This window comes from Phodopus roborovskii, unplaced genomic scaffold (assembly GCF_943737965.1).
Source record: "Phodopus roborovskii unplaced genomic scaffold, PHOROB, whole genome shotgun sequence".
Lineage (NCBI taxonomy): Eukaryota > Metazoa > Chordata > Mammalia > Rodentia > Cricetidae > Phodopus > Phodopus roborovskii.
This window is the reverse complement of record NW_026126480.1, coordinates 44,203,918-44,276,006: the sequence shown is the minus strand read 5'-3', so window position 1 is coordinate 44,276,006 and position 72,089 is coordinate 44,203,918.

The window sequence follows — 72,089 nt, the reverse complement described above, 5'->3', positions numbered from 1 at the left end:
GTGGCAGTAAGATCAGTGTGCTATGGATTATGTTAGAAGCTCTGTTGAAATCAGTAAATTATTTGTCAAAAATTTTAATTGGGGACCTCAGCCAATGTGTTCCAAATGACTGTGCCTGTTATATGAAAGAGCATAAATGAGATAAGGTTAAAATTTTCATTGTAAAGAATATTTGGAGCCTAATGTGAGAGAATTTTATTCACAGAATTTCAGAGTGAGAAAGAACTAAACATCTAGGAGAAAAAGAATCTCCATGCAGTATTGAACAGCCTTTTCATTTTGGAATGAATGTTTGGTCACTTATAAATACCAACCACCCTTCTTGGTTCATCATGTTCTCCTCAAGTCAAGTCCAAATTCAGTTGACATAAAAGTCTGCAGGAAACTTAAATGAATTTTGTGTTCAGACAAATACAAGCATCTGTGGACTCATGGGAAAACACCAACCCCATTCTTTCTTAAATAAATTAGGTAGACAAATGAGGAGATACTTTCCTGGGCCACTTTGTGATGCTCTCACATAACAGCACACTGGGAAATTTATAAAGAAAACAAAACATTTCTCACTGTCCAGGGGGCTAGAAAGTTCAGTGTGTGTCACAGAAGCTGCATCTGGTGAGAGGGACCCTTGCTGTGTTTCCCCTGACAGAAGTCAGCAAGGGAAGAGGTTTAATATGTGGGACATGTGTAGAGGAATCTGAGGAAGTGCCTGCATTTTGAGATAGCACCTGACTATGTAGCTCTGCCTAGCCTTGTACTTCTTGCCTAAATCTGCTGAGTGAGCTCTGAGATTACAGGGAGGTACCTCTGTTCCCTGGTGGCCTGGCCTTGCTCTTATTGTAGCCCATCTTTGCAGTAACTCACTTGAGGTCAGTACAAAAAAAAAATAGGTCTTAATAGACTATGCTGGTAAATTTGGGTGAAAATTAGTGTTTTGCAGACTTAGACTTACTGTATAACTATAAATCTGAGCTTTCTTCTTCTTCTTCTTCTTCTTCTTCTTCTTCTTTTCCTTCTTCTTCTTCTTTTTCTTCTGAAAGGAAGTTTTATTTTGTCTGTCTTTCTTTTTAGCTACGAACTCACATTAGATACTCATTTTATAAAGATGTATGCATGTGCTTATTTTAATAACAATAAAAGAACAAGAATAACTTCTCAGCAGTGAGGAACTCATTAAATAATTGTTGGCCTATCCACAAAAAAAGAATACAAAATCAAACATTAAAAGAATGAGCTCTGCCCTGATAAGAAACCAATCTCCAAGTTACATTTTTAATTGAAACAATCAAGATGTGCTAAAATATGCATACTATACACACAGAGACCCACATTCATTTGCATGTGTTTAAAGACTAGAAGACATTCCTGTGATGGCTCCAGCTGCCAGTGAAGTTTGATGATTCGGGTGGGGGGGGGGGGAAAGCCTTCCTTTCCTTGTGTATTCTCTCCAGTCTGTTCTTCAGTTTAATTTTTGGTAATGAACATAAATTACTTTTTTATTAAGTATTTTAAAGCATTATTTATAGACCTTCACTGGGGTTGACATTCTAAGAACATGGGCTTATAAAATGTGGCCGAGGACCAAGATTAGACACCACCATGTCTATAATTGTGTTGGAACCTAAAAGTGTGGGGGATGTGGATCCCAGTGGGTAAAGAAAGGACCTGATTTTGGATCCTCCTCAGCTACATAAAAAGCCAAGTGTGGTGGCACATGCCTGAGATCACAGCTCTGCAAAGCAGAGACAGGAGGCTCGTGTGGGCTCACTAGACAACCAGGATAGCTAATCAGTGAGTTCCATGTTCAGTGAGAGACCTTGTCTTGAATTCTAAGGTGGAGTGAGAAAGAGGACACCTGGTGTTGACTTCTGACCTCCACAAGATCATGCATGTATATAAACACACATGTATACTGGAGCACATACCATACATATGTGTAATACACACATACACACACACACACACACACACACACACACACACACACACGAAGGAAGGGCCCATGGTTTGCCTGCTGTGACTGGGTAGAATGAATCTTTAGCCCTTACCACACAGGGCTAAAGCCCTTACCACACTCTGTCCCTTGTTGGTAAGTGTAGATCTACACAGTAGACCATAGGCTGCTGTTTATGCTCTCTGTCCCCGCTGGTGATATGAGGACAGTGTTCCAAGGATTTACACTCTTGGAAGTTTTTCATGTAGTTATTCATCCCTCTTATATACTGATAAAATATTGCTCACACAACCTGCCCCATGGCTCCCTCTTCTTGGCATTGACTCTCTTCAGAGAAGGACATTATTCTGAGCTGGACCTGCTGGAATGAGGAGCTGCTCACAACATATTTGCATTATCAGACCCACCAATTAAAAAAACATCAAATGTAAGACTATACTTGATAGTTTGAGGTCACTAAATTAAATTTACTCTGGACAAGCAGGACATATTCAATGGCACTCAGGTGTGGTGCCAAGATCTGAACTGAACAATGTAGCCTGTGGCATTTTGGCTTTTTCTCCTGCCTTGCATTTCTAGCACTCTCTTGTCTGAGCTGTCAAAGCCACTTAGAGCTCCTATCCAGCTCATCATTTTGAGTGATAGAGGTGACCATTGGCCAACTTCAATTTACCAACCTATCAATACCCATGCTGTGCCCTTCTGGGTACCAGGGACTGTGAGATGCACATAGATGAAGGATGTAAGGTTCTTCTCTCATGGAGATGACAGCTCTCTGGGGAAGAGGCAAGGAATACAATAAAGCAAAATCACAGACCTGCAGCATAGCTTAAATCCAGGACAGCAGTGAAGCATGTGAGAGGAAGGAGCCATGGCCAGGGTGGCCCAGAACTCTCTAGGAGGATACTTCAGCCTCAGCCCATCTTGAGCTTACTCACAGGTGAGAGGTGATGGAGGCTACTGGCAGAGCTCCCTGAGGAAACCCTGGCATGTGGTGGCACAGGAGCCCCGAGAGCCTGTGCTGAGGACAGGTCCTCCAATCTTGCTTCTCTGAGCAGGTGATGATTCTGGAGATGTACCCCAGGTTTTCACATTTGCGGGTCTTAGTTCAGGCACAAGGTGGTATCTCAGAGTTCAAAGGGAGGGGCTGGAGAGATGGCTCGGTGGTTAAAAGCACTTCCTACTCTTACAGAGACATGGGTTCTGTTTCCAACACCCTAATCATGTGGCTCAAAATTGCCTGTAACTCCAGTTCCAGTGGATCAGTCCTCATGGCACCTGTACACATGTGGTGCACATGAATTCATGAGAGCACACACATATAATTATACATGCACATAAAAATAATAAGTAAATCTTAGGGCCCAAGAGATCCACATCAGAGACTCAGTGAGTTCTCTGTCAGTGACAGTGAGTTACCACAGTCAGGATTCCCCAGGATTTCTAGTGAAATGGTAGCACTCCTACTCCCAATGAAATTCTTCCTTCAGAGAGAGAACCCATAGCATTAGGTCAGCTGAGAGATGTGATTATCCCTGTGTGGATATATGGAGGTTACATGGAGAGCCTGAGTTCCTTTGTTGATGACTTAAGCCTTTTTTAGATGAGTGGATCAAGCTTTGCTATAAGCCCTAGCCCTAGCCCTAGCCTTAACCCTAACCCTAACCATTTAGTTTAATGTCACTAAAAGACTTAATGTCACTAAAAGAGAATGCTGTGTGGACTGAGCCTGGATGTGCATTCCCACCATAGGTGTCAGCAGTGCACACGCTGTGTGCCAGGCAGCTTTGGCATGGCCAAGAGCACATTGACATGAAGAATAGGACCCATGTGTGCCCTGCTTGCTCCTAGCAGTGCCACAGTAAACATGACCACCTTGTCATTGCAGGGTTGCTCTCTTGGTTCATGAAGCAGGGCTTAGTCGCAATGTCAATTTGCCTTTTGCCCCCTTGTTCTGATTTTATCCCCTCTCATGTTGCCCCCTTGAGTAGAGCTTGGACTGGATAGGTCCAAGTCCCTCTTCGTTTAGGATTCCTTCCAGGTCATTTGGAATTCATTCCTGGGACATGCTCCAGGCAGATTCCCATTTTGCGTGGTGCTACAAATATGGAGAACACACTGGAAAGCTCACTGACTTTCCTGTTTAAACAATTATCTGCAAACTTAATGTTCCCTATGTTAGCCAGGGCTCATAGGTGTGTACATGTCTGGTTTGAGAAGCAGAGAGTTTTATAAAAAAGGATGCAGAACAAAAGCAGACCCGCTGTCTTGTGTTCAGATGTGGACTTGTTCCAGGCTCTCATGGAATATGGTGCCGTGAGTGTCATCTGTTTGCAAATGTCTCCAAAGTGGCCCAGCATCACAGTGCTGCTCCCAGCACACAGTTGTGTGAATGGACCCCTCCCCACCAGCTCTCAGGCTCTGAAGGTGGAAGCAACCCCAGCTTCCACCAGACTAGCCTATAGAGATGACAGGCTGACATTGACTGGCTCCTTCCACTCCTGGACAGGTTCTTGGTGCTCATGTTGGCTTTGTTTTCTCCAAGATGGTTCCAGCTTAGATGTTTCCAATTACACTTGGCTCAGCCACACTGGCTGTGCTGACGTAAGCCTGTCATCAGCGTCACCATCACCATCCGGGGACATTTCCTGTGGAAATCTTGCCAACTGTTGCTAGTTCCACTAATGGTTCTCTACTGTCTGTCATGTGCCAGGCCTGGTGCTAAATGCTGGGCAGATGGCCATGCACACAGCATCTTGGCTTCAGGAGCCCATGCTGAAAGAGAGCAGAGGAGCATGGTTTCAAATAACATAAGCTGAGATGTGTAGCACAGGGGGCTTCTAGGCTGGGCAGATGCATCAAGGAAGAGGTTCAGAGCCACAGTGTCCTGGAGGGTGAGTCATACTGAACTAGAGAAGAGAAGGCCATGAGCTCAGGAAGTTCTCTGAGGGAACCTGAACTTGAGCCCAAAGCCATGATCAGATGTTGGAAAGGAGTCCTGCTGGATTTCTACCTCGGGTCATCACTGCAGCTGCCACCTGGCTGGAGCTTAGAAGCCCTTCTTCCGGGAGTTGGTAGAGTTGAAGGAATGTGTCCTGTCTTCTCCCTGAGACCTCTCTGTAAGCCTCTCAGCAGTCTGTCAAAGGACAGCCTGTTGGCTTTTCCTTCCATTCCATTTTACCCAGGGACTTCAGAATCCAGGCCCAGAAAATCAGTCTGTGCTCATCTACAAGGTACCAGGGATCCAGGAAAATACTCTATAGATTTGGCTTGGCATTGGTGAACAACTGGAGACTTTGAATATTCACTTAACACAATTTCCTCTATTGATGCATTTACCATTTATGGAATACTGATTGATACGGTACAATGGATGATTAAGTAGACATATCATATATAAGCATATTACTAATCCAGTATGCTGGACAAAAAACAGTTTGGGAAGCACCAAGGCTTTGAGATTTTGAATGACTTCAATACACAGCCCATCAGTAATAAAGCTGAATTTCCAGACAAGGCAGCCATAATTTTAGGGCTTTACCTCTGGAGAGGTGGGAGGGCAGGCCTGCATATGGAGCGAGTGTGTCAATGTGCGGGCTTGGATCCCTCATCCCCATCTAATAACTAGGTGGCCCTTTGTGTTTCCCAGAGTTGGATTTTTGAATACCATGATTGCCCATGTATTTGTTATGTGTGTTTGGTCACTGATCACATCTGCTATGTTCACTTTGTTCAGTAGAATATGACACTCCAGCATCAAAGTCCAAAATTTAGGATACTTCTTTTTCAGAAGTAGTCCATAGCCTAGGAGAATGAACAATAATTTGAAGATTATCTACTGCTCACTCCATACATAGTTCATTTTCCCACTTGTTCCTCTGATGCCTGTCAAAGTATCCATTCTCCAAGAGAACTTATTAAGGATTACCACAGCTGTGGTTTCCATAACTTCTTTATATCTTTTAACTTATCGTGACTCCTTTTAATATACTTTTTGTTTTACATTAACTTTATTAAAAATGATATTTGTTGCCTTGTGGAAAGTTCCACTTTTAGGGTTTATCTCATATATTTACCAAGGTGGTGCTTGACATGTTCATCTGTCCCCCGCATCTCCTGTGAATAGGGGCTAGGGTTAAAGACCCAATCAAGTTACAAACATTTGGTGAAAACACTTGGACTTCACATGGCTGTGCATCATGAGCAACTGATGGGGTTTTCCACCAACAGTGATGTTGCTCAAGGTTACAACTGCGTATCTTTCCATGATAAAGACATAGTGTCCCCTCAGCAGCAACCAGCAAGTAATTAATAGTATATAGCTGGCAACAGGCTGATGATTTCAGCATCATCTGATTGTCCTTAGCTGATGTGTTTCTTTAAAAAACTGTGTGTGTTTATGGATTAAGGCAATTGCTCAGCAGGTAGAGGGCTTTCCCTGCAAGCATGAGGACTGGAGTCTGGGTCCCTGGAAGCACTTAAAGTTAACCAGTTAACTCATCTATCATCTTAACAGTCCTCCTGCAAGATGGGGACCAGGAACAGGAGAGACCTTGAAAACGGGAGGCTGAAACACAAGAACTGATACCTGAGGCTGTCCTCTGGCTTCCAGACATATATTGTGACACATACTCACCTACACTGACATTCAGACAAAACACACACACATGCACACATACACTCACAATTAAATTGTATATGATTTTATATTATATTTTGTGTCTATATTTTGTGACTTAGGATTCTTATGTTTTTGTTTTAATTCTTTTTTTTTTTTAACATTTCTAAGAACAATATCTCATTCCATGAAGTCTTATATAGGCACTTAGTCCAATGTCCTTGTGGAGAAAATTGTTAGAAACAGAGATCAGATTACTCACATGGAGAAGTTTGATACAGCTGGCAAACCTCTCATCTATATGTCAGACCCATTTCTATGTCCTTTCTACAGAATGGTGTAAGGCATACCTGTGCCTTCTTCCAAGCCTTTTTCTCCAGGGCTCAAATTGCAAAACACTGGTAGGTGTGTGAGGAATGTACAGAGAAACTGAAAGGGAAGGAAAAAAGTAGATGTTCCAGGGAGCCTCACAATTCTTCCTAATTTGTGTTCTTTTGTAAAGAGAATTTTATGGGATATCTAATAATTAGATCTGAACTCTTCTTTGAGAACTATAGCTCTTTCTAAAGAGACAGTACAGTGTTTTTGTTATTATTATTATTATTATTTTAGAGCATTGCTTTTGCCTTCATATATGTCTGTATAATGATGTTGGGTATCCTGGAACTTGGGAGCTGCCATGTGAGTGCTGGGGATTGAACCCAGGTCCTCTGGAAAAGCAGTCAGTGAGTTTTCTTAACCGCTTAACCATTTCTCGAGCTCCAGTACAGTGTTTTGTAATGGATGCTTTCCCTATTCTGTCTTTGTCTCTCTCTGTCTGTCTTTCTTTGTGTGTGTCTCTCTCTCTCTGTCTCTCTCCCTGCCTCTCTGTCTCTCTCACATGCACACAGAGTCCTCATCTAGATTTATGAATTATCAGTTTTTCCACAATCAATTACAGTTATCATCACTTTTTGATGCTCACACAGCTGTCCCAAAGGTAGCCGATGGGATACGCTTCCAGCTGGTTCCCATGTGCTACTGACACCACCATTTATTTTTGACGCTTCCTTTATTTTTAATTAAAAGTATGCTTTTTTTCTTCTCTGGCATGACTAGATATCCCAGGATCTCCCAAGCATTTTCCTTACCCAGAAGTAGAAGGCACCATTTGTACCCCGGGGTCTCTCCAGCCTGGGGAATGATGCTGGGAAAGCAAAAGGCTGCTGTATGTTGACTGCTGCTGACAGTTCTTGTCTTGAGGGCCTGAGTGGATGAGTTGCGATTCATGCTAGTTCACTTTAGATGTAGCTTTTTACTCTTTTGACATTTTAATTATATGTGTTTGCTCTTACACGAGGAAAAAAAGAACTTTATTTTCACTTTATTCTGCCATAATTATATCATTTCAGATTTCAACATGGGTGTCAGTGTGGGAAGGCACACAACAGAGGAAGCACTGCCTTAGTTCCCTTCCGATGAATCTTTCTAGGAGCTCCTGAGATCGTTCTAGAAAAATCTCTAGTCTGTGTGATTTGTAACTAACTTCATTTCTTTGGATTTAAATTCAGTTATGCTCATTTTATATCTTAATATTTAAAATGCATGCCTAGTTCAGAATTCAAGAATACGTGACAAGTCTCTTCAGAGACGTCTTACAGGCTTCTCTACTTTGCCCACTGTTGACTCTAAGCCCACAGAAAGGTCTAGTTTATCCTTTTGGTATAACGTTTTATATATACACATAAAATATCTGAATTTGCAATAGGAAGATAGATATATAGGTAGGTATGTAGATAATAGATAGACGATAGATAGATAAATACATTTTGGAAGTTTTTTGTAAGCTAATTAATGAGTTTCTCGCTCATTGTAAAAGGTGGCATAGTGGCCATTGAACAGATGTAGCACAGATTTCCCCAATCAGTGTCATCTAGATGATTTTTTTAAAGAAATAATACTACAAAGATTACTACATCTGTTTCTTCTTCTTTTTTTTTTTTCTGCTTTACATTCACAACAATGAATCTCCCAGCCTTTTTGTAAGTAGTATGTGGGTTTGTGACTTGATGATTATCCATAAACAGCATATATACATGCTGGTATGGTTTGACAAATATTGCTCATTTCCCTGTCTGCCAAGCTGTAGCATTCTGTTGTGGAGTATTTGTTTACACTGTGTGAAGATATATTGCTGTGATTAGTTTAATAAAGAGATGAATGCCCAATAGCTAGGCTGGAGGTATAGGTTGAACTTCCTGACAGAGAGAGGAAGTAGGAGGAGATGAATTTAGGGGAGAGAGAGACATGAAATGAGTCAGGCACACAGAATGAGATAGAGGTAAAAGCCACGTGATAGAACATAGATTAATAAAAATATAGACTAATCTAAGTTATAAGAGCTAGTTAAAAATAAGCCTAAGCTAAAGGCCAAGCTTTCATAATTAATAACAAATCTCTGTGTCATTATTTGAGAGCTAGTAGGCTGGACAGAGAAAGACTCATTACAGAATTCTGTGTTTACATGGAAAATGCATCAGCATACATGTTTCCTTCAGGGTTCATCCCCGACATAGTGAGCTATCAGACTTCTGAGTCTTGGCCCATGTGAACGGTGGGAAACACTTCTTCAAAGATGTTTTGGTCTGTCCTGACTGCAGGTAAAGCTGAATGAGTCTGTGGAGCATTGTCCTGTTTTGATGAGTTAGCCACTCATGAATTTTGCCCATTTTTCTATGGCAGTTTTGGTCATTTCTTACCCTTGTTTTTAAGAACACTTCAGGGTAAATAGCCTGTTTGGGGTATATGGTTCATGTTTTCCTGAGGTCTGTCACTATTTACTTAGAGCTTTTTTTTTCCATTCCAGTTAAAAAACAAAGTGGATACTATTGGTCAAAATGCTATTTTCCAACATGGCATCCTACAACGTAACACCTGTGAAACAGAACAAATATTAGAAATAAGACCCTCTGCTGCTTTTGAGCTAGCCAAGTGGATGGTTCAAGCATTTCTAAATTCAGCCCTACTTTCATGGATGGCTCCCATATTTCATCAAGATTTCAGGCTTATCCCATAATAAGATTAATGATCAAACCTTAGGTGCTATTCCTGGGTCTGTCTATCTGTTAAAGAGGAACTTTGGTTGACAACTATGAAATCTATCAGTTGTACCCTGGGAATGCTGTCTCACTGGCCTCAAGGGAATTGTTGTATAAGCTGCTAGCTTGTCAGTTAAAAGAGAAAGGACAGGGATTTCTAAAAATCACAGGGAGGATTTTCTAGAACTCTGTTCTCATATGTTTGTTTCATGAGTATAGGTGTGAGTGTACCAAACTCCTACCAGTCAGGAAACAGATGTGACACTTCCAATAAGAGAGATAAGGAGGATGTATTTAGGGAAGAGAGGTAGGAAGCTGTGGCCTAGAACCAGGAATAGCCACACAGCTACCCTCATTAATTCAAGGTGGTAGCAGGGAGAAGGTCCCAGAAAGAGTACATAATAAGTTACCATAAGGAAGAGGTCACTTTGAGACCAGTTAAACACTTTGGTTATGGGACAAAGTCAGTTCAAAGCAACTTCTATATGTTTTGGCTTCACTTTTCATTTCCACATGTCCCCAACCAACAATCAGAGTGCTCAACACAGTCTCTTCTACCCCACTCATGTGACCAAAGCTTTGAGCCTTCTGGGAAGCAGGGGGTGGAAGGACCAGACTGTACTAACTTTCATCAGTTTGGAGCTTCCTAGACTACTTCCCATTCACCATTATCAAGAACCATAGCTCTAGCATGATCAAGTTCTCAGTTCTGTGATGGACAGATGCCCAGGTGTGGGGAGTCTGTGAGTGGGCATGAATCACTAGGCTGTATGGTGGGACTGTTAGAGCAGCAGCAGGCAGGGGCTAGCATGCTGTGCCTCTTTTACTTGGTGGAGAAAACGGCAAAGGAACAGTCAAGCTCAACCCAGAGGACCTCATGTAGCTGCCAGCATCCCTGCTTCTGAGGCCAGGGTGCCACAAGATAAACATACAGATGAGGAAGACAAGGCCAGGGGCTTATCAATCCCTTGGCTCATTATTCCACACAGGAAGGAAGGGAAGCATAATGTTGGTTTGGAGTTTTTGTGCGTTCGTTTGTTTGTTCACAGTCCTAAGTTAGACATAAATCCTTAAATTCCAGTATTTTCTATTCAATACTTCTTTAACTTTCAGAAAGGCAGACATCAAAATAAGAGTAATTTTGTTTCCACTTAGTGGGCATTGTTTCCCATTCTCCAACAAAGTCGGGGTTCTGCATAGTTCATGCAGCCAGTATCTTCCAGGCCTTGAAGTCCCAACAGTAGAGTTTGTATAACTTTCCTGAAGTTAGTAGATAGGCTCCCACACACACTCAAGGAGATTCATACACTTTAATTAGCAGCCAAATTCCTGGGAAACTGTGGCCAGGATGCTCCAAGGCCCCAACCCCTGTGCAGTAATGTTTGGAGCAACTTGGATAGACTTGGGAACCTGTCGATAGAGCTCTCCCTTCTCTCACCCTTCTGCCTTTTGCTGTTTGAGAATTCTTTTTATGCCAATCTACAGTCAAGGCTTAAAATTAAATTCTTCTACATTATTAAATTGGGTATTTGGCTTAATATTTTAAAATCTGAGACCAGTTGAGGCCCAAAAGCACTCACTCAGTGCCTCACATTCCCCACTGAAATTAAAAGCTTGCAGAGAAAGAAACTCAACTGCTGGATGGCGGTGGAGAGCTCCCTGGTGGTGCTGGGCTGGTCTGTTCATGGGGCTCTGAGCATTTCTCTCCAAGTTCAGTTCGAAGCTGTCAAGCCTCCAGAGAGGGTCTGCCAAGATGGAAGTACAGTGTGGCCCAAAAGAATCTATGCTCTGATTTTCTTCCTTGCTTTAATATCTCCTGACTCCTTCAATGGTGTCAGATGCTCCCTCCAATACTTTCCCAGTCCCCCCAAAAAAAGAGCTGCATGCAGTCAGGCCACCGTGAACACATTTGGAACCTTTGCTTTGTGTTTAAGCAGTTCCTTCTACACTCAGCCATGAAAAAGTGCAAATTTCCTGTTGGCGTTGCTTTCATTTAATTGTTTTCTCTTTTCTAGATTTTTGTTCCTTCTAGGGCAAACTAAGCAAGAGCATCAAGGATGTCTTAATCACAGGCGTCTGGGCTCACAGTTCATAATACTATACTTGTGTTTCCTATTGAAGTTTTGCTTCATGTAAACTAGAACAGAGCCTGGCAACCCAGTTCCTGTATAGAGCTCCTGAGAAATATGTCAATTTTTATGACTAGGATCTGAGTGATCTTAGCATAGAAAATAATCCCAGCATTTCCATTTGTTTGCTTGCTCAATGTGTTTCTTCTGCCTATTTCAATATGGCTTTCGGCTTTTTTTTCATCTCTATTCTAACAGTGAATGTTAAAGTTTATAACTAAAGTCAGTTTTCTTGGTACTATTGTGAATAAGAAGGTGTGATATCTTCAGGATCATGCCACAATCCTCCAAGGCACTTGCTAGCAAGCAGATATGGAACATACCACACTTATATCCAGGCATGCCTTGGATGGAAGCTATAGGCATGCAGTGAATGTTTGCCCTAAACTTTCTGGACTCTTTGGTGAGCTCCAAGTGGTCCTCCCCGAGTGAGGGAGTAGCTCAGTTGGTAAAGTGCTTGCCATAAATTGATGAGGGTCTAAATCTGATCTCCAGAACCAAGGTAAAGGAACCAGACACAGTACTACAATCCCAACACTGAGGAAGTGTCCAGGACAGCAATATAATCGCAAAGACAGAAAACTCAAAAAAGTACAAAGAAAATCACAGGTATGTGGTACAGATCTGTCACCCCACATACAGGGGAAATTAACACAGGGTGATCATAAATTCAAGGTCAGCAAAGACTACAGAATGAGTTCAAGATCATCTTAGAATTATTCTCAATATTTCAAGAGAAGGGCTGGGGGTGAGGTAGTGCATTGGAAGAGCATTGTCTAGCATTGTCAAACATTGTCAAACTGAACTCATTCTCCAGGACCTCCAAAGGGAAAAACAAAAGAAAACTAGGTAGCAGTAGTATGGCTTGATGCTGCTTCCTGGGAATGCATTTATCTTGAACATGTAATTTTTAAACTCCTTTTCTAGGCCTACTTTCCACATTCATCCAGTTTCCCTAGGAAGCGGTTGTCAATATCAGGTAGTATTTTTTAGTATGTTGTCCTTTGGAGTTATCATAATGGCTCACTACTGGGGTAAGGAGTTACCACTTCCACTTAACTGGCTCACAACTAGGGTACATTCAGGATGATACCCACTGATGCTATTATTGATAATTCTCCCTTGACTACACCCAGTACTTGATCTCAATTCTAACCAAGCCCTACACAGAGAAATAGTTTGTTAGATGGTTTATACATCTTCTTTTACATTTTACTGTCATACTGACTGCACCTCATACCTGTGAGCTAGTCTCCTTCCACTGGACTGTCAGAGGAACTAAGCATGTTTGCTAAAATTTTTCAACACAAGTGACCAAACCTTAATAGACTAATTTTCCTCCATTTTTATTAGTTAATACAGCGTATTTGGATCATATTCACTCACCTCCCACAACTCCTTGCAGGACCATGGCCATTCCCTATCCATCCAACTTTGTGTCATTTGTTTCAAAAGCCCATTAAGTTAATTTATGCTTGTCCACGTAGTCTTGGATATATGGCTTTCCTTTGGAGCATGGGCCACACTCTTAAAGAACACAATATCTCCATCTCCTAGAAGCTATCACTTGCATAATTCCTTGGCTAGGGGTGGAACTTTATTTTGGAATTTTGTCAAGTTTATAGTTTACATTTCTTTCACCAACATTGTGTTTGAACATTCATGTGATGTTTTATTGGTACCCATGGTTCTTACTTGTGAATCAACTGTTCATGTTTCCATTGAGTTATCCACCTCTTTCCTATTTCTTTAGAATAAATCTTAAACTAACACCCTTTAGTCCATTAATCTCTAAGGAAATGAGTAACTATTGTTTTAGAATAGTATTCTCTCTAAGAACCTTGTGTGTTAGTCACTTCTTATTTAAAAAAAAAAAAAAAAAAAGGAGGAGGAGGAGAAGAAGAAAAGAAGAAGGAATTTAAAGAAGGATTTGTGTTGGCCCACAGTGTCTAGAGTTTCAGTCCATGGTCAGCCTGATCCATTGCTTCAGGTGGAAGCCAAGCCAAGGTAGAACACTATGGACAAATGGAAATGATGAGGTATGACTGTTCATCTTTGGCAGCATGAAGAAGGGAGAAGGGAATGGGCCTGACACAAGTCATCCCCTCAAAGCATGCCTCCAGTAACATTCTTCTTCCAATCTTGTTGCTCCACCACCTTCTGTCAATGCCATCAGCATATAAGCCCAGAGATGGGTTTGATTAGATGATATACCTACGATAAATTATTTTTAACAAACTAAAATGTACATGAAGACATTTTTTAATTTTAGGATTTCTCAGTAGAACTAAGCCTCTTAAAACTGTAACATCAGGACCAGGACTAACTCATCAACTTTTGGGAGGACTCTTAGAAGATAAAAGGTGGGTTGAACTACGGGAAGGTGCAGTGATTGGTTCCTACCTATCAATAAAATGTCTATCATTTTTTTATTCTTGTATTTGCAGTAGAATCTTTGTTAAGTAATGGTTAAATTGGTTTACAAGGTTTAAAATGTCCAAGAGCCTGGGGTTCAGCTATTCCTATATAATACATATTCCTACACATTCTTCACAATCTCATCACTTTCCTGAAGCCCAACTCTAAACACTTCATCTGAGCCAAGCCTGCAAAGACATGGCGTACCGAAACCATAATACCAAGTGATGTGTTCATATAAGGCATATACTTAAAACTACTTCTTTTTATAATTATGGGCTAATCACTCAACTTTCTATTAGATGGCACACAATGAGACGGGGTAGGAGGAAAGATGTAAGATCTTATTTTTTTTTACTTAAGTCATTATAATAAAAGAATTTAAACTTGGCCCTTATCTAATTCGCACTTGGGAGTTGTTCAGAAAGTCTTTGTTATCCACCTGGATGCTGATGTGTGTTGTTTGTTCTTCAGTTGTTGTTTTGTTTGTTTGTTTTTCTGAGACAAGTTCTCATTACATAGCTCTGGCTGTCCTAGAACTCACTGTGTAGACCAGGCTGGCCTCAAACTCATTGAGCTCCACCTGCCTCTGCCTCCCAAGTGATGGGATTAAAGTATCCTGCCATGCTTAGAAACCCCAAATTCTTGTAACAATCAACTTGTAAAATACACTTTTACATCACAGTGTTAGACATTTCAATCTATGACCCCTTGGGCCCTTAGAGACCATGGTAAGGTAGCATAACCTGGCTGTCTTGTAGAACAAAGCTTCTCAATGACCATGATCAAGAAACAAAGAACAGGTACCTGAGAAATCTGAACTTCCATGTGTCACCAAGAACAGAAAGAAACATGCATCTTTCCTCTCAGTCATTCTTAAAAGAAGACATTAAGTGAGGCTCCCTTCCTCACACATTGGGCCCTCTTGAACATTTCAAATCATTGTAAATCAACTGAACCATTACTTAACAAAGATTCTACTGAAAATTTAAGAACAGAAAATGATACACATTTTATTGACACAAGTAGAAATTAATCACTTGGCATTCCTGTGGTTCAACCTATCCTTTATCTTCTAAAAATCCTCCTGAAAGTCTATGAACCGGAAGGTCTGGTCCTGATGTTACTGTTAGTTAGTTTTACTGGGCCATCCTAAAATTAAAACCATCTTCGTGTAGATTTTAGTTTACTAAAATAACCCATCATCGACAAGACTTATTTACAGTTTTAACTGGTACCTTGTCACTCCATGTGAGGTAGGATAGTAACAACTGTGGTAGTTGGAGTGAGTTGTCCCTCCTAAGTAACAAGCATTTGGATACTTGCTCCCTAGTTGGTGACTGTTTGGGGAGGATGAAGAGGCATGGCCTTTATGTCACACAGGGTAAGCCTGGAAGTTTCTAAAAGACTTCCCGTGCATCCTGCTTCGTGTTTGTGTTTCAAGGTGTGAGTTCTCAGCTGTTCCTGTTCCCTGCCACTTATTATGTCTATTCCTTCATCATAATATGGAATATTATCCCAATGGAAGCAGCAACAGAAAAGTAACAAATATAGCAACACACATAGCTTGTGTTTTAATTTTTTTTTTTTTTTTGAACTTCAAGAATGACCCTTCATCTTAATCTTATGCCTGTATTCCTCAGTCTTCCATCAAACAAAGTGATGTCATTCTGGGTACTAGGCTTGTAGACTTGTGTCCTCCTGGTTTTACCCTTTACCCTAGAGTATACCATGCCATGCAAATACAGTCTCCAGCTGTAGGAATGCAGACATTTTGATCACATGGCTGTGCCTCTCTGAAGGTTTGGTTCAATAGTAGAATGCTAGTCTTTGTTTCCTTTCCTGTTCCATTTCCTGCAGGCAGAACTTGGCATGAGGAAGATCTGTTTTGGCCTCCATCCAGGTAATTTAGTAGCATGAGTGTCTCATTATGAAATGGGCTCACCTGTAGGATGGTCCCATGGTCTGGACACCAAGGCTGGCATTATTATTATTAAGATGCTGCTTCTGTACAACATATGTTTTCAGCATCAACTGTTAATTTCCCCAAATACCAGCCTAGAGAGGTTCCTGGAGGGCCGGCACTTTTCTTTGTTCTTTCTGGGAATTGGGAAAGAAGCTAACAAAATTCCAGCTGTCCTCTTCACATGATTATTTAAAATCAGAATTGACAAAGACAGCAATTAGAAAAACATGTTTCCAGTGCATCTCTTCATGGACATGAAGAAGGGTCTTTCCCTTGCTCTGAATCTTGAAGCAAGCATTTTAATTTGGGTCACTAAGGTCCCCTGAGGATGGTACATGTAACCGTCCCTTTGTTTTAAAGAAGTGTGTATTCTCTTAGCCCATTTGTAACTTACTCCTCCAAAGCTGATCTTTCCTGGGTTAAAAGAGAAAGATTATGCACCAGGGTTACTCTACAAGTGTTTTGTATTAAAGCAGAAATTACCTTCATGTACCAAGTCGTTTAAGCATCTATGACAATGTCGCCAGCCATCTGGGCTGCTGGGAACACTAAATCAACCTGTTGTATTCACAAAACCAAGTAATTTATCTGTCAGGTAGTATTTCATTTAAAACATATTTCTGTGCAAAATGAAATACGTAAAATCGTCCATTTCCATACCCAAGTCTAGCGCTTCCCATTATTTCACAGATAAAAATCGTCTTTTTAATGGAGCAAGAAGGTCCTTGGGCACACTGGTCTACCACTCCAAGGAGGACCTTCTATTTGCATTATGTAAATTCCCATTGAAAGTCAGGAGAACTGAGATTGCTTTTGATGACTGTGCCTCTCCCAACCAACTTTTGAGCATTGCTTCTATGCGTGCCAGAGTCAGAAGGTCAGCTGAGATTTTCCGTGATGGCCTCATGACAAAAGTATCAGTCCATTATCCATTTTGATGCAATAAGAAGCTAGCTCTGCATTTCATAGCCTTATACTGGGGGCTGAGTAAGCTTTATGAAGCTTGAGTTTAATCTCCTCTCAGATTTATGCTCCCCAATTCCCCAAATGTACAAGTGTCTTCTAGCATTACCTCTATGTCAGATGTGCACAGTGGGAAGAGTGTCTGCGTTGCCACATGCATTCCTGCTCTGCTGAGCTACTTCATCCCCCCTGCCACACACACACACGTACACACACACACACACACACACACACACACACACACACACATACACACCAATCATAAAGGCCAAGCAGAAGCAGGCTGAGAAACAACTGGCTTTCTTTCTTTTACCATCTTTGTACTTTTTTTCCCTATAAGTAAATGAATCATCTCTATTGATGCACATAATATGGGGATCCCAGTCTAGTATAATTTCTCCAGTCCTGGGTTCTGATAAACGACACAGTGTTCCAGCTGGATTTATATACCCTGCTCATCTGGGGAAATGCAGTTTGCTCTCTGTTCACAAACAGAAAGGAAATGTGTGGGAATCAGGTTTCTCTGACCTAAGTATGCCAGGAGGAAGCAGAGGCGGGCTGCAGAGTGGTTCTCAGAAAAGGCTGTGTGGAAAGAAAAGAAATACATCTGTAGATCTGAAAACATTAGTGTTCAAGTGCTTGAATCTCCTGGGTGAGGTTTCACAGGTTCTGTATTGGCTTTAGAGTGTGTCTATTACTACTCAAGGATGCTGTGTGGACAGAAAGGTCTAAGTGTCTGTCTGCCAAACTGCTAGGCCAAGCTGATCATCAACTTCTTTGCTTCTTGCCTCAACTTGGGCCAGACACAGCTATGGGAGCCTCTCTTTTGAATAACTGAGAGTGACTAGTGGTTTTGCTACTTGACTGATTAAAAAGGTAGATTGCATGCATCCTGGTGCTGTCATCATTTCTGGGCATTATTCATTCATACTTGATTGACTACCTCTCAGCTATCACCTGAAAACTACCGGACTGATCTGATTCTCAGTTCCCTGTGCAATGAGTGTGATGATGATGATACCCCATGACGACTAAGAGTCATAAGCCCCTTGAAAAAATAAGGCACAACCCATAGGGGGAAAAAAACAGTTCAAAATCTTGGCTAAGGTCTCTGGCAAGGCTGCATGAGGTGGGAGGAGAATGATTATTTCCTGCCTCCTTCCCTCAGCACATCCTCCTGCTTTGTCAAGCTACCCATAACAACCATCTCACACTCCAGCATCAGTGTCATCCTATATCTATGACTACTCTGCCTTCCTAACCTATGTCCCTTGCAGTTTTCTGATGCACCTGACTAGCCTTCACCAGTAGCCCCACTATCACCTTTCCTGTCACCCAACAGCTCCTTAGATATCCAGTTGTGCCACACAGGCGTACGCACCCCCATGTTGTACCTTGGCATACCATTCTCCATCTTGGTGCCATAGAAACTTCAGGTGTTAGCTCACATGGTCACTCCCATGCATGCACTGGGCAGACTCTTCAGCACCTGGTTCCTTGTAACCTTCCCTGAAATGTGACTGTTTTTGTTCAAGGGTGGTCCTAAGAGCAGGCAGCAAGATAGAAGTATCAGGTCATCCAGATGCCTGGAATGTCCTGTCCCCTCAGCCCAGGGAGTGGAACTGTTTTCTCTTCTAGCAAACACAAAACGGAGCTCTGGACCAATTGCCTGTGACGTGCTTCACTGAAGCTGTCCCCCAAGACCCTGTTAGTGGGAAATAGCCAGATCAAGCCAGCTCTGACCACTTGGGAGCACAGGCTATGAGGTCTGCCCTCCTTGGTTTTCATTCTGGAGTAATGGTCCTCTAAATGGTGGCAAGGCCACTCATTGGAACTGACACCCGTGATGGGCTCAGACAAACACTAGGGTCTGGCAGGCCTCCTGGAGCTGGATGATGGGGAGTGACCCAATGTGGTTATCATTTGATTGAAACCATCAGCTCATTTCCCATAGGTCGAGCGATATCAACAAGCCCCAAATCAGAACAGACTGGGCCTCATTGTTTGATTACCATAGCCGCCCCAGCTGACTCGTGGTTCATGGACAGTCAGGGGAATGGAGGGCAGGACTTCCCCCAGACGTCCCTTTGCATCTGCTCACTGTAGACCTGAGAGTCAGAGGTGGTCCTAGAAAGCGGGATACCATGTCTAAGAGCAGTGGGGCTGAGGATGTACACCCCACAACCCTGTAGGATTGCTATGCTGAGGCCTAGAGGTCAGAAAGCTCCCTCTGTTTTCAGGTTTGCCAAGAAACAGCCAATAAAGAAATCCAGTGGCCCACCACCAAATCCTTTCTTTAGATCTTGCCACGAGATTGGGTTTAAACAAATGTAAGAAATGGTCCTCCATCAGCTGGCCAGGGTGTGGTCCCACTCATCAGCCAGTTATTGCACTCTACTCTCTTCTGCAAGGCCTGCAAGTTGCTAAAAAAAAGATGTGGGATCTCTTCTTGGTAGACTAGTTCAAACCAATTCCTCCCCAGACCCCTGGCTTTAACCTTTTCCTTCTCTGACATTGAAGTTCCTGAGGGAACTTTGAAATTTCCCCCCTTCTTCTAATAATGATCTTGATTTTGTTACTTTTTAAACATGTAACTTTATTATAAAAAAAACATAGCAAATAAAAAAATTGACTAGAATTTCACATCCAGAAATTAACCAGACCCAAAGACTGTACAACTCAATGAATTTCTAGACAATTGCTAGCCATTCGGAAAGGAAGCTGTAGTTTCACACTGGATTTTATGCTTGTACTAACCAATGTGGTTTGCTTTGTTTGAATGTTTTGGTTTTGGCTTTGGTTTTGGTTTTTCAAGACAGGGTTTCTCTGTGTATCCCCGACTTTCCTCGATCTCCCTCTGTAGTCCAGGCTGGTCTGGAACTCATAGCGATCCACCTGTCTCTCCCAAGTGCTCCCAAGTGCTAGGATTAAAGGCATATGCCACCAATGTCTGGCTGCCAAATTGTTTTTATGAACTCATGCAACCAAAACTGAAAAATCCATGACAGGAGTGAGAATTAGAAGCCCAATTAGCTTTATGTATTTTATTTATAACATGTGTCTATTTCCTACATTACCAGATATTTACCCTTCCTTATTCTCTAATATAGTATCACTGGCTATGTCTCTATTGACTCAGCCTTGTCCATCTGCAACACTATCTATATATCATCTGTCTGCCTATCTATCTATCTATCTGTCTATCTATCTATCTATATCTATCAGCAATCTTTTATGTCACCTATACTATCTCTCAACTTAACATTTATTAATTATGTCTTATCTATCAACACATCTGTATTATCTACTTATCCATTTAGTTATCTATCTATGATCTACCATTCACTCATCTCTGATTACCTATAAATCATTTATCTCATCTATCCAACTTTGTATCTATATTATATACCCTATCCATACATCTGTTCATCCAACCACCTATCTATCATCTGTGTACATAAATAGATAGACATAAGATAGATTTAAATAGATATCATTTATTCATTCTTTATCTAATGACTATGTCCATCTTTATCTAAACTGTGTCCATCTACATACACTGTCCTCGTCTACACAGTTGGTAATATGTTTACTGAACTGTGCTCCATATATCCATCTATAAACTTCTGAAAGTCTCATTGTATAAGTCTTATGACTTCAAAGCCTTTTCTAGGAACACTGTCCACCACATCTTCTCTGTTTTCCTGTCCTTCCTAGTCAGTCCATGATGGTTCTGCCATTGTGGTGACTAGGCCTTTCTTGCTCATGGTCTTGAGACTTACTAATTCAGCTGAATGGGAGGCTCAGGACAGCTTCCTAAGCTCAGTCCGCAACAACTTTTTTATCTCTTGGCAGACTGTCTGGTTTTTCATTACCTGTACTTTATTTTGGAACACTTCGCAATTTTAAAAATCACCAGAACATTTAAAATATCCCTGGAAGTGTTATCTTTGCCTTTACACAGCTCTGCAATATAACATGAAGGCTCAGTTCCCTCAGCGCAGTGAGGCATCCTGGAGTAATGTCCTGCTGCAGGTAATCTAAGTCCATCCACTCACCTGGGCTCACAGGGAAGCCTGGTACTTCCCTGACTTCTATAATCTTATGGCCTTTCTCCTCCAGTGCCTGAAATCTGGATTCTTTTTCTTACCAGTTATTCAGCAACTGTGTAGAGCTCAGCATCCGCCAAAGATGGAGTCCTCTATGTTCCACTTTTGTTGAAAGTAGGTGTCTGTGTCCCAAAGCATGGAGAAGGTCATGGTGAGCAGAGCCAGTAAGTCATTCCACGACATGTGAGCTGCAGCTCTGTAAGAGGCTATATATACCCCATGCTAGGATATAGCCTTCACCCATAATCCCAATCACAAGTCATGCCATGCTCACAGCTCTGTGCTGGTGTCAGGTACACACAAAGTAGACAGTGTCTTACATTGTGAACCTCTAGATTCTACGGCCAGGCCTCAACAGTCCTACTCTTCCTTTAGCAGTGGGTTGTTCATGGCACAAGAGACCTCTCAGTAGCCTAAACATCTGCCAATGAGAAATCTCCAAGATCCTGGTCCAGAGAGAACCCAGCTCAACATCTACCACATGGTTTACTAGGGAACTCATTTTGCTGCCTTTGTTTGCTTTATCTGTGAATTATTTTTTAAAAAATGTGAAACATGGGAAGATGACAAAGAGATAGGGGACATGGGAACACCTATAATCCTAACACTGAAAAGTATGGGCAGGTGAGCTCAGAATCCAAGGTCATCCTCAGCTATACTGGGCTACATGAGACTCTGTCTCAAAAAAAAAAAAAAAAAAAAAAAAAAAGGAGAAAGAAAGAAAGGAGGAGGAGAGGAGAGAAGAGGGGAAGGGGAGAGGATGAGAAGTAGAAGGAGGAGAGAGAGAGATAGATAGAGAGATAGAGAGAGAGAGAGAGAGAGAGAGAGAGAGAGAGAGAGAGCACATGTGAGCCATGTAGGCTCACTAAACTAGACCAAGTGGAAGTAGGACAGGGATCTACACTGAGCTTGGTACATCAAAAGGCTCTACCAGTGATAGCTGTGGACAGTGACACTCAAGACACTCATAGACAGTGTAAAAATGACAGCACCAGCAGCTAAGACATTGCGCTTAGTGTTTCCATGCTGAGCTGCTCAGCTGTGGGATACCAGAGGACACCCCTTGCACTGGCTATCTGTAATACCTCAGAAACTCAGAATTAAGCATTCAAAGGAAAGTGTTAAACTTCAAGTCATCTCAGAAACTCAGAATTCAAAGGAAAGTGTTAAACTTCAAGTCATCTGCACCCATAGATTGATTCTGCATAAAGAACCAATTTAGGAGCACAACTTAGTATAACTGCTCAAGTCTTTACCTTTTATTTAATTGAACCAGGCCCCAAGGCAGGCTTCATAAGAGTGGGCAGCAGGCATCCATTTGTTCAGGAGTTCCCCTATTGACTGGCTTAAGTTAGAGGGTGTCTGTGCTTCATATACTGGGGCAAGACTATCACATAAACATATTTTCCTCCACCCATCTTCTGCCTTCTCTGCTGGAAAATCAGTAGATGCTGAAGATAGACCACCTTGGAATGCCCCACGACTGCCAAATGGCTTCCTTTCCTCCATACTTCTTGTTCCAGGAGCCAGATCAACAGACCTGAAATCTTCCATTCTGTCTGGGCAGAAAAAGGGAGTTTATACAACACATCCAGTGCCCACAACATGCTGCTTTTCTAAAGTGCACATGACCCTGACCTGTGCCACCAAGGGATAGCATAAACTGTCCTGCAAAGTCACTCTGGGAGGCAGGAAGTTGCTTAAGCCAGCTTGCATGATAGGTATCCTGTGACACAAAATGGCTGTTAATACAAGGTCACAGTGGACGGCAGGGCTTTGGAAAGCCTAGCTCTGGTCCCTGTAGGCAAGGGGATGGTGACAGGGCGATTCTGCCCATTATGCCGCTTCATTTCCCTTATGGTTCATCTCTAAAGCTACCTTTGTTTCCAAATACTGCAGTGGAGCCCTGGAAAATAATAAAGGTATTTTTCAGAAAACTCCTTAGTCTGTGGGATAAACCTGGAGCACTGACACGTATAGCTGGAGGCTTAATTTTAGACCCTCTGGAGAGCGAATGTGTGTGAGACAAAGTCGGGGAGGATAGCAGAGAGAATGGTTTAAATCATAACTTCATAAAACAGAGTTTTCTTGTAATATTCTTTGGTAATGTTGAGCTGAAAATAGATTTACAATCAAAATGGGCTTAATCTGATATTAAAGAATTCTTTTAAAAATCCCTCAATCAATTGAGATCCCCCCCCCTTTGGTTTGTTTTGCTTTAGCTCCTCCAAGAGGCTGTGGGTGTAAAGAAATATATTGACATTAATTAAGGTAAGTTTCCTGTTGCTTAGCAGGGGCCTCCACAGCACATAAACCCCCGTTAGCAGGGATGTTGATCCTAGGGGGACAGGATTCAGCATGGCACTGGGGCTTTGTGGCAGCAACACACCAGCATGTGAATGTTCCCATGGTGATCTGCGTTTCCAAGTCTGGACTCAGTGCATGCAAAGTGTTTCTGTCTAAGCCTTCCCCAGTAGTTAGGCTCTTGGATGAACTTCACATTCCACCCCAGTTCCCTTACTCCTCAGATCAGGGAAGTGAGCAGGTATTCGGAAAGGTCTTTTCCAGGGCCAGGGCCCCTTTCCAGCACCTGTATGGACAGTTTGGCATCTTCTTCAGATACTACAAGTAGATAATTTTTGCTTGGCACTACGTCTTAATAAAGACCCTCCTGTACTGAGAAGCAAAATACCTATAACTTGAGTTGATGACATCTAATAAAAATTCTTAATTAAACATAATTTGTATTAATGATTATATTACAATCCAATCATAATTCATATATTTCGCATGTAACATCATTCAATTTTGAAGCAAATCACTGTCTTACTCTCACACATCTTCTTATTGACCCGAAGAATGAAAGTATAAGAAAATGTCTTTGGACTAGTTATGTTAGAAGCTGTCAGTTGTGATGGAACCCTTTCCATGCACTACATCCCAAGTCATCTTAAGCTCAGGTTTCTGGAACATAGTTAATAGCCACATCCATTTTTTGTTAGACTCCACACTAATTCACCAGATCTGTAATATGTTGTCCAGCCCCTCTCTGTGTCTTCCCACTCAGATCATGCCCAGGCACTCAGGCAATGAATTACACAGTTTGGTGAGTACAGCCATAAATACAATTATATAATTAGGAAACCTCACTTAACTCTCCAACTTCCTTGACCCATGCATGAGAAACCAGAGGATAGGAGAGAATTTAAAAGAGACCCAACCAGGATGGCTGGCAACCCAGATGTCCCATACTTGGCTCAAGTGACAGCTCTGGGATGAGAAGTCTGCAGTACATTCACTCTGGGTTCTTAAGAAAGCAGATCCCAAGTCACATGTGCAGCGCCTGCTCTAGTGGCTTTCAAAGTAAATCACAACTTCAGAGGAGTGTCACCCATGATTGATGAACCCAAGAAGTGAAAGGCGAAGAGGAAATGAATGATAAGCTGAATATAGCAGGAAGAATGCTGGATTTTTTTTTAACTCTAATGATTTTATGTAGAATCTGTCCTGACTATAGAGGATCACAAATAAACTCAGGGCCAAATTCTGAGTCATTTACAGGTTGTCTGTTTTCAAATATGGAGGGAATGGTAACTGCCTTAGAGATACCTGACTCATGGCCCCTGTTGGCTTTACTGTGATTGACAGGTGGTAATGGACAGCAGTGGCTGGAGTTGTTCTGGACACATGCACACAAGACTGGTGGCATTTGCTGAGGAAGGGCTAGGAACTCTCTGTTTGCTCTGTCAGTGTTTGCTGACTGCCTGCATACATGAAGCTAAATAAGAACCTTTTGAAAGATGAAGAGTTTAAAGCTGAAAAAAGTCAGTGTAAGCTCAGGGAGTCCAGTCCTGCCTACTGCATTCCCAGGAATACTGATCAGACTGATGACTTGAACATAGTGGCTAGTCATAGCAGGGTCAGGAACCTGTGTCTCTGAGAAGCCTTAAAGGAAGGTCTTGGGAAAATGTGAACACAGCCCAGCTTTGACCTAAATATGAAGAGGGCTGACTAAGTGTGATAATTTTTCGGTTTTCATGAAAACAAAACCAGAGCAGCTCAAGGAAGGCCTAGTGCTTGCCCTTCATTACGGTTAGCAGCAAACCCCAAGCATAACCAACAGTGGAAGGCTGAGGGACTAGTACAGTTAAAGTACCCTAAAGTTACCTTTCTTTAAATTTAAACTACTCATCAAATGATATCATTAAAGACAGGGTCACTGGCATAAACATAATGCTAGAATCAGGCCAGTTCCTTTCACCTTTCCCCTGGTCCCCAGTTTCCAGGGGAATGTTCTCTCTACTGACCCCATGTGAGGAATATAATACCCAGAACTTGAATTGAGTCCACATTCTTAGGTAGTTTGTATTTCTTAGAATAATGAGAAATTGTGTCTTCTGTCATGCTATCTGGCTTCTGCCCTCTAGAAGTAAAGGGAAGTACTCATGTTAAGACTATTGCAGTTGTACAAGTATGAGGGGCTCAGGCCACAGTTGACTGATGAGGTTGAGGAGAAATGAGAAAGAGCATATGGTTTTAGTGCAAGCTCGGCTGGGAATTTCCAAGAAAGGTAAGGTATCAGGAAGTCCTTGGCTTATCTACATGTATCCACTTGGCAGTCTCCCTTTTCTTAAAACATGGACTGGAGTTTACTTCTCACATGTAGACCCAGGACCCTTAGCTCTGTCACTGTGCTCACATGTCAACTCATGTTTCCACATTTCACTGCTTGTTCTCCAAATTTCATAGTGATATGGAGCTCCTGGCCTCCTGAGGAATCCGTAGAACTTTCTCTCTAATGATCCCAAGCCTGACTTCACAAGTTTCTCCCCCACGAGTCTTGGTTATAGCTTCCTTGGATAGAACTGCTCCAATATAAGTCTGTCTCTCACAAAACACAACTTTTCATCCCTTAAGGACATTGACTGGTCCCATCTCTATCCTTATCTTCTCAAAGAGCATCTTGGAGAACTGTATACCACCCTCTCCAACCTAAGACTCACTCCCCCAGGCAGGAACCATTGAGTTTAAGATTGTTGAGTGAGGCGCTCAGAAGTAGAGCCCATTGTGACTAGACTGTGTACTCTGGATGCACACCTAAGGTGATCAGCCTTGCCTTGTAGGTCTCCTTTCATCTAGGTTCAAATCCCCAAAGGCAGGTTTGAGTATGGGCACATACACACAGAAAAATGTGTGCCCATCCAGGGTCTCAAGTGAACAGGAAGAGTTAAGGCAACGGCCCCTGGTGACTCACCACTTTCTCATTCCCTGTGATAAACTGGAGTCGCAGGCAAGGAAAAGCGGTCTGGTACAATGCTTATTTTTTCCCCAGATTCCAAGACTGAATTAATTGTGTACACCTCGAGGAACGTGTAGAGGAAACAATAGGCAGGTTTCCTTTAAAGTCATCTTATTAAGGGAAACGCGTCCTGGCTTCTCTCTCGAAGGGAACCCCACTCTGCCTTATCAAACACGAGGTGCAGGCAAGATGCAACAGGTCCCCTCCTCCAGAGCTGTGTTCTTACATGCTTCCCACACCCTGTAGGCTTTGAAATCAGTGTTCAAAGTGGACTTCCTGAATTCATGAAAACCCACAGGTCTGTAATCCATCCCTAATGGAAGTCAAACATGACACCAGCAAGATGAAACACAGTGGCCTCCCCCTCTGTTCACAGTGGGTGTCTGCGGATAATAAATATTTTATTTTACTACAAAAACAAATAACTAAACATACCCCCTGTGTTTGTTCTGAACTCGACAGTAGCTTTTGTGAGTTTACGGTATTTCAAAGCTGAGTGAGGAAACCACAGTGTCGTGTCGGTAACGGGGTGCTCACGTTCAAAAGGAAACCAAATCCCTTTCATTCCCTACAAACCGCGTATTACAGGGATGCCAGCCAGTGCCCTCTGCTGAGGGACTTGGCACTTTCTCTGAGTCTTGGCCTAGAGATGTGGAAGGGCCACCACACAAACAGGTGAGGAACAGAGGGGCTTAACATCTCCTGATCTGGGGATTCTGACTGACTCATAAGCAACCTGCAGGAGAACCTGGACCTACCTAGGCTTCTGTTGAGCAACCTGGTGCTTTCAAGCCCTCAAATTCTGGTCATCAGAATGCCCAGCCTGGGATCCTTCTAGTCATGAGAGTGGGGGAGAGTAATGGAGAACTCAAGTCTAACTTTCATGAAAGTTTCCTCACCCCATAGTCACTATCAGCTCATGAAAATCTCAAAAACTATTCAATCCTTCAGCTTCACGAGAGTGCTTCTAACACACTAACATGTCACTCACTGACTTTAGATCAGATAGGTAATTGAGTGATTCAGTGGAGCCATCCAGACATTTGTCTATTATGTCAACAACAACTTCTTCTCCTCCTCCTCCTCCTCTTCCTTCTTCTAATGTCTCAGGCTTCTTATTGGCTAGCTCTCTCTTAATAACCCATTTTTGTTAAACTGTGTATTGTCACTAGGCTGTGGCCTACCCATAATGTTCTGATACATCACTCCTTTGGAGGCTGTATGGTGTCTCCCTGGTGACTCTCTTTGTTCCTTATCCCAGGTGTCACCAACTTCTTGATACTGGGCAGTGCAAGTGGATAAATGATGCTGAATCTTCTAGAATACTGTTTGACCTTCTGATTCTTGGTCATGTTGCTATGACAGAAGAAAAGTTTGCTGTGACCCTATTATTCAGGAGATCAGTGTGGCAGTGGAACCCAATGGCAAAGAGTTCTGAGACTTAAGATATTATTGTATAGCTTTCCATTCACTCCCTACCCTGGTTTATAGGAACATGTGGTGTTCGCTTCCTCTGAGAAGGGTATCTCTGCTCACAACAGGATTTTCTTAGAAGGTCCACTTAACCTCTGGGATGGTTGATGGCATCTCACCCTGCCAGGGCTTTTGGATAAGGTCAACATTTAATTCAGTGAATTCTGAGCCAAGCCAATTGGTTACTCTACTATGGATGGACTTCCTTTAACCAACTCAAAAAGTTTGACCAAGAAGGAGGAGTCTCTCAGTAGAATCCTCCAGACTGAAATTCAAGATGCTATGAGCACCCCTGATCTCACACACACTCCTGATCTCCCCACACACTGCACACTTGAGCTTATCAGTTTCCATGATTCTAAGTCTCTGGGATATATTTGTATGTATACATGCATGCATATATATATATATATATATATATATACACACACATATATGTATGTATATGTATATCTCCATGTATGTATATATGTATTTATGCATAGATGTATGCATGTATCTTTCTATCTATCTTTAATGCTTGATTTTAATGTCTAGTCAGAAACTCCTTGGTAGAGAAACTCAACTGAGGAGTGTGCTGATTTTCTTACTTGATGTGGGAAGACCCATGGCAAATGTGGTGACACCTTCTGGTAGCAGGCCACATCAAGGGTGATGACTATTTAGCTTTTGTTTGTTTGGGTTTCTCTCTTGCATACTTGGTCTTCCATCTTGCTGACAAGTTGGTTTACCCCACTGCTACAGTTGCTGATTCCTTAGCTGAACTAGTGTTTCTAGATTTCCATCATCAACTGAGAACCATCACCTCTTCATGAACTCTCCAGGAACTCTCTAGATCATCAGTGCCAGACTGAGACAGTTGAGGCATCCATGCCCATGGACTGAGTGATTGATTATGGGGTTATCAACCTCTCCAGTTTGAGATAGTCTCCAAGGGGCTACTCAGACTATGGAGGCATCCAACTGCAAGAACCAAGCAACCAACAAGTTCCCAGCCTTTAAGGTGTAAGACAACTGTTATTATTTTAATGAAAACTAATTTATTACTATGAACACATTACACACACACACACACACACACAGAGAGAGAGAGAGAGAGAGAGAGAGAGAGAGAGAGAGAGAGAGAGAGAGAGAGAGAGAATTTCCCTCCTTTCCCTGACAACTTTGACTGATCAACTTCACATTAAAACATGATGCCATCTAGTAAGCAAAGCAGGATAGTGTGTCTTTAGAGTGAGTTGGGCCCACTGGACCCACAGATCTGAGGGTTCAAGAAAACCCAGTGCATTTCAACCCAGTGGAGCTCTGTGTCCTTACAACACTAGATATCACCATAGATAAGGCACAGAGGTAGCACTTCTGAGTCTTTTCAACCAGCTACCATAGATATTGATGACTTTCTGACTCACGATCTCTTCAATATCTCATCATGGGAAAGTAAAAGTGCTGAGATTGTTTGAGGGGAAGGGCATATGAACTGCTGTGCTTTGTCACTGTGTTTCCTCTGAGGCCCAACTTCAGACCTGTCAGCATATGCCCTGCCTCCTCTTTCCCTTGCATCTTCTCTGTCCCATTCTATCTCAGTGTGACTGGACATCAGATTGGGAAAAGGAGGCCAATGCTTAAGATCTTCCCATCATCCTTCTCAACTCCATTCTTGATCTCAGATTATTGCAGTAGGATTTGTTCCAAGATTCAACCTACTGAAGAGAGGGGACAGTCATTGCAGGTGTCATCATTGCATTTAGCCACCCTCAGATACCTTTGGCTACGTCCCTGTTAAGATTAACTCTTCTTCCAAGTTAGAGTTGCTTTTCTTTCCTCAATTCTGACCACCACCCTCTCACCTTGTTCTCTGGGTCCAAGAATGGTAATGGGTCTTTGTGGGGCCCATGGCACTGTCTCTTGTGGATTCTAGTCACCTCTGCATGCACCCTGTAATTACATCCTTTGTAAATGAGCTATTGTTTTTGAGAGAGCCATCTGTTTTCCCTTGGGACTCTGGCTAGGGCCCATTGAGGATTTTTGTTTTGTTTTGTTTTTAATGTATGAGGATTTTATTTGTTCGATTATTTGTTTGACTAGGAAATGATTTGAGGTTGAGGCATCAACCACCAATGGTCTAAATCCTGCCTGGAGGGAGATGGTAGTTTAAGTGATCTCAGAAGGTTTTGGCAGGAAGGTGGAACATTTTACCCTGTGAACAATTTAATATTGCCTGTGTAAAGTGCTGAGGGAGAACTACAGGGGGAGGACTGGTACTGACTTCCTGTCTGCAGACAGAAGCCACTGTTCTATGGTTGCTATCCACCGCAATGAGTCTGTTATGAGTAGTTTTTCCCTGTCAGTCTGGTCTCACCACCATGCTGCACCCAAATAACACACAGAGACGCTGTATTAGATATTAAGCCGTAGGCCAATTACTACTTTCTTATCGGCCGACTCTGTCTTAAATATTGACCCATTTCTATTAATCTAAGTATTTCCATGTGCTCTTATCTTTCCGGAGAGAGAGAGAGAGCCCTGTGTTCTGCTCTGTTTGTCCTCTATCTTGAATCTGCTCCCTACTGCTTCCTCTCTTCTCCTAGTCTCCTAGTCCCATCTATCTTGCTTTCCTATTGGCCAACAGTGCCTTATTCATTAACCAATAAGAGAAACATATTTACAGAATGACATCTCCCATCATGAGTCCCAGTACAGGAACAACTCAACACATTCCCCTTCCTACTGTGTGTGTATAGGCATGCAGAGCAGAAAGCACTCAGGGAGGTGAAGTTGGGGTGAGAAAGAGAAACCCTCGGATGGTTATTACATCAGCCTAAGAATCCCAGTGCCATACTGTGTCATACATCAGTGAGGGAGTGTTGCTTTTTGATCAATTGTCAGGTCCAAGTGTCATAAGTTCTAAGAAGTTATGTCCTCATGTCCCAGATGGTCAGGACCATGGAAGGCACTAGCTGGAGGAATCTTTTGGGCCCCTTTGTGATGATCAGAAGGTTGATGTGATAATGGACCATTACTCACCTTAGCTTGGACAGAGATCTGAAAGACAACTCCCTTTACCTGTTTCCATGCTCCACAGGGCAGAACCTGTGCCCTTCTTGGTGTCTTCATTCTCACCATTTACAGTCAGGAAGAAAGAGGGCCCAGTTCTCATGGCACCTTTGCTACCATGGGTCACTGGTGAGTGTTCATTGTCCCCAGAACAGAACCAACCAAAAACCAGAAAAGCCTAAGAAGCACACACTCATATAGATGCATTTGTGTGTGCTTTCTGACAAGACTATACGAAAGGAAACACGATGATGACTGAAAACACAACAAATGTGTTCTATCAAGTTCTGAAGTTCAGAAGGAGAAAGGCAGAATTGACCTTGTAAGGCCAACCTGCTCCGGGCCAGCCTGGCTCTGAGAACACCAGAAGCCATTCTATCAGCTCTGAAGCTTAGGCATAACTGAACTCCAGTCACTGCTTGCGTGGTTACACAGCCTACCTCCCTTCTGTATGTCAACTCTCCTTATAAATCCTTCTTAGAAATATACTGTAGTTGCATTTATGGTCCTCTCAGATCTCCCAGAGCTCTTCCTTCCTCAAAAGCCAAAACATCTGCTAAGTCTGCCACGTACAGTGACATTCACATTCACAGTGTGGAAATTAGAACCTGGTGGAGTTAGGAAGAGACCGTTCTGCCTGCCCAATCCATGTACACACATTCACAGAGCTTTTAAAATACACTCTGAATAATTAGCACATAGACACTGAATCACCGAATGTTGAGGATGTGTTTTACATAAGGATATACCCTCTATAAATATTGCTTTCTTGAACTGGTCTTCTCTGAGGGACTTTCTCTGCTTTGCTTCAGGGACACTGTGTCGTGCCCTCTGTCCTCTGACACCTGTACATGGGCCAGGACATTGTAAAGCTCTCATGGACTTGGTGAAGTTTCCACCTTTCATCTTTCAGACTTTCTGATTCTTTCTCTCACTGGGGAAACTTGACTGTGTAGTGGCCCTTAGAGCCCTGTAGAGCTCATGTCCATATTTCCTGTGAGAAGCTCCTGGTCTGAGCTCCATCTAGTGGGGTTCCACATGGCTACATCATGATGCTATCCTACCTTTCTGATCTTGTACCAGAAAAGCAAACTGAGATATAGAAAGTTGGTCTCTGAGACCTCAGAGGGAGCAGGGCCTTGTCTAAAATGCAGTTGTGAACTCTAGCCTCAGAATTGCGGGGAATCCTCATTTGCTCTCTTAAGTATTCAAGTCAACACTGTCATAGCAGCTCTTGTACACTGATACTGACCCTCAGAGGTTGGGTGACAGCTTGGCTGGCGTGCTTGAGTCTCACAGGGTCAACAGTCATCAGTGTGACCTTAGAGGAGTGTGTTGGCTGGAGCTTGGGAAATATCTCAGCCCGTGGTTGCCCCAGGCAGAGTCCAGTGACCACACTTAGCCCCTAAGAGAAGAATGTAAGTGGGAAGCCCATCACAGTCATTCTCCACAATAGCCTGCTGGTTGTTTTTTCACATGTCTTCAGGTGATTCTCCTCCCGACTCTCCATGCTGCTCTTTGTATAGCTCCCTATGTGGATCTCCACATGGTTTTTCATGCGGTTCTACATGAGTTTCATTACATGTTTCTCCCTTTGGTTCTAAGCATCCTCCTCTACATGACTCTTTACATGATTCAAGCAAAAAGCTACTTGGCATGGTTTACTATGGAAACAGAGTGATCTGCACACATTCCATGATTACAGAAGTCGGAGATCCAGGTTCGAGTCTCCAGAAACACATTACATGACCCAGCCTTGGCCCTGGTGTGGACCTGGCCTGGACAACAGCTGCAATGCTTCTCTTTTTGGTCACTGAGCAGTGGCCACAGTAATTGTGTGTGTCTTCCATTCAGTTTTGCCTCCCTGGCCAGACTATTGGTTCTGTGTGTTGAAATCAGACCCTAACTACTCTTTTAGTGCAGTTTGGGAAAGTTTTTTTTATGTGTTTCAGTGCTTTATATCATTCATACTGTACTAAAATTTACATGCGCCTTCCTAAAAAAAAAAAAGTCCTGTAAATTTTTGTTAGCCCCAGGCTTATTTTATGATCCATAAACTTAGACAATATATTAAAATCTTGGAAGAATTTAATATCAGCAGCAGATTATCTAAAAAAGCCACCCACACCTAATTCGTGAGTATTATAGAGACAGGCATATCAAGTATGTTAAGAGGTTTAATAGCTGTTAGTAAATTTTACTACTGCTGTCAATAATTCCGTAATATATTAGGCCAGTTAATAGGTCAATGGAACGTATTTATATCATGCTATAAACTGTTTACCCAAGAACAAACTAATTTCTAATGATAATGAAACATGGAGTCAATAAATATTAATTTTAGCATTTCTAATTTAAATACAATTTTTCACATCTGCCATAAATGTTGGGCTGGCAGCATGAAAGCCCACATTATTGGCCTTGTATACCAAGGACAAATGTTCAAAGAACAAACTGTGACAGTTCCCCTGCATAGCAATGCCTGTGAGTGAGGGAATCTTCCAGGTGTGTCAACCTTTAGTTTGTTATTCAGTCTGTAAGCATACTGAGGCTGTCACCTGAAGTGTCTGTTCAGCCACTGACATGTCAATATGTTTCTTAAAAATAAATCTTCTTAAAATTCATCTTTTAAAAACATACCTTTGAAAAATCAGGGCAAGTTCTCACATCTAATATATTTTGAGTTCCAAGGCTGTCTCATGCTCTCACTTTTCAGGTCTTTCCTTTGGTCACCTGGGAGTTGAGGGACTTAGATCAGTTGCTGTGGAGTGCTCCTTGCTTTCCACCTTTAGAACTCACACAAGTTCTTGTCACAGCCTGCACTAGGTAGGACAAGGTAAGCTGACTACAAGCCAAGCATGCCAGCTCCCAGGAGAACAGCCAGCAGGCCTGAATTCCGCCTCATCATATCGGTGGTTTTTTTCACAGAAAGAACCATGAACAGGCTGTGTTTTTGTTCACTTGAGGCCTGAGGGTCATCCATGGTGCATCATTTGTAAAACAGTAACACTTGGAAAATATTTGAAATGCGTTTGTTTTGCATGGGATCTCCTTTGAAACACTGTACATAGAGTAGTCTGAGACTCATCCGTCTAAATGGTAAAGATGTCACTGCCTATCACTCACTCATGGACCAATATTTGAAGATCTTTGCAGAGCTCTACCCTTGCATCGCTCCATTCCCACACCCATCCCTACCACCCAATGCTCTACCCCTCCTCCATCTAAGCATTCATCCATCTATCTATCCCTTCACCTCTTTCCACTCATCCTTTGCTCAGTCCCTTTTTGCATCAATTCCTGTCTGAGTTCCATTCCCCCTCTTCACTCCTCCCTCTATCAATTTCTTTATCCCTCCCTCCCTATCTCTCTCAATGTCCCTCCATCTGTTCTTCCCTCCACCAATCCCTCCCTTCATTCATTTCTCCATTACCCACTGCCCACTTCTGCTCATCCTTTCTTCTCTCTATTCATCTATGTCTCCACCTGTCCCTTTATTCATTTCTCCCTCCACTCCATCCTTCCCTATATTTGTTCATCATTTACCTTGTTGGTCATGCTAACCTCCTTTTTCCCACCTACCTCTCATTACTGAGTAATCACTACAGTCAAGTCTTCTGAGCTAAGATTTTTCCCCCTTTTTCTTACTTATTCTCCTAATGTCACTTACTGTTTTGGACAACATAGTGTTCTCCCACAATTCATAATCTGAAGTCCTTACCCTCAGTATATTCCAGAGTGTGGCTTTGTTTAGAGAGAAGGCTTTTAAAGACGTAATTCAAGTAAAATGCTGTCACTGGAGTGGTCCTAATCTAGTCACCAATCGCTGGAGTGTATTATTATAGAGTGTCATAGCTTTCAAATGTCATGTGTGTTCATGCATGTGAGCGCACGTTTGCGTGTGTGTGTGCACGTGCACACACACACACACACACATACACACACACACCTGTTAAGACATAAGAAACAGGAAGGACACATCACCTGGAGGGGCAAGAAATAATAGACCTTTGATGCTTGATTTATAGTCTCTAGAACTTGAGGAAATAAATTGCTGTAAGACAGGAGCTCTAGCATACCAATGCTAGAGTCATAATTCCTCGTGTTAAAATTCTGTCACCCTGCTTAGCATGGTGGATCACACATATAATCCCAGTACATAGGAGGCTGAGGCAGGAGGCTTATAATTGAAGTCCAGCCTGAGCTATATAGTAAGCACTGGACAAGCCTGGGCTACTCTCACATTCACACCTCACTCAGATTTTGAGGATTCACAATGAGTATACTTTTTATGTTTATACAGGGAAACCAAGATTCTTAGCTTTGGAGTTTTATTGTTTTACATTGGGATGGGGGCTGAATAATGTTTGTGCATTATTAAATGTTGGAGAGCATTTCTGGTCTCCACTCACAGTATGCCACTACAAATCCAGCCTGAGCAAATCAAACATTGCCAAACACAACCCAGTGTCATCTAGGGTGGAGGTAGAGAACAGCTGTTCTGTATCTATATTGACCATATGCTCCTCCTGCCTGTCTGTGTATATGTTTATGTGTGCAAATGTATATACATGTGATGTCTATGTTCCTGCCTGTATGTGCATGCACGCATGTTTGTGTGTATTTATGTGTGCATGTGTATACATATGTGGTATGTGTGTTTCCTATTGTTCATTCACCTCTGTGTGGCGTATTTGTATTTTCCACAAAAAATGCATTGCCACCCATACATGTAACATAAAAAAGCACAGAGCAGAGGGACCTATGCAGCCAGTTGAGGTCAGCATTTTTCAGTTGGGATTGCAGAACAAGCAAGAAAGTCCTTTCTGTGCCACTGGGCACTAAGGACAGGGTCAACACCAGGCTCTGGGAAAGGTGGACAGAAGTCTGTGGTCCCAACAGTCTCTAACAGGGCTGCAAACATCAGAAGAGCCAGTGGCTCCAACTCGGCAGCCTGAGGAGCAGCCCAGGTCTCCTTCCAGGGTAGCCTGTTCACACATTGCTCACCAGCCCACTCCTGTCCAACCTGGTCCCAGTTTGATAAAAGCAAGTGTGGACAGCTCAGCATCCATGGGCAGTGAGGGCTGGCTCTCCAGGCAGGGGTGTGGGAGGTGCTCCTTTTCTGAGCTGAGTCTCTGGTGCAGCTCTCCCATAGAGGCTCTCTGACCTGGGAGTTGGGCTTCTTCACTCCTGCCTGGCTCTCCCTTATTTCTAGGTTTTCACATGAGTGTGGCAAGGGCAGGGTCTGGCCAGAGCACTGAAGAAGGCAGAGGACAAGTGGTAGAGTCCTTTTTGAGAGGCAGTGGACCAAATACAAATTCTCTAAAGTGTTTCTCTAGAACCCAAACCTCTATTGCTTGGGCTCTATAGCCCTTCCTGTCTGAGGCAGCCAGGCACAGATGGACACTGCCTGCCCCTGCCTGATCTCTGTGTGCCTCTCAGTTCTTTCCACTTCTTGGAAAACAGGCTTTTGACTAAACCTTTTGTCTGTTTCACCAGTGTCTGAAGGGACCCGTCCTGGAAGGTCGTTCCATGACTTTGCCGAGCACATCCTGAAGCTGGGTGACTACTCTCACCCTGCTCTGAGTAGTCCACCAGCAACTCCCATTTTATCTTTAATATTTAAACTGACGCGGTTCTCCCAATTAATGCATTATATTAAATATTAGGCTTTAGTAATCTAGTATTTTATTAATATATTTTAATATTTAATGCTAACATTTTATGTGAAGGTCTTAGTTGTATTAGTCTAGTAAATTTTGCCAATAAAATTAAATTATTTTCCTATTTTTACTTCTCAAGTAGAAAAGATTACAGGAAAGTAAAAATAATTAGATTTCTTTGGGGTAAGTGATAAGGGGATTTATTTCCCTCAGGGTGAGACTTTTCTCATCCTCTTCTAATTTCCTGACTCATGTAGATACATCATGTGATCAAGGTGTAAGCTAGAAGTGCGGGTGTGTGAGCACTTGCCAGATGGTTTTCTACCAAAGCTTGGGTTTTTAGACTTGGAAGAGGCAGTAGAACAGTGGTTCTCAACCTTCCTGATGCTGTGACCCTTTAATGCATTTGCTCACGGTGTGGCAACCCCCAACCATAAAACCATTTCATTGCTGCTTCATAACTATAGTTTTGCTGATATGTGGGATGTATGTATGTGGGATATGTGGGATATGTATGATATGTGGGATATCTGAGATGCAACCCCCCAAAGGAGTCATGACCCACAGGTTGAGAACCGCTGCTGTAAAGAAAAGAATCTGTGCTTGCTGCACAATTTGAGGAATACTCAAACTCCAGCACCTATGTAAAAAACAAGGTGTGGTGATACATTGGAACCCCAAAGCTGGGGATATGGAGACAAATGAGTGGATGACTGGGGTTTGGTGGTCAGCCAGTCTAGCTGAATATGCAAGTCCCAATTCCCAGTGTGAGTGCCAGTCTCAAAAAGTGACAGAATGTTTGAACTTGGCACCATCTAAGAATTTCTCACCAGTGAAGGCCCTTGTGTGCTAACACTTTGCCAGTGTCCTTAGTGACACAACTCAGATCTCTATAATCTTGTCAGGAACTGCCTGTGTTCCTGTCCTTACATCCTCTACCATCTCAGACATGACATTCCCATTCTGCACCTCTGCCTCTCTAGCCATCGTCTCATTAGCTGTTGTTGTTCTGGGACTGGCTCCAGGCTTTGATTTGTCCTCTCTCTGCCCACCCCTTTTCTCGGAATGCTCCCATTTATTCTCCTGTTCCACTTCATTTTAAATTTGCTTTTTGTTTTAGGTAATGAATCATAAAAAACATGAGGACACTTAGTAACTGTATTTCAGCACCCAAAATTCCTAATGGGTGCTTTTCCATTGTACATGCATTTTCTTGTATGCTGTTTTTGACAGGCTTCATAATTTAATATTCCAAGCCAGCTTCTGTGAAGCAAACAAAGCTTAACTCTCCAAGCCCCCAACCTACATGCAGCTCCTTCCTCCACTGGTAATTTTTATCTTCTCCGAGGCCACACAAGTTGCCCAGTCTTAAGGCTCCCAGGAACCTGGTTCTGCCCTGTTCCCATGATTCATGAGTTTCCCACGGTCCTGGAAGTGCTTTGTGCTCAGGATCTGGTAGATGCAGGGTTGGCCATGGGGGACGATGAATCAGTTCACTCCCTTAGTTTGGGACCTTAGGTGAGCCAACAGTTTGCTATTACAAATCACACAGCTAGCAGCATGTTGGTGCATTAATCTTGGTCCATGTTTCTGGTTATGTTCCTGGAATGAGTTTCCAGGAGGAGAAGGGTTACAGGAGAAGTAGATAGTCATGGGCAGACCCTTCCACAAACAGACAATGCCATGGGCTTTAAAAGCAAACATTCAAAATTTCCCATCTTTTTGTAGATGACAGGTGGCATCTCTCCTCTTTGCACTTATTTTCAAGGTTCAGATTTCGAGTCTTGCCTATCATTATAATCTTGCTGGTTAATCATGAGTATTAACCTGTTTAAATGGCATGTGTGTTATTTAATGTTATTGAATAATTTCAATGACATATTTAAACTTTTAAAACATCATACTAGACCTGCGTGTTGGTCTGCCTTGGAATATACTTTTTCCAAAGATTTTTTTTGTTTTTTTGTTTTTTTAATAATGTATTTGTGTGTGTGCCTGCACGTAAGTATATGCACGTGAGTGCAGGAACCCTCGGAGGCTAAAGACCATGGGTCACCTGGAGCTAGGATTACAGGAAGTCTTCAGCCTCCCTGTGGGCAATGGGAACTGAACCAGCTGGAAACTGAACTTGTGTCTCCTGCAAGAGCAGCAAGTGCTTTCAGCTGTGGAGCTGTCTCTCCAGCCACGTGACATATAGTTTTAAACCTTTACTTTTGGAACAGTTTGACGCCAGAAGTTTTGAAAGCATTTGTGGTTATTTTCTTGTAGTTATTACTTTGTTGTTTCCTTTTTCTTTGTTACTTAGAATGCTTCCCTGCATCCGGTTGCCAGATTACACTGTTATTGTCTGGTTTTTATAGCTAAGATGTTATTTTGTGTTGGGTTTGTGTTTTAGTAGGATGCCGGAGGTATAGGTAGGGTCTATATTTTTTCTACTTAGCTTACCAGTTGTCTTGGTGCTATTTATTAAATGGCCCACTGCTTCCTCCTGGGTTTGGAAAGACTCCTTCATCACACCTTAAGTGCCTGCACAGCTGAGACATGGCTGTGGAATGACCCGTTCTGTCCCACTGATGGAGCCATCTGTTCCTGGACACTGTTTTCATTACTGCAGATTTATTATGGACATTAATATGTGGGAGGGCAGGAGCTTACTCATTACTCTTATCTTGACAAATTTATTATTTTCTAAAATTTCTCCTTTTCCTAAAACATCTTATTATGGAATATAATTCATGTATTAAAAATGTATGGAATCATAAATGTAGAACTTAGCAAATTATCAAAAAGCAAACACCTATGTAAATACCACCCAAGTAAGAAACACTGGAGTCCCTAAGGGTCCACACAGGCCAGATCCCAGCTGCCCAGAGAGGGGACTGCCAAGCTGATTCAGTAGGGGCTGAGAAAAGCTGAATCTATCCACATCTAAATTCTGAAACTTTACAATTTGATCACTTTGACCTTAATATAAAAGAATTTTTATATAAATAGACTTTATGTAAAAGGACTGGAATGTTCTTTTAAAGCCAGTTTTTAAATATCAATGTTGCTTTCAATCCTGCATGTATATGTATATCTGTGTGAGACTGTACGCATATGCAGCAGAAGAGAATGTTGGATCCCTTGGGGCTGGGGTTACAGACGGACAACCATGCTTGCATTAGATGCTGGGAACTGAACCTATGTCCTCTGTAAAAGCAGCAGGTGCTTTTCATCGCTGAGCCACCTCCCTAGCTCCTTAAATTCTCTTTTGCATGTGGCCTTTTCTGCTGTTTTATGTTCAAAGCCCAGCCATACCACTCAGTGTTGTTTTCCATTCATTTGTTATGAAAAACATTCCAAGGTGTTCAGCCCCCTCCATCCACCTGTTTATTCCCTACTGGTGAAATCTTGCATTGCTCATGGCTTGAGGCTTCTGTGAAAAACGCACCAGTAGATTCCCGAACATGCCTGCCGGTGTCCGTGTGCATACATGGTATTTGAAACACACTGGAGATTGTACACCAAGCTATTTCACATTGATGCACCATGCAAATAGTCTTGAATCTGTCCATGGTTACACTGCCACCTGAAATGTGTACAGACCGCTATTTCAGGATATTCTTACCGCTACACTGTGTCCACAGTCTTTATCATTTCAGCCTTTCAGGTAGCCATGCTACAGCATGTCCTTTTTAATTGCACATCCCCTATGAACAATAACACTGAACACTTAGGTATGTCTATTAGCTATTTAGATTCCCTGCTTTAAGTGTCTGTTCATGTCTTTTGCCTGTTTACAGGCAGGTTGCCTGTGTTCTTTGTGCAGTTTGATAGAGGTTGAGAATTTTGTTGGTATGAGATTTTTGTTGGTATGTAACTATAAGTCTCACCTCTGATTTGTTTTTTTGTCTGATCCTGACATTCTTGCTAACACCTACTGAATTTTTCTAGGCATGCACTTAGTAGATAGACACTGTCCACTCAGAACTCGCTGAAGAGCTGGACGCTGATGCTTTCCCTGGGATTCAGTTCATAAACATTTCTTATGTCTTTCTCATTGACTCATCTTAATCTGATGCAATTGTTCCATAGTTTTCTGTATTTAAGCCTTCCTTATTTTATGTGCAATATCTGCTCCATATGCTAAAATCATAATGTAAATGATGCCTCACAATTTTAAAAATTTCATGAGGTTGTACAAATGGATGCTACCTATCTACTAACTTGATATATAGAAAAGTATGTGAGTCACTTACTGATGTGTTAATTAGTTTGAAAATCCACTGTCATCATTTCTACATGCAATTGTTTATTTTAGCTTATTATCATTTTCAAAATGGAAACTTTGTTTATTCCTTGCCATTCAATGTTTCTGTTTTCCCTTGACTGTCTTGCAAAACTGCACCATGGAGACCTTCCGGAAAATCTCAAAGAAGGTTGGGCATTGCGGTTGAGCTGCTCTGTCATTACCATTCACCCCTCCAGAGGAAGGTTAGGTTAGACTTTTTTCCTCAAACTATATAAAGATGCCTGGGGATTTTACTTGGAGATATACTTTGGCATTGGTGTCCTATCAATCTTCATATCCAGGATGTCGGATTTCTACTTATTTATGTTTGAGGGATGTTATAACACTGCCTTTTTATGGGACACATATATTGCTTTTAGCTTGTCCCAGATGCCCATTTTTACTTTACTTTTGAAAGTGGGAGGGACATCAATTTCTAAATATCTAGTGGAATTATTATATTTGCCTCACACATGCCTCTGTTTGAATTATTTCTTACAGATGATTCTTTGGATGTGCTAAAATTAATACACAGATTAAAGCAAATTGCCTATTTGCATTCTTTTTAAAATATTTTTTTAAATTTAAATTTGAAAAAAACTTGTTTATCATGTCAATCCCAGTTTCCTCTCCCTCCTCTCTTCCCCTATCCCCAACCCCCTATCCCATCCCCTTTATGCTCCCCAGGGTGAGGCCTTCCATGGGGAATCTTCATAGTCTGTCACATCATTTGGGGCAGGGTCTAGGCCCTCCCCTGTGTGTCTAGGCTGAGAGAGTATCCCTTTATGTGTAATGAGTTTCCAAAGTCCATTTGTATACTAGGGATAAATACTGATCCATTACCAGCGACCGCATAGATTGCCCAGTCCTCCTAATTAACACTCATGTTCAGGGTGTCTGAGTTGGTCCTATGCTGGTTTCCCAGCTATCAGTCTGGGGTCCATGAACTCCCCCTCCTTCAGGTCAGTTGTTTCTGTGTGTTTCTCCAGCCTAGTCTTGACCCCTTTGCTCATCACTCCTCTGCTGCAACTGGATTCCAGGAATTTGGCTCAGTGTTTAGCTGTGGGTGTCTGCTTCTGCTTCTATCATTTACTGGATGAAAGCTCTAGGAAGGCATATAAGGTAGTCATCAATCTCATTATTGGGAACGGGCATTTAAGGTAGCCTCTCCACTATTGCTTAGATTGTTAGTTGGGGTCATCCTTGTAGGTCTCTGAATATTTCCATAGTGCCAGATTTCTCTTTAAACCTATAATGGCTCCCTCTATTATGACATCTCTTTTCTTGCTCTCCTTGATTCTTCCCCTGACTCAATCTTCCTGGTCCCCTATGTCCTCCTCTATCCTCCTCTTTGCCTCTTCTCTTCCTCCTAACTTCCTCTCTCCTTCCCCATGCTCCCAATTTGCTTGGGAGATCTTGTCCTTTTCCCCTTCTCCAAGGGACCATTTATGTTTCTCTTAGGGTCTTCCTTGTTTCTTAGCTTCTTTGGCAGTGTGAATTATAGGCTGGTGATCCTTTGCTCTATGTCTAAAATCCATATATGAGTGAGTACATACCATGTTCCTCTTTTTGTTATACTTTTTTTGTGACTGGGTTACTTCACTCAGGATGACTTCTTCTACTTCCATCCATTTTCCTGTGAATTTCAAGATTTCATTGCTTTTTTCCACTGAGTAATACTCCATTGTGTAAATGTACCACATTTTCTGTATCCATTCTTCAGTGGAGGGGCATCTAGGTTGCTTCCAGGTTCTAGCTATTACAAATAATGCTGCTATGAACATAGTTAAACAGATGTCTAAGAGGGGAATTGCTGGATATTGTGGTAGACTGGTTTCCCTTTTCCTGTACTCCCACCAGCAGTGGAGGAGTATTCCCCTCTCTCCACATCCTCTAATATAAACTGTCTTTGTTGTTTTTTATTTTAGCCATTCTGACAAGAGTAAAATTGTATCTCAGAGTTGTTTTGATTTGCATTTCTCTGATGGCTAAGGATGTTGATCACTTTCTTGTCTTTCAGCCATTTTAGATGCCTCTGTTGAAAATTCTCTATTTAGTTCTGTACTCCAATTTTTAGTTGGATTATTTGGTGTTTTGGTAACTAGCTTCTTGAGTTCTTTGTATGTTTTGGAAATTAGCTTTCTGACAGATGTGAGGGTAGTGAATATATTTTTCTCTTCTGTGGGCTGCTGTTTTGTCTTGTTGACTGTGTCTTTTGTCTTACAGAAGCTTTTCAGTTTCAGGAGGTCCTATTTATTAATTGTTGATCTTAGTGTCTGTGCTACTGTACTGATGTTATGTTCAGGAAGCAGTCTCCTGTACCAATTTGCTCAAGGGTACCTCCCACTTTCTCTTCTAAGATATTCAGTGGGGCTGGATTTATGTGGAGGTCTTTGATCCATTTGGACTTAAATATTGTGCATGGGGATAGATATGAATCTATCTGCAGTCTTCTACATGCCAGCATCCAGCTATGTCAGCACAATTTGTTGAAGATGTTTTCTTTTTTCCATTGTACAGTTTTAGCTTCTTTGTAGGTGTGTGGGTTAATATCAGGGTTTACAATTCAATTCCATTGGTCTACGTGTTTATTTTTAAGCCAGTACCAAGCTGTTTTCAGAAATATAGATCTATAATAGAGCTTGAAGTCAGAGATGGTGATACCTTCAGAAGTTCCTTTATTTTACAGGGTTATTTTCCCTATCCTGGGTCTTTTATTTTTTTATGTAAAGTTAATTATTATTCTTTCAGGGTCTGTGAAGAATTCTGCTGGGATTTTGATGTGGACTGCATTGAATCTGTAGATTGCTTTTGGCAAGATTGCCCTTTTTACTATGTTGATCCTACCTATCCAAGAGCATGGGAAATCTTTCTATTTTCAGGTATTTTCTTTAATTTATTTCTTTAAAGGCGCAATGCTCTTATTATACAGGCTTGGTTATACTTGTTCTTATTATATTGTTTGGTTAGCTTTACCCAAAGATATTTTATGTTGTTTGTGGCTATTGTAAAGGGTGATGTTTCTCTGATTTCTTTCTCAGCCCATTTATCATCTGTATAGAGTAGAACTACTGATTTTGTTTTGTTTGTTTGTTTTTGTTTTTTGGTCACTTATGTAAACTATCATGTCATCTGCAAATAGTGACAGTTTGACTTCTTCTTTTCCAATGTGTATCCCTGTGATCTCCATTTGTTTTCTTATTGCTCTAGCTAGAACTTCAAGTACAACATTGAAGAGATATGGAAAGAGTGAACAGCCTTGTCTTGTTCCTAATTTTAGAGGAATCATGTTGAGTTTCTTTCCATTTAGTTTGATGTTGGCTGTTAATTTGGTGTATATTGCATTTATTTTGTTTATGTATGTTTCTATTTTCCCTGATCTCTCCAAGACTTTTATCATGAAGAGGTGTTGGATTTTGTCAAAGGCTTTTTCAGTATCTAGTGAGATGATCATGTGGTTTTCCTTTTTTAGTTTATTTATATGGTGGATTAAATTGATGGATTTTCATATGTTTAATCATCCCTGCATCCCTGGGATTAAACATACTTGATCATGGTGGATACATGTTATAAATATAAAGCGTGTCCATTATATCTTTTTGAACTTTTGCTCTGTGACATTGTTCATCGACTTTAGCTAAGCTACAAAACACTGACTGGTCATTTGAAGCTAAGTGAACTCTTTACTTATTGCCTGCAAATCTGTGTCACATCTGAGCATTCACATTCCTTTACAGGTATACTCCTATTTGGAATCATAACTCCAGCATCTAAAAATCCATGTATATGTGTACATATTAACAAACCTTTCTTCTGTTGATCAAAGCCTCTCTAGGTTCTACCTTGTGTCTATATTTGGCTTTCTGATGCCAGAAACAGTAAGCTAAACTCCAAGTCCATGGCTGTGGATTTCATTAAATCACATTCCATTCACAAATACTTTTCTTAGTATAGCTTGATTTCTCTGTTCTTGAGATATAGGATTATGATTCATTTCTTTTGTGGTTGTTAAAATTTTCATCAATATAAAATGTTCGCTTCATTGTCCTACTTAAATATTCTGCCTAGAATCCTACTCATCCTGTTTTAAAGAGTGCCAGAGTCTTCTTTCTGTTATTTTAGCCTCTTGCTGCCACTAAGCAAGCTGTGTATGATTTAGTAGAATGTGTGCATCAGCACAGCTGACCAGTGTGCTATTTATATCTACTCCTCTGTAAATCATTTAGTAGAATAATCAGAGTCACCCACCCACCCAGTCCTTAACTCTGCTAAAAGGCATCGGCTTCATTTTTTTTTTTACCTCCTTCTTTTGCTTCGCTATCCATGTGTGCTAAACCTGAAGTGTAATCTCTTTTGTTAAGTGTTGTTTCCAAGGGACCTGAATTGGCCCCCCACTGAGTTGCCGCATAGTTATGCTTGGGGGAGATGTTGATACCAACAGCCTGCAGTGGACTATAGTCCTGTGACATATGGAAATAGCTAGGTCCTCTCCAGAACCCCTTTAGCACCTGTTGCTAGCACAGACCTCTGGCACCAGCTCCTCTCCATCCCCAAGTTGCCTCTCTATAACTGGGGCAAAGTGCCATTAGTTTTTAATGTACCATGTAAATACATCATGAAAAGCAAACACTCAGAGAAACTCGGTTGCCTGACAGAGGAAGTCAGAAACCTATATCTTGCAGGAGTCAAATAGGAGAAGGAAACAAAGAAATAGCTGGCACCCTGGGCCCAATGTGATGCTGGTGGCTAGCTCCAATGGGTATTCATTCCACTGGCTTACTCTCCATCTAGCAGAGACACGCAGACTGTTAATCTGGAAAGAGCAGTCCAGCCCATGTCCATCACCCATCTACTACTTTGGTCCCAGAGCCAATAAAAGCACAGTGAGAAGGATGGACACCTGAACTCTCACTCATACACTAGCCTGTGATAACAAAATGTTGGTCTAAAGGTTTACATTCTGTCACTTGGTTATTTCATAAGTATAGCCACAAGGAGTAAATGAGTGGGCTCAAAAGACCAGAAATCAACTCTCATTTCCTTGTCTGTCATGTGGGCACTGCAGTTCTGAGCTCCTGGCACACTGGGTGCATGGAATGAGGATAGGCATGTTTTGTTCATATTGCTTGGTTGGGTATATTGGTTTGTAGTGATTTTGTTTGTTTGTTGTGGTGCTGCTGCTGGTGGTATTGGTGGCTGTGGTGTGTGTGTGTGTGTGTGTGTGTGTGTGTGTGTGTGTAGTAGTGGATGATGATAGGTGGCAACCTTGCTTTTGAACACGAGCTTAGAAAAGGCCAACAATTGGGCTGACCTGAGAGAGATCAGCCTTGTCATATGATCACTTGAGATATATTATTGTCATCAAAGAACTACTCAACTGATTATGTTAGAGATCCTAAAATACATACACAACACACATCTACATAAATGTCATAGATTCCTAACTAATATACACAGATAAGGAGAATGCACTAAAACTATATATAATAAGATGAAAACAGGCAAATATCATCAGTGCAGATAAGATGGGACTGGGATTCAAATCCTACTTTGTGAAGAGAATGCTGGAAATGAAGGAACAGCATGTGCTGAAAAGCCAGAAATTGTACGCTTTTTTTACATTGTTGCTCAGAATTCTGTGCTTTTTTATATTGTTGTTGAGAACTGAAAACAAGATAATTGCATTTTCCACTTTTAAGCAACAAAAATGTTCACTGCTCTTTTGTAAATGATCTTCAAGCACTCTCCTCAGCAGCATAAAAGCATTAATTTGATAAAGGCAAATGTAACATAAGAGAAACAATGATGAACACCAACCATCGCTAACTTCAATGCTGTCAAGCAACCATAGCTAACTTCAAAGATTTTCTGATAATGTAATTCAACTTGCAAGTGTTTCATGTGTCACTATTAAAGAAGAATAAAGAATTTTTAAGAGGCTGGAGAGATGACTCATCAGTTAAGAGCACTTGCTACTCTTGTAGAAGAATTGCGTGTGTGTGTGTGTGTGTGTGTGTGTGTGTGTGTGTGTGTGTGTGTGTGTTTAGCATATTTGAGGGAATAGGTAAAGTGTAGTTTAAAAAATTAACGTGTAGTAAGGCAAATTAAAGTTGTGATAAAATAAAAGTAGCATATTTAAATTCTAAAATTTTCAAACAAATAGTTAAAAAGCAAAAGGAATCTTTAGCTTATAGAGAATGGAAAAGAGCAAAGAGCCCTTGGACATTCTTTTAACTCCTAAGCAGGAAATATATTGAAGCTACCACAATGAAGAGACACTATATTGATCTAATCCTGTATCTGGTTGAGGGGGAGGCAACGGTGGTGAGCAGTAGGCTAGTTTACACACTGTAAGTGAGTGCATACTTCTGCTAGAGTATCCATGGAGAGCCATACAGCAGCCAGTGTCACGATTCATGTTGCATACATCTTGTCAGCAAGAACTTCCCAGGGAACATTCCTGTAGGAATATTCATGCAATTACATAAAGCTGGAAGTACACAGGTAGCAATGGCAACATTGTTGATAACAGCTAAACTCTGGAACCAATAGCTGGATGATGACTAAGCACTTTAGGCATTCTGCAGAATTCCTGAAAGTATGAAAATAACACTATCGAAAATTAATTCCACAAAGGTACCAAGAATTATAATATTTTAATGGGGATTGCAATGAATCTGTAGATTGCTTTTTGGTATTATTACTCAACTTCATGTAGAAAAAAAAAAAACAGGATAGTGAAAACAATCATGTAAAATAAAAGAATGTCTGCAGGTATCACCATCCCTTATTTCAAGCTGTACTACAGAACTATACTAGTAAAAACCACATGGTATTGGCATAAAAACAGACAGGTGGATCAGTGGAATCGAATCAAAGATCCAGATGTAAATCCACACACATATGGATACCCAATTTTTGACAAAGAAGCCAAAATTATACAATGGAAAAAAAGAAAGCATCTTCAACAAATGGCACTGGTCTAACTGGATGTCAGCATGCAGAAAAATACAAATAGATCCATATCTGTCATCCTGCACAAAATTCAAGTCCAAGTGCATCAAAGACCTCAATATAAATCCAGATACACTGAGCCTGCTAAAAGAGAGAGTGGAAAATAATCTCTAACACATTTGCCCAGGAAAGAACTTCAGAACACAACATCAATAGCACAGGCACTAAGATTGACAATTAATAAATAGGACCTCATGAAGTCGAAAAGTTTCTGTAAAACAAAGGACATTGTCATTAGGACAAAATGGCAACGTACCGAATGGGAAAAGATCTTCACCAACCACACATTCAACAGAGGGCTGATTTCCAAAATATATAAAGAACACAAGACACTAGATATCAACAAACCAAATAATTCAATTTTAAAATGGGGTCAGATATAGGCAGAGAATTCTTAATAGAAGAATATCGAATGTCCAAGAAACACTTACGGAAATGTTCAACATCCTTAGCCATCAGGGAAATGAAATCCAAAATGATTCTGAGTTTCCACAACATGGTATGTATTCACTCATAAGTGGATATTAGTTGTAAAATAAAGGATAACTATGCTACAATCCACAGACCCAGAAAGACTAGATAACAAGGAGAGTTCCTGGGAAATACCCAGATCTCCCTAGGAAGGCGAAATAGAAGAGATTTCATGAAGGCATGTGGGGATAGGAACATGAGCGATCAAGTTGTGTGCAGACCCTCAGCCAAACATTTGATGAAGTTCTAAAGAGGAGGAGGAAAATAAATTGTAGGAGCCAGAGGGGTCAAGAACATCACAAGAAAACCCACAGAATCGATTAACCTGGCTCACAAGGGCTCACAGAGACTGAACCACCAACCAGGGAGCCTGCATGGGACTGATATAGGTACTCAGTGTTTAAAGACAGAATGCAATACAAGACACCCTGTCCCAAACAACAACCACAAATAATAGTACTCAAAAGGTGGAAACTATATTGATGGGAAAAGGCACACAAGTAACATCCATGTATAGATTATTCTGTGTGATTCTGTGGATTGCACCTAGGTCCATACACTAGACAGGGCTCAATCCTAGCCATTAATTTTATTTCTATTTGGAGAGAGGAATTTACTAAGTTACCCATGATGACTTTGAAGTCATTCTTTGCCCAGGCAGATTGCCCAGCCCTCTGAGTAGTTGAGATTACAAGTACTATAGACCAATATCAGTGGAACCAGGATATATCCCTGGTGCAGGAAAGGACTTTGGGAGCACTTTTCCCATGGAGGGATACTCCCTTAGCCTAAAGACAGGAGGGAGGGCCTAGTCCCTACTCCAAATGACTTGACAGATTTTGATGATCCCTCCTGGAAGCATCACCCTCACTCTGGAGTCGGGGGGGGGGCAGGGGAATGTGACAGGAGGTAGTTCAGGGGGCATGGGAGGGAGAGGGAACTGGGATCAATATGAAAAGTGTGTGTGTGTGTGTGTGTGTGTGTGTGTGTGTGTGTGTGTGTGTGTAAAAACAATGCAGTGATCATGGAGTCTTAGGGATGTTGGAGCTGTCACCACCCCTGTACAGAAGAGTGGAGTATTACCAGATCCTCACTTGAGATTCCATCTGTGGTCCTCCTGCCCCCAAGCTGTTTGTGGACTTGGGGAGTGGTATCCAGGAGGTAGAAGGCTGACTATGGGTGACTCTTCATTGATATAGTTTTTGTAAGTCATCACCCATACTCCGGTGAGAGTTTTGGGTGATGCAGTTGCTTTTGAGTGACTCATGCTTCAAGTAACCTCAGTAAATCCATCAGTTCAGGGTTTTTAGCTGGGTAGGGAGTTTCTTTGGTTTTCTGATTGCTCTGTAGAGTAAACTAATGACTCCTCACACATCTCCATGAGAAGCCACACAGCACAGGGTTGCATATTGATACCCTGTCCATAACACAGCTGCATCCCTTCCATATCATACCCAGTGACTTAGGTTTGCACTAGCCATCATTTGAGCAAGGGATAGGCATGACAGATGCCTAGGATGGAACATACTTGTCACTCTCCCCAAGCAGAAGATTACGTATATTAAATATATATATATGTGTGATATATATTTATATATATTAAATGAAGTGTATTAGCCTGTCTAGACACACTCAGATGCACAATGCAAACAATGAATATATAAAGCTCACAAAACACAAGATCTTTGCACCAGCATGCTTTGACTGCTTTCCTACAGCACTCAAATAGCCGCCAACATTGTTGTGGACTCTGCCAGTGTCTTAGCAGAAGACAAGTAAATCTGAGGCCACTAACTGCTCTAATTAAGCCTTCATTGGCTCAGAAAGGTCACGTGACTAGTTGAATGCCAACCCCAGACCACTATAGAGAAGAGCTAACAGGCTTCCTGGGCTATATTGGCTATATTTAACAGAATAGGCACTAAGGAGTGGGCCCTACCCCTGGGCTGTCCCATCCACATAAATGAATATGACACATAGGAAGAAAAATTTTATGAGTATTATTTTGGTCAACTAAGAACAAAATATGGAGAAACATAGAAAACATTCATCAGATAGTCCTCTGAGAAAAATGAAATGTTGACCTAGGGAGACATCACAAGAGTGGCTGGGCACTGTAATGAGGACTGTTGGTGACACTTGAGCCAGTACAGACTGGTACTTCCAGCTGTGGCTTTTGCTGAACTTACACTGCCTCTCTGTGCACACACCACAGGTACAGAAATCCTCATAAGAGTGCGTTTGTGGATTAGACTCACTCGGAGACTTCCTGTTGTTTAGTCCTGGCAGCATGCACACAAAGCCCATAACTTGCCTGCCTTCCTCATCTTGATCTTCTTCCATTTCCCCCCAAACTTGTGGGTGGGACACTCCATGACATTGTTCTTCTTGTCCTCTTACCAGAAATATTCAACATCTGTCCAATGAACAGGAGCAATGAACAAAGGAGAAGCCAGCAGAAGTCAGGCTGCAGAACCCTGAGAGAGTGAGGAAGCGGCGGGGCTCTGATATCAGTGGGCTCTGATCCCCCTGATGCTCCCACAGACAAGACCGGAACCAGCTGGCTTTTTTCCCTTTTTTTTTTTTATCATGGGTACCTTAAAACTTTGAGGAAAGAGACCCAGAGTTCTGTGGGCTGTGACTGACCACAAAGAGTAGGCACTGGCAAAGGATGGGAGTGGGAACAGCAGAGGGTGCTGAAGTCAGGGAGAGTAAAACAATGGGATCTGACATGTTCAGAAACTTTGACACATCTGCTTAAAGACTGAGTGAGTCTTCTGTGTATCCAACGGTTTCCGAAGGAGAGATCTGGAAGGTTCTTCTGCCAAGCTGCACCTTGAAAATAGTCACCAGAAAAGCCTAACATGCAACTCTGGTCACAGGCTTTATCTGAGGACTGCAATCCCAATGGATAAGCAGCCAAAAGCATGTCCACACTTAGCCATCTATGGTGTATTGCACAGTGTCACTGGTGCCCCTGCTGCAAACAAGGACTGTGCATTAGCATGGTGTCTGTCCTTGCTTTGAGGCTGGTGTATCTTGGTTTCAGAGTTTGTTAATGGATCCAGGTTTAGTACTGCTTGTCAACTGGACATAAGGATTTTTCCGTTCTTGTTTAAATCCACCTCCATTTCTACACTGGCTAAATTGAAAACATCAGCTAACCCTCCAGAGCTAACCCACTTTATTATGATTTATTCGTGTGAACTTGAGGCTTGCCAAGAAGTGCAGGACCTCTGCCCGACATTAATAATTGCAGTATGGAGAAGAAGCCCATTACATGAGATAATTCTGTACAGGGTTGGATGTAGTTAAAGGAGAGAAAGCCTCAGAAAGATGAGATATTTGCTTCCCACAGACAGGAATGAAGGAATATGAGCTGACAGACATGGACAGACTACAGAGTTCAGAAACGGTGTAAGTGATGCAACCCTCCCTGAGTACTTCCCAAATATCCTTGTAACCAGAATTATCGTACAGCTGAGGAGGGCGGATGCTGATTTAATGCCAGTTCTCTGAGCCCTGAATCACAGCGTCTGCCAGTTTCTGCAGCTGCGATAGTCCCACCAATCTACCATCTTTTTACTCTACAGACAAAATTGGCATAATTAGCCTCAAGAGCACAAACAACTAATAAAATCATTAGAAAGTGATTTGTTTTGGGGGCCCTAGATGCTTTTTTTAAACATATAGTTTTGCAACTTTAAGTTTGTGTGACTTAATATTTAATAGCAGCATGTTTAACAACTGACTCAAAAATTCTTAAACTCTTAACAGGTGCCTTTCACGAACCAGACAAAACAACTCCAGTGTGCTGCTGTGCTGTGGGCAGAATACATGTACATCATATGCTTTAAAACAATAATAATCTGTTGTTTGAAGCATGTTGTCCAGTGCCCTGTATTTTTCATCTGTTTTACCTTTTCTGGGATTTGGTTACAGCTTGGACTATGCTCAAAGGAGTAGTCCCAGGGCAGCCAGGCTTTCAAGTATGAGCCAACATTCCTGGCCTGTGCCCTGGGCTGAGTCCTCAAGAGATCCTCCATCTATTTGGTGTGTTTCGGAAACTCACTTTATCATGCACAGCTCCACATACTATATGATGCTTTTGCTTTGGGCAAGATGGGGTGATCCAGAAGGTTCTATCACTTTACTCCCTTTAGAGAGTCCAGCAGTTAAGAATCTTTGACTCATGTGTAAGGCAGTCATTTATCACCCACCAGGTCTCCTGGAGTTGGAGGAAGGTGAGGCTAAACATGATACAGCTTCCACAAGGAACTTTCCATGGTGGTTTAGAAGGAAAGGCCAGGACAATATGGGCAGGGACTTTCCTGTGTTGGAAACTGCTGGGTGTGAGAGGGAAAGGAATGTGGCTGGGGACTAGCAGTCTACTCTCTGGTCCACCCATGCCCCAGAACCTGTGCAGTCATTTGGAGAGTCTGTCATCTGACTGAGAAGAGGGCACAGTGAATTCCCAGTTCTTGTGGTGGTTAATGATTGTCCTTGAGATTCGGACCTTGTAATTTTTCTTACTACTCTCAGAAAATGTAGAAAGCAGCCAGATAATCAATGGGAAGTTATGGGGTTTCTGATTTCTGAGGAATGTGGGAACCTCAGCTAAGGATGTAGGATATCCTGATGACGAGACTCTAAAATGACCAGGTCAAAGGAACATCCTGCTTTTTTTTTTTTTTTTTTTTTTTTTTTTTTGTTATTTAATGTTTAGATTGTGAATTGTTCTTTAAAATTCATTTTTAGTTTGTATTGTCATCTATGTATGTATTTGTGTGTGTAGTGTGTAGGTGTGTGTGTGTGTGTGTGTGTGTGTGTGTGTGTGTGTGTGTGTGTGTGTGTGTCTGCCTGCCTGCCTGCCTGCCTGTCTGTCTGTCTGTGTAGGGATTTTGTATCACACTATCCATCCACTGATGTGTTTTTTTTTTTTAAATCATGTCTGTTGTGGTTAATGCTGTCATGAATACAGGGGACTATGGTCTTTGATAAGAACTGATTTCATTTCTTTTCTTTTGGGTTTCTCCATTCCCCAAAGAGGGATACGGAGTTCTGTGGTTTCCTTGTTTAATTGTTTTTAAGGAACAGCTTCCCTCACCCTGAACCATGTGTGTTCAGCAGACTTCCTCCCCAGAGCTCTTCCTGTGCGTGGATATATCTGAAGCTCGTGGCTCGGCTCTGTGGTGTAGAAGTGACTGGTCTCCTCATTTCTGGCAGCTAGGAACACAGCCCTGGCTTCCTGTGCTCACACAGCAGAGTCTGTAGGAAGACATGAGATCAATGCAGGGACAGCTAAGAGCACGGGTACAATTGACCCACTCAGTGACAAGTAAAAGTGCTCACACAGTAGAAGGATGGCAAAAAGTCAATTCCATTTTTGAGAAATCTGTCAGATTAATTAAAATACAGTGTAGTACAGGAGAGCTAATTAATATCCCCTCAACCTTGCTCTCCTTATCTCCTCCAGCTTTGCTCTCTCCAGCCCCTCCTTTGCCCAGCTGCAGGGACGGCTGCCTTTGCCTGATGGGAAAGTTAAGCGCTGGGTAACAGTGAGGTAAACTGACACAAGCAATTAGTGTCTGTTTCTAGAACAAATAGAAACCAACTGGCTATTAACGCTGTCATTTTTAATCCTCTTAGATTATTTGATTAAAATAAAAACACAGAAGCCCAAAGACCAGCACACTTTATGGCATAATGGACCTTTAAGAATTGTCTAATTTTATTTTGCATAATGTCAAAACCAAAAGCAGGTCCTGGGCCTCTCATGAAGACATTTGTAGAAATTGCTAAAGCTGTGACACCAAATTACCTGAGCGATTACGCAGGGACATTTGACTGGCTCTCCTGTCAACATGTAGGAAGCATCTACTATGGTTATTAACCACTCTTGATTGGCTAAGACAGCCCTGCTTCCCAGGGGGAAACTTTTAGGATGAAAAAATATAATCAGAGGGGACCCAGAGAAGACAGAAGCCAAAGGATTCCAAAATGGACTACTGTGGGTAGGATTGTTTGGGGGGTCTGTACCGAGCCTGTCAAATCGTCTGTCTGCCACAATTATTTTGATAAATGTGCCACGTGGTTGCACATTAGACTTGCATTATTTCAGTTTGCCAACAGGAGCACAAGTCTCTATTTGAGTTTAGTGTTAGTGCAGATGAATAAGAGAAACACATGACTTCTCAGTCTCAGGGTCTGTATGAGAAAACCCTTCTATATTTGCCGAGCTTTCTCAATGAATCCTGGGATGTCATCTGTTGCTCTATGGAGAAGTTATCTTTAACTTTTTAGCAACTGGCTGTCATCTTTCTATGTTAGCTAAATGAACAACCCCATGGTGACCTTCACCAGTGTAAAGCAACTTTGTCAACATGGTGAGTTTGCTCCCTAGGAGTCATCATCAACACCTTGGGGACTGTCTTAGTTACTTTTCTGTCCACTTGATAAAAGGCCATGACCAAGAGAACTTGTAGAAGCATTTGTTTTGGTTTATCGTTCCAGAAGCTTAAAGTCTATAATTACAGAGGCATCGTGGAAAGCATGGGTGGCAGCTGCAGCAGGAATTTGGGAGCTTACATCCTCAACAATAAGCACAGAGGGGAGAGAGAGGCTTTTCATCTCCAAGCTGGGGGCCAAGTGTTCAAGGACTTGAGCCTATGAGTGACATTTCCCATCCAAGCCACCGCAGTGACTTTTACCAACAGGAAGAAGTAACTTTACTTTGATGACTTTGGCCAATGGAAATACGAACACCATCTTGGTGACCTTTAACAATAGATAGCATCTCCCTGTGTTGATGCTTAGCAAAGTGAATCTCTGTCACCATGGTGACTGTCACCAGTATGAAGAGTATCATCACAGTAACCTCCACCAGCTGCAGCATCTTTGGAAAGCATGTAGAGGCTCCTTAAAATCATAAGCCACTTTCAGCCAGCGAATGAGAACAAAAATTCTAAGTATTTTCTTTTTCAGTTAATAGAGACAATTTACATTTTAAAAGGCCCTGTTAAGATATAGTTGAAGAGAATAATGAATTGGTTGAACTGAAAACATGAGAGGAAGTTAAACAATGAAATAAACATGCAAGCAGAGTTTGAAACTCTGGTGTGGCCTGAAGTAATCTAAATTCATCCATGATGAGGGCATGGTTTTGTGCCAGATAATTTGCATGATACAGAGTTTTGTAGTTTATGTTAAATAATTAAATAGGATTTTTAACCTAAATATAGTTAAGTTTGCCAAATATAGTAAGCCCCAAACAGTAACAGTTTTCAATGCAAGGCTCTGCCAGTCTCTCGACAGAAGGGCACTCAGGGACAGCACAAAGGACTGCTGAGCAATAGCAATGCAGGTCCCTTCTCAGATGGTAGCCCCCTCAGGAGCAAACTCTCTCCTAACCCAGAGGAGATAGCTGCACATAGTGAGAACACATGGAAGCCAACAAAACTCAAGCCTTAATCCCAGTAACTTCAGTCTGCATGGAGGCATGAACAGAAAATCTGCTGATACCTGTTGTTCATGGGCTATTACTTACACACTGTGTGTCCCCGAGCAAGGTGCTTTAATTGGTGTTTCAGCATGCCTCCCAGTAAAATGAGAATAACAATGAGGACTTGGAGGTGATGCTGTTAAGAGCATAAATCCAACTGATGACTGAGAACCACGTAGATCTAAGCAGCTGGAGAAATATGTACTTGTTAGTGATGATGACACATGTTGTAAAGGCTCGGATAAGGGGGACAGCCAATATCAGGGACTGATTGACTGGAAGTTCAGCAGTAGTCTAGTTGGCCAGTTGGCCACTCTAGTTGTAGAAGCAGAGGAGCATGAACTACTAGCTGGAGACTCTCAGCTTAGATTCCTTCATCGCTCAGCTTATCTGTGGAGACCTGTGTCCTGGTTGGTTTAATTTTGCGTCATCAGGGCTGGTCAGAGCACCTGGCACAGAGTGAACCTTCCCTTAGTCACATTGGGTGGATGGTTGTAGCACTAGAATGCAAGGATAAATCCTGATCCGGATTCCATTGGCACAGCTGTGTTCTCTCAACACATCTTGAATATAATCTCTGTCCTTGTTCTGGACCTTCTGGTTCTTGCCTGTGACTTCCTTCTTGTTTTGTCTGTGCCCAGTATTCTCCTTTCTGCCTCTAACCAGCTGGGAACACTTTGTCCTTACATATGGACACTCCCCAGGCTCCTTTTCATGCTTGAGGATGCTGACCTGTGTAGCTGAGCTGGGAGAATTGGGACTCCTGGGCTATTTGTCCCACTCTTGTTACAAGATTGGACTGAGTGTGTACCCCAGGGTTCTATTGCTGCTAGGAGTTGGGTGGACATTGGTACTGCTTCCTGTGGGCTGTTCTCAGAGGAACCACTTGCTGATGAGTTCCACACCATCCCATCATACTCTTCTAGCCAGGCTCTGTGTAGGCTGGCAAAGGTGAATGTGAGGTATGGGCTCCTCACAGTCCCAGAGTAAAGCATCTCCCAGGGGGGACCAGTCCTGGTTTCCAAAAGTAAAGAAATACCTTTGCATTCATCATGGTTAGGGTTCTAGTCTAGCCTTGGAGGATTTCCTCAGGTCCTCCAGAAAGGACAGGACATCCAGAGGAAACTAAATGACTCTTGTGATACATCAAAGTAAACGCACTCTACCAGGATCTGGGGAGTGTGGGGTGGGTGGTGTGTCACTCATCACCATACAGAAGGACCCAGACACCCTAATCCTTCTCTAGACACCTTTCCCACCAACTGCCTGCCAGGCTTTTGTCTCCACAAGACCTTAACATCTGAGCCTTCCTCCCCATCACCCCATCATTCTCAGTAACACCAACTTCACTTTTCCAAAGGAAGCCCAGTCTTCCTTTGTGCTTTGCCAGACAGGTAGCAGGAGGAGGTTCTCATGGTGCCAACTTTTAGCATTCTGCCAAAGGATGCGAAGGATGTGAGGGCATATTCCCACAGTGTGTGGAGAAGAGCTGAAATCCTGCAGAATGTGAACCTATGGCAGCAGTTTGGATTTGGGATGCTACCTCAATGGAAATACTGCATCCCCTGCCATTCTTTATTCTCCTGACCTTCATTTTTCTAGCTGCAGACTGAGTGTGTATGTTATTGCCAGTGTGACACAAGTATCTCTGGATTGGTGATGGTGTTGTGGGCTCTCTCTGACTTTGCCTTCTTCATCTGTGCAGTTAAGGGGGCTTTGCTCTTTCTTCAGAAACCCCTGCAGGTGAATTAGCCAAATTTCATTAAACCTCTTCCCTCTTGAGTGACTCTTCAAGGGCAGAGGTAGTGACTTTGGTTTTACTTTTCATTTCCTGTGGGACTTGAGCATACAAACCTCATGTGCTTGTTGAATGGGTTTAGAAGGGTGTCTATGCTTGTATTTTGTAGGTTAAATGGGGGAATCTGCAGGCAGAGAGCAAACAAACAAACAAACAAAAGCATTCCCAGGTTGAATAAGGCAGTTCTGAGAAGATACTTGTAAAGGAATCCAATGTTTTCAATGGAGAGAGAATCTGCTGGCTGCTTCTTCTAGCCACCTGGGACACAAGGAGTAAGCTCCCTCCTATGGGATGCACCAGGTAGGTAATAGCCAAGGCTAAGGTCTCATCTACACCAGGTTTTCTGCTTTTTTCTGTTCTTGTAAAACAGCATTTTAATTTCTTTGTTTTCTTCTTTGGAGACAATTAACAGTCAGTTCTTAGGGACAGTGTATAGCTAAAGCCCCCAGTACACAAGGTGAGTGGTTTCAGGCCTTTGCCACTCAAGAGCTGCCTTATAGTGCCTGCAGGTATGGCTCTCATCCTTGGAAGATACATGCGGCTGTGAAGGACCAGAGAGAAGACTGTCCAGCCACGTGCTTCACAGGGATGTTGACTTAATCCTAGTGTTTCTAGCAATTAAAGCAGTATATTTGGGTAGGGAATTTTAATTGAAGAAATATAAAATGTTCATTGGTATAATGTGCACATTAATTTAATATAATGTGAATAAGAAGTCACTGGAGACGAGAGCTGCAAACAGCCCCCGAAGGGCTATTGCTATGACGGGCGACAGAAGCAAAGCCTTGTTAACCCAGTGGAAGGAAGATCCCTGCTGCAGTTGCAAAAAAGAAGCAGAGATAGCTGGGAGACCAGCTAGGACCTCCTGTATTCTAGTTAAGGACAATGTCCAGTCACAAAAAGTTCAAGGCACAGCTAAGGTACCTCCAGAGATCAAGACAGTTACAACAGTTGTTTCTCCCCTAATACTGAAGGCAGAAAAGATTAATGGAAGATTCTGGTTATGTTGGTATTTGCCTTCGCCATAGAAACCACTTGACAATAATAATAATAATAATAACAACAATAGTAATAATAATTATTATTATAGTGAGACAATAAAGCCTTATAGCTCAATAAATAGAAAAGGCTCAGTTCAGAAATGCAGGTAGTCTGTTTTGACATGTAAGACCATGCACATGTGGACCACCAGTTTTTTCAACACTGAAAGCAAAATCAAATGGGCTTACTATAAAGGGGTACTACCCAGAATTTGTTCTAGAAATATCTAAAAGCTGTACTAGACTCTTAGAGCCCCAACTGTGTATATGCTGGCAGAGGCTGGCAAGCCTGAATTCCTTACCTCAGAGGAGCACATGGCAGGGCTTCGGGCTGCTTTCCATGGGTGTTAGATCAACAGGTATTAACCACAACCCTCTGTTGCACCAAAAATAGATACTGTGGTTTTAGGTGAGTTCCTCTCTGCAGCTCATTTCCACTGATGAAATCGGCTTTTCCTAGAAACATTGGCTTACTCCCATTTTCACATTCAAAGTTGCCAAAAATGAGACATTTAAATCAGTTGCAAGCCTTCTCAGCCGTGCATCAATCATATGTGTCTGCCAACAAATGAATAAAGTAATGAGTCTGTTAACCTGGTGGGTGATTCAGAGTGCCTCACAAAGCTCATGCTCTGTTTTCCCCATGCATGTTCTACAGGACAGTCTGAGCTGATGCCTACAAGCCTTCTGAAGTCTATCATTGAAACACTGTCCTTGTACTAGGGGGCAGGTGCTCAGTTTGACCCCTGCTATGCCTAGTGTTGCAAATGAGGTAATTCTGTCTCCCTGGCCTTTGACTCTGTCTTTAACAAGCTAAGGTTTTTCTTGCATCTGTTCAACAGCAGCTCTGGGTCCCACCTTCTTTTCCTGTGTACATATTGAACATTACTCCATCCTTCACAAGTTTCCACCCACAAAAATATCTTAAAAGCAGGGGGTGTTCCTCTCATTGATTAGTGAAGACATAGGGACCTCTGGATCCCAACCAACCATCTGTCTCTCCAGCTCTCACTGTCATCCTCTGGCCACACAGGACTGGCCCCTGGGAGTTCGGATATGGAAGACAAGAGGTTGTAATGCTATGAGATGTAGCATGGATGGCTGCATAGAGCATTCTGGTAAGAGAGACGGTGGTGAGGGTGGGAACAAAGGTACTGGGGAGTTCTAGTTCTGTAATGAGCCTCTCATCCCACTTGTAAAAGAAATGCTCCCGGGTGACACACTTGTCACCAATACTCAATGTGTCCAGCTTGCTTCATGGGCTGGACAGTTCCTCTGCAAGCCTTTTATTTTACCTAGGCAACTGTTTGTGGGAGGCTGGACTATACAAGATCTTCTTCTTTTCACTATCGAAATAGATAATTCTAACATTTCTGGTTTTGGGTGATGGACCTCTTACAATGTCTTCCAACTCACATCATTCTTCTGTGTAACCAGAAGAGACTAAACCGAGTCTATTACAGGCACAAAATTCTCTCTCTCTCTCTCTCTCTCTCTCTGTGTGTGTGTGTGTGTGTGTCTATCTCTGTCTCTCATAAGCATAAAGTCTCTCTCACAGGCATAAAGTATCTCTGTTTCTTTCTATCTCTCATGTGTGAGCATGCATGGGTACACATGTGAGTATTCAGTTCTCACACTCATTCCCAAATTCTTACTGGCTACCTTTATTGTCAACGTGATATACTCTAGAACCACCTGTGAAGAAGGGAGCCCTATTGAAAACTTCCCAGATCAATCTGGCCTGTGAGATGCACTTTGATTGTTGATGGACATAGAAAGTCCCAGCCCACTATGGACTGTACTATCTCTAGACAAGGAGTCCTGGACTGTATAAGAAAGCTGGCTGATATGAGCCAGAGAGTGAGCCAACAGGCAATATCCCTTCATAGTTTTTACACGAGTTCCTTCCCTGACTTCCCTTGGGGATGGACTACAATCTGGAAGTGTAAATCAAATAAACTCTTTCCCTCCAAATAACTTTTGGCCTGAATATTATACCACAGCAACAGAAAAGCGACAAGAGTGAGAGCTAAAACGCTACTGGAAACCATGGCTCCCGGGAGAAGAAACCAGGCTTTGGAGCGTCTTCTACCAGGGTTCAGCTGTGCCGGTCACTGGCCATCCCTTGAATAGCTAGAAAACCACACCAGGCAAAGAAGGCTTTGCTGGAAGGGCTGTCCCTGCCTCCTTTGGGGATCTACCTTCATAGAGAAACACACTTTCCAGTGACAAGAAAGCCAGGGCAGTGAAGGACCTGCATAAAGAAACCCCATGCCTGTTCAGCCCTTGCTCTGCTGGGCACAGCTAAGGGTGCTTTGCAATGGAAATGGGTCCCAGACAATGCTGAAGGAATAAATAAGCTGAAGCCATGTCTGAAGATACCCTGTGGCAACATGGACATATTTCCAAATACTTCCTGAAAGGTGACCTCTTCAGCATGTAATGAGATTAATTTTCTCATTATTTGTTTTTAGTTTTTTTTTTTTTTTCCTTAAAGAACCTAGTAACATGGTAAGGTCCCAGCCATTAGACATTCAGCCGGTATTCATAGAAATAGCAGTGATCATAATGAATTCATTTGGTATTCATGCAGCTGTCATATGCACTTGCATAAAGATACTTTTGTACCGCAGCCTTCCTTTGGCTGGACGCCTTTGTATGACTCTAGCTATTTCATCTCATCTGACTCCACAGCCTCCGGGAGGGAGTTTCTCTCAGTATCTGAGGCGGGCTTTGTGTCCTACTCTGCTAAGGTGCTTAGAAAACATTTCATGCCTCACAGATTCACCCTCTCCTTACTCCAGCACCCCACTTGGCTCGTGGAGCATTGTATGATCCCTAAGTATTGATTGAATGATTGCATTATTGGACACATACCAGGGATACTCTCAACTGGATATGCCCAAGCCATTTTGGACAAGAAAAACAAGGTGAGCTCTTGCTCTTGTCCCTGAATGTAATTTCTCATCTTTGACAAGGACCTACCATTCAAGTATCTAGTTCCCATGTCAACACCTATCAGCACTGACTTAATGAGGAAGATGAACAGCAATTACTGAATTCAATGGTTTTTTGTTTGTTTGTTTGTTTGATTGATTTTTGAGATAGGGTCTTACTATGTAGTCATGGCTGACCTGAAACTGGCTGTGTAAATCAGACTATCATGGGACTTGAAAACATTTTCCTACATCTGCTTCCATACTTGGATTAAAGGGATATGCCAACATGTTCTGCTAGAAATTTAAAGCAGAACTTCCTGTGCTGTGTATCTTGAATGACACAAGGCTCAAAATCCTACTTGTGTTTTCTGATATGTGGCTTTTCTGCTTTTACTGGTATAATTAAATGCCTGGAAAACAGATTATTACAATTGGTCTGGAGTCAGGTGAAGAAAAGTTTGAAGGTAATTGACAAGATACAGCCTGTGATAGAAAAAAAATGATTATTTGAATTGATTCTTTGTTATGTTCAACTATCCAAAACAAATGGTGATTACCTCTCACTTCACAACTGCGAAATATTTGGCTCCACAAGCTAAGCACTAGGGTTGGAGATGCAGCTTGGCTGCTCTGGGGCTGGCACAGTGTGCTGGAAGCCCCGGCCTCCACCTCCAGCACCACATAGAGGGGGCAATGATGTCTCATGACTGTGATCTTAGCACTTGGGAGGTGAGAAGCAGGAGGACCATAAGTTTAAAGTCATTCTTAGGTACAAGCCAGTAGGAGATTTGTGAAACTGTTGAAGAAAGGAAGGGAGGGAGAAGGGAGGAATGGATGTTGAGAGGGAGGGATGGAGGGAGGCATGGAGGGATGGAGGGAGACGGAGAGAGAGAGGCAGGGAGGGAGGGATGAAAAAGGAAAGAAATGGAAGAAAAGGACATTTGGCTTGCTGGTATCAGAAGTACATCTGCAGCCTTGGTAAGGACACCTGTTGGGTCTGCTTATTTGGCCCCCAGAAGAGAAGAAGCTCTGCATTTGATGCAGAAGACGAGCAGGTAACTCTAATGTTCTGCCAGATCTCCAGAAATTAGGAGAGGCAGAGAGAGAGGGGAGTTTCCCCCACCTGCCCACCTCTGCAGTCTAGGGAGAATCATGTCCTCAGAAGCCCTTATAGACACCCCAGAGTTAGTGCAAAGGTAAATTTCTTTCAGGGTGTCTCTCCAAGATTCACATCTTGAGACATCAATAAAGGCACAGCCCCAGGGCCCAGCAGTACAAAAGTCTGGAATCCTTAGCCAGGCCTGTGGAGGACCTCTCAGAAGAGGCAGCAGTGGGACAAAGACCGAGTACGCAGGGGACTTCCTGCCATTCCCATCACGATGGTCTCCTATGTTTTCCCTTCCCTAATCAGATGCATTACCACATATTTAGTTTAATTACCATATCGGATGGAAATTCACTTCTACTGATACAATTAAAAGACTGGAAAATAGCATATTACAGGAGGCTTGGAGTCAGATGAACAAAAATTTGAAGGTAATTGACATGATACTCACACCCTCTGATAGGGAAATTGATTATTTGAATTGTCTCAGGGGGCGTTTCTTTGCTTGCTTTTTCCATGCAGCACCTCCACCCCCATCCCCAGCAGCCAAGTGACAGGCAACAATGGTTACATTATCCTGTCTGGATCTCAGCAGGATTCAGGTTGGTGACTGCTCAGGCTCCATGGAAGGGGTGTATGCCCAATGCCCCCAGTCTCCTTGGCAATATTCCTTATTCTCTGTCAGACATGGCTGCTCTCAGGAAACACTCCACTCTGATTAAATCATAACAAGTCCATTGCACAGATTGTCTTCAGTACACAAACCTCCACACACTTAGTCTGTTTGCCCTTCACTCTAGCCACTGGGTGATGCCTAGGTTTTCACGTCTTTATGAATTACGTCTCTTCCCTATCAGTACATTCCAATGAAAAGCTGTTCAAATATGTACTAGATATCTTCACATGACACTGAAATGGGCCGTCTCTCTACCAGGTGATCATGCTATTAATTTCTTCACAAAATATCTGAACAAGAGTTTTCAATTAATTTTTTTCCTGTTGTGTTTGCCTCCACCTGACACCACAGATGTGATGTTGTCTTTTTCACAGCTGGAGACCAACTAAAACGACCTCTGGGATAATTCGAATATGTCAAGGACCAGAAATGTGGCATTTAAAGCCTGAGAATTCCTAGATTTGGGCGGGAGCTTTGCCCTTTCCTGCAACTCCTTTCCTAGCTCACTCAGACAATGCCTGCAGTTTCCTGACCTACCCAATTAGTGCTCAAGTGAGGAGGTTGGACAACAAGCCCAGGTCCCCTCTGTGCCTAATATCTTCACTTATAGGACCATGACCCAGCCTTTCATGCCACACAGAGTGACTGAGGAAGAGTTCCATAATGGTTTTATTTCAGTGTGTATGCTAATCCTGCTGGTGCATTCTCTCTTAAGTCCTGACCCATCATAAGCCTCCATCACACCCTGCCTGAATGACATGTCGTTATGCCTTGTGTTCACTCTAGTGTGTGCACATACATGATGAACATATGTAGGGCAGGCCTTGACACTTCCTCCTTAACACAGGGCTAATGACATTTATCAATTGCATCTGCAACACATTATACACTGGTAAGAAATAAATCCACTCAGGCTGATGATTGCCTTATTTACCAAGACTGGCATAGCTGGTAGTCTGAATCTAACATTTTCAGAAGTGAAGTTTAGTCTAGGGCCCAGCTTCTTCAGCTTTTGTAATTCTATGTGAGGGTACCTGAATCTGAGGTCGTGGAAAAGCTGGCAAAAGTAAGTTTTTCAAAATGTGCAACAACGAGAAATTAATTCCAAGTCAAATGCATTGTGAACCTTAAGTGTTTGTGTCACAGGCAGAGGGTTGCCTTGTGTGGTTTCACTGCAGCCCTGCCTGGTTCTGAACACAAAACATGCCTCCTGTGCACTGTGCACACTACATGATGCCAACAAATGATTCCTGAAACACTGCAGCTCAGATCTGAGACTATCTGTTGTTATGAACTGCCATTTTGTCTGTACATACAGAGCATTCTCTTACATAAATCACTGGACATAGATGTTTGCTATTAAGTATCAAGTTCATGCATGTTTCCACTGTTGTATTGGAATGTTTGATTTCAAAATTTGTTGTTTGGAGGATTAGCGAGATGGCTCAGAGGTTAAGGGAACTGGCTTCTCCTCCAAAGGACCTGGGTTCAATCTCCAGCACTCACATAGTTATTCACAACCATCTTTAATTCCAGTACCAGAGGATCCAATGCCCTCTTCTGACCTCAATGGCCATCACATACACATGTGAGTCATAGTCACAAGTGCAAAACACCCACACACATTATTTAAAAGGTTGTTTGAGTTGAGTTACTGACTTAAGATTCATTAAGAAAAAGCATTCAATAAATTTTGGTATGGGATTAAGACAGAATTTCAAACTATTGCTTAAATGGCCCTAGACATTCCTCTGCCATTTTGTATTATGTATTTATGCAAAACAGTGTTTTCAGCACTGATTATTGTAAAATCAAAATACCAGTCAACTCTGAAAAACACTGGAGATGCTCTTCGTCCTGCAGGATCAAATATTCAGCCAGGATTGAATTATTTATGTAAAATAAACAAGCACATCGTCTCATTAGTATGCAAATTAGCTTTCAACTTTAATAAGTGATAAAAAATTATGTGTGTACCAACGAATTGTTTTAAAATAAATTTCCTCATGATCTAAACCAATAAAAGTTTGAGGCCCACACCTATTTTATATGCTTTTATACCCAGGGTCACAAGGGTTACTCTGGTGGAAGGGGATCATGATGGAAAAGCTTAAGAAACTCTTTGTCAACAACTAATAGTGCTGACCCAGCTTGGCTTCGCCAATACAGGGTACCATTCTCTCAAGCTGTTCTCTGAAGACTCACAGGCAGGCACAGGCATGGTGGTCTTTAATGGAGTTCAGCTCTACTGATGAGAACGGTGCAATGTGAGACCTGCTGAGGCCATTCTCTCTTCTCTTTTCGATTTTGAGTTCTGTCTTCACTGTCATTCTAAGAAAGTATTCTGTTCAAACTTTGAATCGTGTAGTCAGTTAAAATAATGCATCAAGCATCTACTCTGAGCAATAATGCCAAGTATTATTTATTTACTCATTCATTCAAGAAATGGTCCCAAGGCTCTTTATGGAAATCTCTGGTGATTCTGTAAAAGAGCAAAATGCATGCTGCATTCAGCCCTCGGATTGTCACAGGCCATCAGGTAAGTGAAAACCACAAAGTTGTTTGCCTCTGGTGCTAAGCTTCCATGTTCTACAGCTGAGTGACCCTCATGTACCAGCCTCAGCTATGGCAGCATGGACTTTAACCTTCTAAATGGCTTAACATGTGACTTGCTACTGGTTAAAATAGTGAACCCAGCTACAGAATAACCATTACCGAAGAATAAGCATGCTTGATGTTCCGTCAGCCACAAGGCTCCATTCATCAGCACTTTTCCCCCAACCATCTTCAACTGAGGGTCTGTTCCCACATGCTTTCAGCCCAGAGCCTGCAATTAAGGCAGATGTTGTTCACTGATCTGTCTTCTCATAGTGCCTCTTCATTTAGGTGGGAGACTCTTAGGAATCCAAGAACAATATAGCCATGGAGTATCCAGTCAATGTGAGTCACCCTTCCTAACAATCCATGGTGATAAGAATGTTCCATACAGGAAGACCCTTACACTCACAGGCAAAACTACTATAGTTCCAAAGGGCAGAGAAAAAAGCATCAAGACTCTCATTCCAGGATGGAAACTAACCCAAATCTGCCACCACAGGATTACATACTGGCAACTGAGGTGGTCTGCTTTATAAATCTGAAGCCTTTTTGGCCTCTGCAGAACCAGGCTGTGAGTACAATGGTGAGCTTACATAGCCACACACTTACCCTGGGGAAATCTATAATTCAATCCTTAGTTCTCCTTAGATTATTAACCCCTGAACAATTACAACCATAAAGTTGTGACACAGATGAGCCAGCCATAGTCCATGCTGCTTTTCCATGTACAGGAAAGAAGGTGTGTGTCTGAGAAGGCCTGAGGCTGTGAGTTCAAACCTGTGCTTTTCTGTCTTCCCTGCTATGTGAAGTCTGTCCATCTGTCTGTCTGTCTGTCTGTCTTTGTATATTAAAGGAAATCCGGTGGTATCTAAAGAAAAGATGAAAACTGCATGTGAAAAAATATGACAGTCCTGGTGGTCTTGAATTCCCTATGCCACTCCTGGGTTCCTGGCTGCCACAATTCTCTTATTTGTAAGCTGTCTGTGTCAATTTTATGTTTGTAAACTGTATTAATACTATTTCTATTGCTGTGATAAATACCATGATCAAAAGTAACTTGGGGAAGCAAGTATTTATTTGGCTTACACTTCGAGGTGAAAGTCCATCACTGAGAAAAGTCAGGACAGAAACTCAAGCAAGAGTAGAGACAGGAGTCATGGAGGAACACTGTGTACTGGATTTCCCAAGGCCTGCCTGTCTAGAGATGAACCTACATCAGGGCTGGGCTTTCCTGCATAAATTAGCAGTCAAGAAGCCACACAGAAGTGTCCATAGGCCAATCTGATAGAAGCAATTCTTCAACTGCGGTCTCTCCTTCCCAGACATGTCAAGACGAAAAACAAGATTAACCATCACTATGACCCAGCTCCCTGTCCCACTCTTGGAACTGATGCACTCATATTTTGCATAACTTATTTCATTGGGATGTCTGTTAAAATAAACAATAAGATACCTGACTTCTGGTGATGGTTAGATGCATTTTCCAGAGGGTCTAGATTTTTCTGTGTTTCAGTGGTCTAAAGCATGGGGCTCAGCCCAACCACTCTACCCAGTCCATCTAGGGAAAGAGTTTTGGTGTGCTGTTTTCCACCTATCTCCAGCAAGCTGTCATGAAGTCATTTCCCTCATTGGAATACTGCTAAGTGTCACTGAATGGGGATAGATGACCCCTCTGAGCAAGCTGGTGCCTGTGATGGGCCCTGACTTCTCTGGTCACTCCCATTACAGGTTTCCTCTGGTTTGCTAGTTTTTTACTTTAGGAACCAGGATGACTAGTTTATTTCTCTAGGTTTATCTTCATCTCATAGTGATGCTGCAGGTTTTTTTTTTTTCTACTACCAGAGTAGGGCATAACTATATCACATCCCACTTCCTGGTTACCCTCCATGGTAAACTTCCCACAAGCTACAGTTTGCTGTCCTCCAATTTTTTTCCCTTCTTTTATTGAGAAGAATTTTTTTCTCACATAATATAGACTCCTTCTACTCTTCCCAGTTCCTTCCCACATCTCCTCCCACCTAGATCTACTCCCTTTCTGTCTCTCATAGAAAACAAAAAAGCTTCCAAAAGTTTAAACACTGAAATTGATCAAAACAGAAGGAAAAGAGCCCAAGAGAAGGCACAAGAAACAGAGACCCACACTCAGGAGTTCCATGAAAACACTAAACTGGAAGCCATAATATAAATGCCAAGGGCCCGTAGGGTAAAAAGAGAAATGAAAATATATATAAGTAAAATAAAATAAAAGTAATAATATGAAAATTTAAAAATATGGAAAATCCCTGACATAACACTACTAGACACAGAACCTCCTAAGATGCCCTTGTGTTCATTTTCTGAATGTCATGTACTGCTGGGCATGCAACTTAGCCTTGAGAGTAGTTTGTTTCTCCAGCAAGACTTCCTTAGAAGAAGCTGAATTTTGATTTATAAGTGGTTATAAATTGGAGATAGCTTCTGGGTTAAGGATGGGGGCTTGTGTCCACTTCTCCTTCAGCTCTAGATCCCCATCTGGTGCAGACCCATGCAGGCCACGTGAATGTCTCCTGAATGCTTGTTAGTTCATAGGTGGACTGATTGTGTTGATTTAGAAGGCCCTTCTTTCTTGATGGCCTCCATCTCCTCCCCTCTTCTACAGGCTCCCTGAGTCCTGAGAAAAGGGATTTGAGGAAGAAATCCCATTTAGGAACAAGTGTTTCAAGGTCTCTAATTCTCTACATAATGCCTGGCTATCAGTATCTATATTTGTTCACATCTACTACAGGAGGAAGCATTGATCTAAGAGTATAGTAGAGTGTCATTAAGGTTCTTTTTATTGTTGTTTTGTTTTGTTGAATAGTAAAGTATTTGTTTCCCCCTGGGTCCCTGGGTTATCTAGTCTCCGATTCTTGTTCATTCAAGCAATATTGGGTATAGGTTCCATTTCATGGAGTGGGCCTTCAGTCAAATCAGTTATTAGTTGGTTAGCCCCATAAGTTTTGTGCCATCATTGCACAGACATATCTTGCAGGCAGGGCACCATTGTAGATCAAAGGGTTGTGGTTAGGTTGGTGATTATGTTTCTCCTTTGGTGGCTGCAGAGTACATTTCTGTACTAAATGGCTACCATGTAGGTATGAAGGCTCTATGTAGGCACCAGCTTGACTTCCCCATGTTCAACAAGTTGTGTAGGTGTTTTCTTTAGGGATGGAACCTTGCTGTCAGTTTGCCAAGAGAAACCTTGGCAAGGGTCTGAGTTGTTTTGGGGAATCCCACAGGACCCCTTTAGCCAACAGCTCTACTAAATGTAACCCAGTGCCAATATCAGAAGCTTCAGTTGGTGATAAGAGATGGCCATTTGGGTGTCTGTCTTCCTAATTATTTGGATTTATTTCATTTAGATTGTGTTTATTTTAGAAAGCCTCTACTGTATTAGGTTTCGATACTACCTCTCAAATGGCCCTTAATTTTAGCTGTCTCTCCTCTTATTCACTCCCTTGTGTCCTTATTCCCCACCTCCTCTCCACTCTTGATCTTCCCTTTCCAGCCCTGCTCTATCCATCATAACTATCTATTGCATTTCTCTTTCCTAACAAGATCTACCTGGTCCCCATAGGCCTTGCTCTATGCCTAACTTCTGTGGTTCTATGAATTTTAGCTTGGATATTAACAGTTATTATACATGTTTAAACAAATTTATATCATTATTTGTTTCTGGGTTAGGGTTACTTCACTCAAGATGATGTTTTTCTAGTTCTACCCATTTACCTGTGAATTTCATGGTTTCATTTTTTAATGGCTGAGTAATACTCCATTGTGTAAATGTAGCATATTTTCTTTATCTTTTTTTTTTTTTTTTTTTTTTTTTTTTTTTTTTTTTTGAGGAACATCTAGGCTGTTTCTAATTTCTGGCTATTATAAATAGAGCAACAGTGAACATGGTTGGGCAAGTGTCTTTGTGGTGGAATGAAGCATCCTTTGGGTACATGCCCAAGAGTGATAGAGCTGGATCTTGAGGTAGATCAATTCCTACCTTCCCAAAAAACTGCCACGCTGATTTCCATAGTGACTGTATGAGTTGGCACTCTTACCAGCAATAGATGAATGCTTCCCTTGCTTCACACCCTTACCAGCATGAGTTGTCACTTGTTTTATTGATCTTAACCATTTTGACAGGTGTAAGATGAATTCTCAAAGTAATTTTGATTTGCATTCCCCTGGTTGCTAAGGATGTTGAAGATTTCTTTAATGCTTCTCAGTCATTTGAGTTTCCTCTATTGAGAATTCTCTGTTTAAATCTGTATCCCATTTTTAACTGGATTACTTGATTTCTTGATATCTACTTTCTTAAGTCCTTTATATATTTTGGATATTAAACCTATATCAAATGTGTAGTTGATAAAAACTTTTTCCATTCTGTAGGGTGCCACTTAGTTTGAATGGGGATGTCCTTTGCTGTACAAAAGCCATGAGGTCCCATTTATTAATTGTTGTTCTCAGTGCCTGCTCTGTAAGTGTTCCATTCAAAATGTTTTCTCATGTGCCAATGAGTTCAAGGATATTCCCACTTTCTCTTTTGTCGGGTTCACTGTATCTGGTTTTATGTTGAGGTCTGTGATACTTTGGAGTTGAGTTTTGTAAAGAGTGCTAGGTATGGAATATGTTTTCATTCTTCTACATTCTTCTACATGCAGTCATATAGTTTGACCAGCACATTGTTTTTTTTTTTTTTTTTCCAGTGCATGTTTCTGGCTTCTTTATCAAAAATCATGTTCATAGGTGTGTGGGTTTATGTCTAGGTCTTCAATTGAAGTACATTAATCAACATATCTATTTTTGTGCCAGTACCATAATGTTTTTATCTCTATAACTCTGTAGTACAACTTGAAATTGGGGGTGGTAATACCTCCAGAAGTTCTTTTATTGTTCGGGGTTGTTTTATGTAGTCTATTTGTGAGTGTGTGTGTGTGTGTGTGTGTGTGTGTGTGTGTGTGTGGTGTTTGTGTGCATGTGTGCATGCATGTGTGTGTGTTTCTTTATGAAGCTGGTCCTTTCAATATATTTGAAGAATTGTGCCAGTAATTTGATGTGGATTGCATTTGATCTGTAGATTGCTTTTGGTAAGATAGCCATTATTATTATGTTATTTCTACCAAGCCATGAACATGGGAGGTCTTTCTATCTTCAAGGTAAGTTTTTAATCACATAAGTCTTTCATTTGCTTGATTAGAGTTACCACAAGATATTTTATATTATTTGAGGCTATTGCAAAAGGTGTTGGTTCCTGAATTTTTTTCTCAGTCCATTTGTTGTCTGTGTTTAGGAGGACTACTGATTTTTAAGAGTTAATTTTATATCCTGCCACTTAACTCAAAGTGTTTATCTACTGTGTTGCCCAGCAGAAATTTTAGGGTCGATTGTGTATAGTATCACATCATACGGAAATAAAGATACCTTCACTTCTTCCTTTCCAATTTGTGTCCTCTTTATCTCCTTCAGTCATCTTATTGTTCTAACTAAGACTTCACGTACTATATTGAATAAATATGGAGAGAGTGGATAACCTTGTCTTGTTTCTGATTTTAGTGGAATGGACTGAGTTTCATTTAAGCTGATATTGGCTGTGAGCTTGCTGTAAAATATCTTTATTATGTTGAGGTATGTCCCTTGTATTCTGAATCTCATGGGACTTTTATCAAGCAGGTTGTTCGATTTTTGTCAAAGGTCTTTTTTGAGTCTAATGAAATAATCCTGTGATTTTTTTTATATTTTCTATTTAAATTTGAAACAAGCTTGTTTTACACGTCAGTCCCAGTTCCTGCACCCTTCTGTCCTCCCCTGTTCCCCCCACCAACTCCCATTCCATCCCCTTTCTGTTTCCCAGGGAAGGTGAGGGCTTCCATGGAGAGTCTTCAAAGTCTGTCAAATCTTTTGCAGCAAGGCCCTCCCTCCTGTGTCTAGGCTGAGAGAGT